At 45.2% G+C, this 72089-nt stretch overlaps 1 protein-coding gene across 1 annotated transcript; it reads right to left on the reverse strand.

Annotated features, from left to right (window-relative positions):
- Nucleotides 1–15578: 15578 nt before the first annotated feature.
- On the reverse strand, nt 15579–43152 carry LOC147958626 (uncharacterized). The gene is made up of 4 exons (XM_087537186.1): nt 42874–43152; nt 42653–42796; nt 17762–17768; nt 15579–15862 (listed from the first exon to the last, which is right to left on the reverse strand). The coding sequence occupies exon 4, from the start codon at nt 15807–15809 to the stop codon at nt 15579–15581; it is 231 nt and encodes a 76-aa protein (XP_087393312.1). The 5' UTR covers nt 15810–15862; nt 17762–17768; nt 42653–42796; nt 42874–43152.
- Nucleotides 43153–72089: the final 28937 nt, after the last annotated feature.

Genomic DNA, 72089 nt, shown 5'->3' on the forward strand with positions numbered 1-72089 from the left:
CCACATCGCCCCATTCTCAAGTAGCTATCAAGCACTGCTGGGGCGCAAAGCTTTCGCCTGCTTTAACGCAATACCGCATTATGCATCTCTTACGCTTAAGATGCCCGGTCCACGAGGCATCATCTCATTAAAGGGAAAACATTGAGTGTTCCTCCCGCGCGGAAGACAGTGCGGCTGCCTTGACAGCCCCACAATAAAGCGGCTTCACCAGCCAAAGCACCTAAACAGGTCGTCAAGACCACGGACACGGCTAGACGAGTCCGGCATAAACATACAATTGATAAAGGCTTAATAGCCGTATACCCCTATACTAGGGGCTCTGCGCATATAAAACAAGAGACAATAAAGCTCAGTTTTACCCATTTCGATTTATACTTTGTTTATTTAGTATAACTCATGTTCGACACGATCCTTCTTTAACTAAGTTCCTCTCTTTTACAGATGAACACCGTGCTACGCCCGTCCAGGATACGGCACAACGGAGACACAGGCGCAGACGTACAGCAGGGACCCGTTCCAAGGATTCTTTTCAGATTAAGACCCTGCGTAAACCTTTTTTACTGTCTCTTGTTGATACACATCCCCTGGTTTCTTGGTATAACCAAGGAGGAGGCTGGCGTTTTGGCATGTGGCCACGTTAGAGTTTTGCGCGAACCTGGACACTAGGGGCTTATTACTAAGGGCGTTATCTCGCCCGCCCTCATAAAGACCGAATACCTTAGGGAGTGTTCGGCGTCGCGATTTTGGCCTTATATGCATCAGCTCCGAATCATGTCTTTCGTCAAATGTTGGGTTTGCCCGGCTCCTATGTTTTGCTACCTTATGTTCCGCTCTATCGGCTAAGGCGGCACCAGGAGAACTACTGCGATTGTGCCCCGGTTCGGCCAGGCGAGCACCTCAGTAGAGAAAGCCGAAAACTGACTGTCATGATATAGCATGAGACTGGTCAACCACTCGATGACTTACCGGAATCTTTAGGATTCCTCCGCATTAACGAAGGGCCGCTTCCCGGCTAGGCACATACGCGCCCCAAGTTCGGGCGAGCGCAGGCGCCACCAGGGGCTATATAAGTAGCCTCACTGTCAAACTCCTATGGCTAAGTGAAAGTGATAAAGCATCATAGTCCGATTGCCTAGTTCGCTGCGCTATCACCTCCTTTGTAGGACCAAGATGTTGGATCAAGTGTGAAAATGCGCCTTCTGCGAACACCCCCGCATTATGCGCGTGGGGGCTGAAGCCGACAACTGCCATCTTTCAGATTATATATACATATATGTTAAACGGCCGCACAGGAGGTATTATAATACTTGCAGGCACAAGTATAAAAAGATTCTACAATTTATCAAAATATTGTTTTACAATAATATATGCTATTCGAATATAGTATCCTTCGAGCACTGCGTCTCTATTAAACAAGCGCCTTGCAGAACTTCCTGAAAATAGTGCTCGGCAGGTACTCGGCTTCCATCCGAGTCTGGGGATGCAACAGCGGTGGCCTCCATTTCCTCCCAGTATGTCTTGACACGGGCAAGAGCCATCCGGGAACCCTCTATGCACGCTGACCTCTTCATCGCATTGATATGCGGCGCCGCACCAAGGAACTGCTGCACCAAGTTGAAATAACTTTTCGGCTCTGGCCTCTCTGGCCACAGATGACTCATGACATACTTCATGGCAAGTCCGGACAACCTATTTAGCTCGGCCCATTCGGCCAAACGATCAGCTAATGATAGCGGACGCTCCGGATTGTGGAACTGCGACCAAAAGAGCTTTTCCACTTCGCGATCTTCTTGATCTCGGAAGTGTTCGGCCGCATCTGCGGCACTCGCTGCCAAATCCAGATAGGTCTCCGCCGTACTCCACATCCGGTCTAACGGAGCATGTTTAGGATCACAGAACTTCCTCCGCAGCATAAAGGGCTTTCCAGCCACGATCTCTCCGGCCTGACGCAGCTCCTCCTTCATAGCTCTCATCGCAGAGCGAGCATCCTTGGCATCGGCAACGGCCTTCTCCAGGTCCGTCTGTTCCGCCCGATCTCCTTTTTCAAGAAGCTTGCAACGGTCAGCAGCGTTCTTCAGATTCATGGCCATCTCGGCCATTTCCTTCTTGCTTCGGCAGTGAGCAGCCTGTTCGGCTTTCAGCTCTTCAATTGCCTTTAAGGCAGCCGCATCACTTTTCCTGGCTTGCTCCTTGGCTCGGGCAAGTTCCGCCCGAAGATTCTCCATGGCAGCAGCACCATATGCATCAAGCGCATACATTGTAAGATACTGGCATAAAGCTCCTCTTACCAGGTGCCGCCGGAGGAATTACATACCTTGTGCCTCGTGAAGCAGCTTGTTGACAAGCGCGATGTTGGCATCTGCCACGTCAAGTTGCCGCTTTACCTCGGCAAATTCATCAGTCTGGCCTGCCACCGGACACTTCGCCACCTACGTATGAAGGCGGCATATTAGACCTGGGATTATGATCCTCTGCGCGCCGTCACTTTTGACAACGCACAGAGTCTCAGGGGCTACTATCTACACAGGGCGCATCTTATTTATGCGCAACTGTCCAAAAAGGGTACATTATTTCGCGTACCTCAAAACCTGTCAGTAAACTCCTGACGGCCTCATGCAATCCGCTCTCCGCAGATGAAATCCTCTCAATCACCATACCCATTAATGCACGGTGCTCCTCTGAGATAGATGCTCGCCCTAGCAGATCCTTCAGCTCCTCCGACCGTGCACCGGACAGTGCCGGACTCGTCCGATGGCCCTTTTTGAAGGCCGAACGCGGAGGGCTTTGGGGGGCCATATGACTACTGTAACACCCTCGATGCGAGTATATCTCCCACGTGTCGAGGCACGACTTAGAGGCATAATCGCATTGAAGGCATATGTCACAAGTGAGGTAATCTTCACACAACCCATGTAATAAATAAGGGAAAGAGATACATAGTTGGCTTACAATCGCCACTTCACACAATTACAGGAATAAACATTACATCAATCAAATACACTCATGGTCCGACTACGGAACCAAAATAAAAGAAGAACCCCAAATGCGACAAAGGTCCCCGATCGACCCCAACTGGGCTCCACTACTGATCAACTAGAACGAAACAACACAAAGGACAAGATCTTCATCGAGCTCCTCCTGAGCTTGGTTGCGTCATCTGCACGGTCTCATCGGCACCTGCAAGCTGGTTTTGGAAGTATCTGTGAGCCACAGGGACTCAGCAATCTCGCACCCTCGCGATCAAGACTATTTAAGCTTATGGGAAAGGTCAAGGTGTGAGGTGGAGCTGCAGCAAGCGACTAGCATATATGGTGGCTAACATGCGCAAATGAGAGCGAGAAGAGAAGGCAAAGCACGGTCGATAAAAGTATGATCAAGAAGTGATCCTAGACTACCTACGTCAAGCATAACTCCAACAACCGTGTTCACTTCCCGGACTCCGCCGGAAAGAGACCGTCATGGTTACACACGCTGTTGATTCATTTTTAATTAAGGTCGACTTCAGGTTTTCTACAACCGGACGTTAACAAATTCCCATCTGCCCATAACCGCGGGCATGGCTTTCGAAAGTTCAAATCCCTGCAGGGGTGTCCCAACTTAGCCCATAACAAGCTCTCACGGTCAACGAAGGAATAGACCTCCACCCGAGACGTTCCGATCAGACTCGGTATCCCGGTACAACAAGACATTTCGACAGGGTAAAACTAAACCAGCAACACCGCCTGAATGTGCCGACAAATCCCGATAGGAGCTGCACATATCTCTTTCTCAGGGCACACTCAGATGAGCCAGACGTCGGGTAAGCCAGCCCAGAGTTGCCCCTGGTAGCCTCGGACATCGCTCAGTTGGACCAACACTCAGAGGAGCACTGGCCCGGGGGGGTAAAATAATGATGACCCTCAGGAGCGCGACTCCCAAGGGAAAAGAAAAGGGCTAGGTGGCAAATGGTAAAACCAATGTTGGGCATTGCTGGAGGAGCTTTACTTAAGGCGAACTGTCAAGGGGTTCCCATAATAGCCCAACCGCGTAAGGGACGCAAAATCCGGGAACATAACACCGATATGACGGAAACTAGGGCGGCAAGAGTGGAACAAAACACCAGGCATAAGGCCGAGCCTTCCACCCTTTACCAAGTATATTGATGCATTAATTAAATAAGATATATCGTGATATCCCAACAAGTAAATAAATACCCCAACAAGGAACGGCCTCCAATCTTCACCTGCAACTAGCAACGCTATAAGAGGGGCTGAGCAAAGCGGTAACATAGCCAATCAACGGTTTGCTAGGACATGGCAGGTTAGAAGTTTGACATGGCAATTTGGGAGGCTGACAAGCAAATGGTAGGCATCGTAGCATTGGCATAGCAAAGAGCGAGCAAACTAGCATAGCAAAGATAGTAGTGATTTCGAGGGTATGATCATCTTGCCTGAAATCCCTCAAGGAAGAAGAACGAGTCCATGAAGAAGATAAAAGGACGTAGACGAACGGATCCTCACAACACGACGTTACCGGAACCAACCCGAAGAAGCAACACCGGAAAGAAGCAAACAATCATGGTAAACAACCACCACATAGACATGGCATGATGCACAAACAGGTATGATGCATGTCCGGATTAATGATGCATGGCATGGCAAAGAGCACAAGCAGTCCTACAAATTAAGTGGAGCTCAATATGCATCGGGATGCATATTGACAAAACACCACGATAAGTTATTTAGTTTGATCCCGTTTATGTACCCAACAATATTAAATGTTGTTAAGCATGGCAAGAGGGTGAAGCAAATGAAAACTACCTATCTAGTCAAGGTTAAATGAGGCCGGAAGCAACGAACAACAAATCCGGAAACTCCTCATGTGCATATTTTAGGTTTGGTACTGTTCTGCCTAAAACCATATTTTATTGTTGTTAAACAGGAAGATAAAGTGCAACATGGTAATCTATGCATTTTTCTACCCCATTTACATATAAAGTTTATTAAATTCGGAGCTACGGTTAATTAGTTATGAATTAAATCATATTAGCATGGCATAGGAGCAAATTAATGCAAACAACATTTTAATCATTTTAAACATAGATGAAAGTTGGATATTATTAATCTACACAAAATTCTGAGCAAGTTTCATATATAATTCATTTTAATCCGATGCACGGTTAGTGAGTTATTAAATGCATGAACTAGGGGGGCTATACTGCAAAACTGCTGTCTCAGGATAAATAGGAAAAACTCAGGCGCTGAAAAAAAACACATGACGGGCTGAATCTGGGGCAAGCCCAACAGAGAAAAAAATAGAGGAGGGGGCGCTGGGGGTCGGCTCACCCTGGGCCTTGGCCCATCTGCAGAGAGAGGCCGGCGGATCTGGCGAAGGAAGCTGGGGAGGAGGCCGAGCGAGGCTGGACCGCAGGGAGGACGATTGGGCCGGCCCACGCGGGCGCGATCAACGGAGGGAGCTGGGCTGGAAGCGGGGGCGCGGGCGAGCTGGGCCTTCGGGAGGGCGCGGCCCACGGGGAAGGTCGACGGCGACGAGAGGAACCAGCTGGATCGGTTCCTCCCGATCCATGGCGATGGCGGCGATGGAGGATTCCGGCAGGGTGCGGCGAGGTAGGGAGGCCAAGGAGCACCGGATCCGGCGGGGCTCGGCTCCCCGGGGCCGGATCGAGGCAGAGGCGAGCTGGACGGCGGCTGGGAAACGAAGGGGCGACGGGGCGGACTCCAGCGAGGGTCGGTGATGACCGGAGCCAAGTCCGGCGCTGCACTGCGGCGGCGTTCCGGCGAGGGTCGGTGGCGGCGCGAAGCGCCCGAGGTGGCGGGGACGAAGGAGAGGCGCGGCGGGGAGCCTCGGGCCCGGGAGGGCCTGCGGCGGGTCTCGCGGGCTCTGCGGCGTGGTGCGGCGAAGTGGGCACCGAGCGGACAGATGGCGTGCGCTGGTTGGCTAGCGGCGGCGGCGAGGTGACGTGGCAGCCTCTGGTTGGCTGGAGCGGCGTGGAGGGGCGCGGACATGTCCGGTGAAGGTGGGGATTTCGTCCGGCGGCGCGGATCTGAGAATTTTTAGGGTTAGGGGAAGAATGAACCGTGAATTTCGGAGGGGGGTTGTATAAATAGGCATAGAGGGAGCTTGGAGAGTCCAAATGAGGTGCGGTTTTCGGCCACGCGATCGTGATCGAACGACCGAGATGATGGAGCAGAGTTAGGTGGGTTTTGGGCCAAATTGAAAGGGTGTTGGGCTGCAACAAACACGAGGCCTTTTCGGTCCCTCGGTCAACCGTTGGAGTATCAAACGAAGTCCAAATGGTACGAAACTTGACAGGCGGTCTACCGGTAGTAAACCAAGGCCGCTTGGCAAGACTCGGTCCAATCCGGAAATGTTTAATCCCCACACATGAAAGAAAGGTAGAAATGACCACCGGAGAAGAACGGAACGCCGGATTGCAAAACAGACAACGGGGAAAATGCTCGGATGCATGAGACGAACACGTATGCAAATGAAATGCGCATGATGACATGATATGCAATGCATGACACGCAAGGAATGAAAAGGCAACACCAACGAATAACTGAACGACACCTGGCACATCGGTCTCGGGGCGTTACAACTACCTTCCGGCCTTGCCGGATTTGGAGAAACCCTCCGCGACGATACCTCAGGATCGCCCACCTCGCAAGGCAGTACGGCAGGGGGAGGCGTTCCGCTCTCCATCATCTCCGGAAGAAGATCCCCCGAAGACGAGCTCTGCTGAGAAGGGCTAAGGTCCGAGCTACAAGGTAAATTTTCGATTACTCTTCTCAGATATAACGCAAGGATTTCTCTCATTTCTTAAAAAGAAAAGCTCCTCTCTACTTACGGCTCGGTGGAGGGCTGATCCCCTTGAGGGCATAATTCGGCCGAAGTATCCCCCGGCGCAGGACCCTCTAACGAAGATCTCTTCCCCCGCTTTGAGGCCATAGTCTCCGGGTCGTCAGAGGCGGTCCTCTTCTTCCCCTGAGGAGAGGAATTTTCGATTCCTCCCTTCCGGACAACCTTCTTCGAGGAGGCTGTAGCTTCCTTGTCCCCTCCCTCGCTTTCCTCCGAAGGCACAACCTCCAACATCCTGACTAGCATGGGATCCGGTGTGGTCTCGGGGAGGGGGCCCGGACAGCTGATTAGCTTTGCTTTCGCTATCCACTCTTGTTTAAAGGACAGCTCTTTTAGGGGCAATTTTATGATAAATATACGGATAGAGAGTCCGGGCACAAGGCTACTTACTTGAGTATCCGGACGATTGCAGCTCAGACCTGCGTCCTCCGTAGAATCCGAACACACTACTTGTGGCCCGAAGAACAATTTGTACATCTCCACGGGCGTCATGCCAAGAAAATGTTGGAGAACTCGTGGTCCCTCCGGGTTGAACTCCCACAGGCGGAGGGGGCGACGTTTGCAGGGCAGAACTCGGCGAATTAACATAACATGCGTCACCACGACCAGACTGATGTCTCTTTCTAGGAGATCTCGGATGCGGCCCTGCAACAGGGGCACGTCCTTTGCCGATCCCCAGTCCAACCCCTTATTGACCCATGACGCCAGTCGTGGCGGGGGACCCGAGCGGAAAGCAGGCAGCGCCACCCACTTGGTGCTCCTGGGAGCTGTGATATAAAACCACTCTCGTTGCCATAAGCTGGACTCCCCTTGAAAAGAGCCCTCGGGCCATGGAGCACCAACATTCTTGCTTATAAAAGCACCTCTGCACTCTGCGTGTCGTCCCTCGATCATCTTCGGCTCTACTTTGAAGGTCTTGAGCCATAGTCCGAAGTGAGGAGTAATACAGAGGAAGGCTTCACACACGACGATGAATGAGGAAATATGGAGGATGGACTCCGGAGCTAAGTCGTGAAATTCCATCCCATAATAAAACATGAGCCCCCTCACGAAGGGATCCGTCGGGAAGCCTAGCCCCCGAAGGAAGTGAGACATGAACACCACACTCTCACCAGGCTTGGGAGTGGGAATGACCTGCCCTTGAGCAGGCAGCCTATGCGAGATTTCGCCGGTCAAGAACCTGGCCTCCCTGACCTTCAGCACGTCCTCCTCCGTGACGGAGGAGGGCATCCATCGGCCTCGAAGGTCGGAACCGGACATTGTCGAAGGTCCGACGCGCCTGAAATCTGGAGCCTTGGGTGTTGGAACTCGAGGCGAAGGGCGAACTCGTTTGAGATTGAAATAAAGGAGTAAGGCCTTGGTCTCTGACGGTGTCCTGGACTAGGGGGTACTCACCACGTCGTCTCCCGATCTATTAGATTGGGCCGAGGACCCCCGTGGCCGTATACTCATGGGCCAGTTCGGACGGCTACCGCATACAAGGAAGATTCCACAAGACTTGGCGATCAAGAGAAGGACTTCTCCCCACCGGCGTATTCGGCTAGGACTCTTGTTATCCTAGGCCTCCGATGCATTATATAAACCGAGGACAGGCTAGTCGATAGATACACACAACAATCATACCGTAGGCTAGCTTCTAGGGTTTAGCCTCCTTGATCTCGTGGTAGATCTACTCTTGTACTACCCATATCATCAATATTAATCAAGCAGGAGTAGGGTATTACCTCCATCGAGAGGGCCCGAACCTGGGTAAAAAACATCGTGTCCCTTGTCTCCTGTTACCATCCGGCCTTGACGCACAGTTCGGGACCCCCTACCCGAGGTCCGCCGGTTTTGACACCGACATTGGTGCTTTCATTGAGAGTTCCGCTGTGTGATCGACAAAAGGATCGATGGCTCGCCTGCGGATCAACTGCGACTTCGGCATCTTCGTCACCAGCTCGACTGGTCACCTTGGTTCGACCAAGAATTGCGCCCCGTGTTCGGATCACCATGTCCGGACGAGGGCCTTCATCAAACATCAACTCCGATCTCTATCAAGATCACGGAGGAATCATCTATGGAGTTCGGGGGCTCAACGTCAACATTGCCCTCAAGCGACCGTGCTGTTTTTCTGGACAGCGAACTCGTATCTGCCACCACCACCTCCTCGAGTATCGCTTTGACGATCGCTTTGGTGTAATTGTGCGTAATTGAGTCTACAACAACCCTTTAAAATTTCGTCGAGTTCCGATGGAGGAATCTCTGGCAATCCACGATATACTGGAGCCGTGTCAAATCTGGACGGGAATTTGGATGAGTTTAGGGCGTGGTGTCCAGCTTCCATCTCGGACGTCTTTTGGAAGATCCAACAATTGATCGGCTGCGGAATTCCTATATCTACCAACTCTCAAAATTTTGGCTCGATCCGACCGTCCAAACTCCGGGAATCTTCCGATTGGTGCATCACTTTTCGGATCTGTTTTCTGCGCGAAAACGAATCCGACCCGAGTTCATCTTTTTTATGAACAGGATTTCGGACATCCCTTTTGAAGGAAGTTTTGTATGGGGTATTGTGTTTTGTTTCCGAACACATCCCACTAACTGTAAGATCTTTTGAACATGATCTTCAACATCATGCTGGTGTCAAACCAGTCTGGCAATATTACTGCACGGCTGCCGACCTGCGCTAGACACGGCGTCACTTTGTTGAGCCGAGCTCAACTTCTTCGGATCATCATCTCGGCAAGCCGAACAAGAGCCCGGCATCGCGAAGGATAAATCATCACCAACATCGCCGCCCCGCGGATTACACGGAGCGGGCATACCGGCAACGCCGCACGGTCGCTTCATCAAGCCGGCATCGACCACGTCACGACCTGCATTGACAGGGCCGCACTATTACTTCTTCAAGCTAGTGTCCATCACGCCGACCTACTTCGACTCATCGGCTGACATCGAGGCTTCGACATCTCGGCTGGACCGGGGGCTTCGCCATCTCTTCATCAACCTACTCTGGACACTTCGGCGTCACTAGCCGACCAGCTCCGTCACGTTAGCTGGGCCGAGGGCTTTGCCTCAGCGAGTCAACCTTTACCCGCATTGCCATGCCATCGTTTTATCGCCCATCAGGCAATGGGTGTGCGGAGCGAGTCCCAATTTTGGGAATCACCTTCCTTCGGATGGCTACAACAAATAAACCAGGTGCTATTAACCTCAATATTTTTTGCTTGTTTGGGTTCATTTTTTCCAAGGAATTATTACTCTGGTTTGTCCATGATATGTACACAGGTCTATCAAATGGTGACCTCATTAACGACGGTCGCATGGTGGTTCGGTCAGTTTCCGTACATAGTCCGGAGAACGCCGCACTCGGAGCTCGGACCGACCTGCGAATTCAGGCTTTGCCACGCCTTTACCGCATCACGCCGATGCCCTGCATCGACTTGACTTCGGAGCCAGGCCATATTTCTTTTATTACTCACTTTGCATAAATTATTTATTATGCAACGATTTTTTTAATTATCATTATTACTATTATCTCCGGTTTGCACTATTTTTTATGCACAGGAAAATGATCCGGGGACTTCGGCGTCACTCTGCCGGTCTGCATTGATCGTGCTATGTCACCACTTCGGCGTGTCAAGCTCTCCGCTCCGCCACCTCGGGACCGGCTTGAGGGATGGAACCTTGCCCCACATCAAGCTCGGACCGCGTCATCAATACCGAACACATTAACCAGCTAAGTCGCTTTCATGCTCAAAGCTTTAATTTCTAACTTGCGTTCGGTTCGACCAAGCATTATACTTTTTTGGAAAAAGTTGCTTCTAAAAAATTTCCTTGTCCAAACTTTGTTTGTGACGTATAAATTCAAATACCCTGTTTACTTGGGGGCTTCCTTTATGAAGCTTTTCTAGATTGCATATGATTATACTTGTACGACTTTGTTCCTTGTTCGTGTATTACGCCACAATATGCACCATATTGACTTAAGCGATTTGCAAGCTGGGTTGCCTCGCTCCTGTGTTTACCCCTACGTTCCCGATTGTTCGGCTAGGGAGTAAAGGGAGCACCTCTGCGATTGTCACGATCGGGTCACCCGAACCGGACCTCAGACTGGGTGAAGCCGAAAGCTAGCGCTCTTATAGTTATTCAATGATGGTCGGCACACAACGGAACTCATGAATACAAAAAATCTATTGCACAAGTCTCATATTAACAATGAGCACCGAAGAAAGGTATCGGTGGGGGTACTATTTTCTTCGAAGATGCTTCTTACTCTTCACAGTAATATAGCATAAGTTCCCTGAGCGCGCTTTGTCTGTTACAGCCTTATGGCCTGATTGCCTGGTTATTGGAAACACCGTCGATATTCTCGACCGATGGAGTACATAACACTTTTCGGTCCTTAACCGAAGAGGGAGAAGCCGACGGTCGGTTAAGACGCGTTTAAAGTTCGGTTGAACATAGATATGATATAAGTACTTCGGTACATGCAATCATTCTTCTACCCAAGTCACTTGGGGGCTCTTAAGTTTATTTGAGCCGTTTTATAATAAGTGTTCTTCTTCTCAGTCGTTGCAAAGTTCTATTATTATTATTTATCACTCCTTTTTTCGACGCGAGTGTGCGGTCACTAGCCGGGGAGCCTAATTTCTCTCTCAAAGCCGCTAGAGTTTAGTTTGCTAAACTGGCCTAATGAGAAGTACTCCGCCCTCGGGATAGGAGGTTGAAGCCGTAGGCTGACCCGCTCGAAGTCTTGAGATAGGATGTGTCATGTTAAAGGACGACAGAAGCACTTCCTTTTTCTAAGACCAATTTTCGGATTGGCACCGAACACTTGATCTTGTTCGGACGTCATGTTTTTACTGACGTTTCTTGGTTTTCCAAGCTTTTTGGCACTTTTAAACTATTTGTGCTTTTCCAGCATTAGTCTCGCAGTGCAACGCCGGACACCTTTAGGGATTCGGCAAAAACATTCTCAGATATTGCTATATATGCATCGGTTTAGAATTGTGTCTTCGGTCAATAGTTGGGTTGCCCGGCTCCTGCACTTGCTTCCTACGTTCCGTTTTGTTCGGCTAGGCGTGCAAAGGGAGAACCCGAGTATTCCGAAGTATTCCTGAGCACGCCGCTTTTGTGTCCCGAAGTATTCCGCCGAGCTAGGACTTGATCCTCAGGCCGATTTTGCAAATCAACCCGAGTCTCAGCGGCTACTGGGATCGGCGGTCGTATGTCATCCTTCATGTGCATCTCGGGTTTTAGACCGATACACACCTTGAGGGCTACTGGCTATATATCTCGGCAGAGAATAAATTGCACCAATAAAAAATATTGACAAAAAATCGGCCCATAGTCGGGGTGGTGCACCACCTCGGAAGCAGTCCGGCATAAAGCTCGGGCGCTAGTGGCTGGCTCCATAGAGGGCATTTCCGGCATTAAGCTCGGCTAAACTCCTTCAACTTTTTTGAACCAAGGTGATATGACACCTCGGATATAGTCCGGCATTGGAGCCTGGACACAGTCTGGCGTTGGAGCTTGGATATATTTCGGCGTTGGAGCTCGGATATACAGTCCGGCGTTGGAGCTCGGATACATAGTCCGGCGTTGGAGCTCGGATACATTCCGGTGCTAGAGCTGGGAAGCGGTCCGGCGTTGGTGCTCGGCTGCAAAAGATACCTCGAATGCAGTCCGGCATTGGAGCTCGGACGCAAGAGGACCCTACCTCCTGGGAACAACTTCAAACCCGAGGTGTGGCATAAAAATAAACAAGGCATTGATAAAGGCCGGAAACTTAAAGGGGCTCCTCGGATACCCGACGTGTAAACTCGTCGAATGCATTTCAGCGATCCTCAAGATCGAAGATAAAGAAGATTTGTTGAACCAGTTTTCAAGACCGGCAACCGAAGATGAAGAACAGTTCGGAAGAATCGAGGAGCGTCCCTAACTTGAAGACCGGTTCAGGGGGCTACTGACGGTGTCTTGGACTAGGGGGTACTCACCACGTCGTCTCCCGATCTATTAGATTGGGCCGAGGACCCCCGTGGCCGTATACTCATGGGCCAGTTCGGACGGCTACCGCATACAAGGAAGATTCCACAAGACTTGGCGATCAAGACAAGGACTTCTCCCCACCGGCGTATTCGGCTAGGACTCTTGTTATCCTAGGCCTCCGGTGCATTATATAAACCGAGGCCAGGCTAGTCGATAGATACACACAACAATCATACCGTAGGCTAGCTTCTAGGGTTTAGCCTCCTTGATCTCGTGGTAGATCTACTCTTGTACTACCCATATCATCAATATTAATCAAGCAGGAGTAGGGTATTACCTCCATCGAGAGGGCCCGAACCTGGGTAAAAAACATCGTGTCCCTTGTCTCCTGTTACCATCCGGCCTTGACGCACAGTTCAGGACCCCCTACCCGAGATCCGCCGGTTTTGACACCGACAGTCTCTTTATAAGAGGTTGAATACCAAGGGCCCTCCCCGTGACCGTTTGGGACTCGCCTTTGATCGAGAAAACATACCGACGGGTACGGTTGGGTTACCCATGCCCGTATTGATGAGAATCCCGGAATAAGGGGACATGATCTCTGCTTTGACAAGACGTGCCAAGGAAACCGCCTCGCTAAACGCGCTGAGGCGGGACAGTAAAATGATTCGAATAAAGACTTGGCCATGGTGTGATGTCATGCTATGGAATACGTCAGCAGATTAGATTTGTGTAAATATTATTCTCTCTATGGCAATATGTGGAAACTTATTTTGCAGAGCCGGACACTACCTTTGTGTTCAAAATCTTCTATGAAGTACTTGGAGGAGGAACCCGCCTTGCAATGCCGAAGACAATCTGCGCGCCGGAATCATCGTCATTGAAGCCTGGTTCAGGGGCTACTGAGGGAGTCGTCGCTTAGGGGGTGTCCGGATAGCCGGACTATACCTTCGGCCGGACTCCTAGACTATGAAGATACGAGATTGAAGACTTCGTCCCGTTTCCGGAAGGGACTTTCCTTGGCGTGGAAGGCAAGCTTGGTGATATGGATATGTAGATCTCCTACCATTGTAACCGACTCTGTGTAACCCTAGCCCTCTCCGGTGTCTATATAAACCGGAGGGTTTTAGTCCATAGGACGAACAACAATCATACCATAGGCTAGCTTCTAGGGTTTAGCCTCCTTGATCTCGTGGTAGATCTACTCTTGTACTACCCATATCATCAATATTAATCAAGCAGCACATAGGGTTTTACCTCCATGAAGAGGGCCCGAACCTGGGTAAAACATCGTGTCCCCTGCCTCCTGTTACCATCCGCCTTAGACGCACAGTTCGGGACCCCCTACCCGAGATCCGCTGGTTTTGACACCGACAACCCCCCTCCCTCCACCTATATATACTCAAGGAGGCACCCCTAGAGACACAACTTCTCCCACGATCTCGGGAGCCGCCTCTCTCTCTAGTTCTCCAGAAAAATTCTGAGACGCCATGAGGTGGATCCTCCCTCCTCCAGTTCTCCGATGACACCTAGCTCTGGAAGCGAAACACTGATGTATCGTCGATCTTGTACATATGAAATCCATAGAAAGTTCGTGCATGGGACGGTTTGAGGGACATCAAGAACAATCTGCACCAACTCTTATTTTCCTACAACTCAAAGTTGGCAACGATGAGATCTAGCCTTCTATGCGTCTTCATAGTGATCATGGTTCTTGACCCATTGGGAGGGAAAAATTTCTACTACATTTTGCAACATAGATGCATGGAGAACTTAGTTGGGACGGACATTTAAGGTCTATTATTTTTTGGTACAAATGCAAGTTGTTACTTGTGATAGTGTTGGGATTTCCCTAAAGAGGAAGGGTGATGTAGTATAGTAGCAGATAGTATTTCCTTAAGTTAAGAACCAAGGTCTATCGAACCAGTAGGAGACACCACACAAACAAGGTAAACGGTAGTTGCACACACACACACACACAACAAATGCTTGCACCAAACGAAGGCAAGAGGGTTGTCAATCCCCTTGTTCTCGCCAATTGCAAGGATTAAATCTAATAGTGGTAGATAGATAAAATAAAGTAAAAATAAAATAAATTGCAGCAAGTAGTTTTAGGGTCTTAGTAAATATGGAGATAGCCAGGAGCCATAGGTTCACTAGAGACATCTCTCTCATGATTATAACAATGATGGGTACATAAATTATTGTTACGCTGTGTTTGGATGTAGGAAAAACTGATTGGAATTGAACTGGACTGGAAATTACAAATCCAAGATGGAAAGGAAATGGGCGCCAATTCGAATTCAATTGTTTGGTTGTGCATGGAATTTACTGTTGGAATCACGGGATAGCACCCAATTCCAAATGATGTTTGGATGTACAAACCATGGAATTGGATGTTTTTTGAGTTTGGACAATATAAACTTCTATACGTGTATGAAAAATAGTATTGTGTGTATATTTTAATATATATATATTATTTTACACACATAATAACATTAATGTATCAAATACGGTCAAAACAATAACACAAGTGGAAATAAATATGGAAAATGGAAGCATGACACAAAATAGTTTTTAAGTACCAAGAACACAACATGGATAATAATTTTGGTAGTTTATGTCTCTTACACATAGCACAAGTGGGTAGTTTATGTCTCTTACACATAGCACAAGTGGGTAGTTCACAAACAACAAAGTTGATAGTAGTCCATACATCAACCAAACATGAAAGTAAAAAATCAATCCTAGGTCAAGAGCCATGGCTTCCTTAACTCCTCTGGTAGCGCCGTGAGTGCTTCAAACAAACGCTCATCAACGACCAATTTTCCATAAGCTCTCAGCATATCACTATCCTCCAAATTTGGCATCTTCTTTAGTGCATCAAGGATTTCATTTGGAGGAGTCACCTTTGGCATAGGAAGTGGCTCGGTTGTCTTCAAAGCATCATCAAAAGACATGTTCATCTTTCCCATCATGCACAAGATAGCATCCCCAGTGGTTTTCCTCTTCTAAGGCACCTCAGGAGCTTCTTCAACAACGTGATGTGGAGCATCCTAAGGTCATCCCCATGGACCTACCATCGTCTCACGAAGTGCCAAGAGGACCTATGACACGAGCTAGAGCTAGAGCTCTCGAGACCGAGGTGACTTCTCTCCTTAGTGATATTACATATGATCCACTCGAGACATGGCTACTACCTAAGTCCCGCCGGCGTTCTGGGAACGGGGCTCCCCAGACTTGCCTGCCTGGAGCCCACGGCGTGGCTATGCTAGCAAGCATGTATGGCCCATCTTCATCAACAAGGCATTCAAGACCTTCGTGAGGGGCCAAGCCTCGCGAGGCGGACAACGCAAGACCTCCTCAGGAGCGGCCTCGCTAGGCGGTCTCTTGAGGGGTGGAGAGATCAAGGCACGGCAAACCTCGCGAGGTTCTCATGACATGAGCCGTGACGATCAAGACCAGGCGCGCGCCAGCGAGTGCAACGTCCTTGTTTCCTCTTTGGTGCTAAGGGGGCAAGCGCAGGCGCAGGGTACCGAGGCATCAAGAAAAGGTTTCCATATCGGTGCAACGAGACCAAGACCAGCAGGACGGCAAGACGGAGGTCACCATGGAGCCCAAGGCAGCGTCACCACCAGAGCCTTTTGCGGGCGAAGACCACTTTTGTCAGGATAAGTTGTACTAGCTGTCCCCTTTCACATTGGCCGTTGTTGGCTCCCTTCCCGCTCAATATTTGGGAAGAGGACCAAGGCCACTATTAATAGAACTAGCCACCACCGTAGCTAGGGCGACCTCCACCGAGACTAGGGGCGACCTCATCTAAGACTAGGAGCAACCTCATCTTAGACTAGAACTAGTTCATCCCCACAACCACATCCACCAAGCACAAGAACACCTCTCGTCAAGAGGCTGTTCTTCCCCTTGTACTGTTCATCCTCAGCCCAAGAGTCAATCCACCACACCACACTAGAGAAGGGTATTACACCACAACGGTGGCCCGAACTAGTATAAATCTTGTGTCCTTGTGTTGCAAGTTCGTCGAGTTAGTCCGTAAGATCTTAGCTGAGTTAGGACATGGATCGGTAGGGGGAGATCTTCACGCGCAACCCCGTGTTCGAACCTTAAGGGTTTTGCTGGAACCCGTGATCTGACATTTGGCGCGCCAGGTAGGGGTGCGCCAAAGCTTCCCTTCTGTCGCTCCGCGTCACATCGCTTTAATGTCTCCATGGCGGACGCACGCCATGCCCGCGCCGAGTGCCAGGCTGCCCTCGCCACCCGCGTTGCTCCGACGGCCCCTGTCGGCGGGCCACCCCGCCGCTCTCCGTCGCCTACCGCCAAAGCCGCCACCAGCCCGGCTGGGAACGAGCAGCATGCATCCTTGCTGCACCCCTCGGTGTGTCAGGACGGCCGCACCGCCACTCCATCGCTGACCCCCGCTGGTTCGTCGTCTCACGCTCATCGTGTTCCCACGGACGCACGGGCCGCACTCCTCATGGCGCACGAGCTCCTGCACTACCGCCCAGTCGACGACCTCTATGAGAACTGGCTTGACCGCATTGCCGAGCTTGTCCGCGCCGCAGGAGGCTCCCCTGTGCCGTCCCTCTCTCTGCCTCGCCCTCCGCCAGCCACGGGCGACGTAGCTCACGAAGTACCTCCACCATCTCTGCACCAAGACGGTGCCCTAGCGCCAAGGCGCGCGCGCGGCTCCACGACGCGACCCACCATGTCCGGCGCCCGCGCGTGAAGAAAGAAGCTGTCAAGAAGTCCCTCGACCGCAAGAGAACGCTCTGCCACTCCTTGCACTGCCGCGCTAGGATCGTTTGCTGCGGCAAGGCCCCGCGCCGCTAGCTGTAGCGGCGCGTGGGCGCCAAGACCAAGTTCCACCTCCAAGGCGGGCCCCGGTGACCACGGTCGGCTGCCGCGCCTTCACCCTCGAGCTGCGTAGCGTCGCTTGGCCGGGCAAGTTCAAGCCAGATCTGCCTCCTCGCTACAACGGCACCCCTGACCCCGCGGAGTTCTTGCAGCTCTATGAGCTGAGCATCCAGGCGGCCAACGGCGACGAGAAAGTCATGGCGAACTAGTTTCCCATGGCCCTCAAGAATGGCGCCCGCTCCTGGCTCCTGAACTTGCCTCAAGGCTCGATCTCCTCCTGGGATGAGATGCGCGACCGCTTCGTCGCCAACTTCCAGGGCACTCGCGACCGCCCCCGGTCACGGGTGACCTGCGTCGCGTCAAGCAACAACCAGGAGAGACCCTCTAGAAGTACATCTAGCGCTTCAACAACGTTCGTCTCAAGATCCCCAAGGTGACGGACGAAGCCATCATCTCCGCGTTCTCTGATGGTGTCCGTGACGTCAAGATGAAGGAGGACCTCGCCATCCACGAGGAGCTGTGCACGTCTCTGGAGTTGTTCAACCTGGCGACCAAGTGCGCCAGAGCTGAGGAGGGGCGCCTCTCCCTCCTCGAGCTCCCGGCTGCGGACCCGGAGGAAAAGAAAGCCAAGGCCAAGGACGTGAAGCGCAAGGGAGCAGCCGTGCTCGCGGCGGAACCGGACACCAAGCGCGACAGAGACCAGCCCGAGTCATCCAAGAGGAACCGACCGTTATGCGTCTTCCATAACCTGCACACCCACAACACCAGCGACCGTCAAGAGCTCAGAGCCATTCGAGAAGGACACTTCGGTCGATGCCCCGAGCGTAGCGACCGGGGCTACGGCCGAGGAGGAGGACAAGGTGGCGGACGCTGGGATGACTGGGGCCCGCACCAGGAGTGGCGCGACCGACCTCGTGAGGACCGCTGGAAGGATCAGCCTCATGAGGGCGCTTGGAGGGACCAACCTCGTGAGGATCGTCCTTAAGGCAACGCTGGCCTTCCTCCACTACCTCCACCACCCATAAGGAATGACGACCACCATCAAGACGAGGGGGCTGGGGGCTTCCAGGAGCCGCGCGCTATCGTCTGCATCTTGGGCGGAGCTCAAGCCCCAGCCTCACAGCGTATCTTCAAACAGTTTGATCGCAAAGTGAATGCAGTCCTCCACAAGCTCGAGGCCACATGCCCGCTCAGATGGTCCAAGTGCCCAATCATGTTTAGTTCGGCAGATCAGCTCAAGTGCGCAGCTACCACAGGCGTCCTCCCAATGCTTTGTTCACCAGTCATCAGCAATGTGGAAGTTACCAAGACCCTCATCGACGGCGGCGCAGGGCTCAATGTCCTGTCCGTCGACACGTTCGACAACCTCCAAGTGCCATATGACCAGCTTCAGCCTACCAAGCCTTTCTCAGGAGTGACCAACGGCTCTACTACCCCGATCGGTCAGGTCCGCCTCCCCGTTACCTTCGGAGAACGCAACAACTACCGCACCGAACTCATTGACTTTGACGTCGCCTACATCCGCCTACCATACAATGCCATCCTCGGGTATCCAGCGCTGGCCAAGTTCATGGCGATGACTCATCACAGCTACAATGTCCTCAAGATGCCGGGAAGCGGCGGAATCATCACAGTCCCGTGCGAGGAAAGAGATGCGGTGTGCTCCCTCAAGCGTGCCTTCCAAGTTGCAGCAATCTACGACCCCAATAGCCAGGGCGAGCGCCCTCCTGGGGCCACCCCCAAGAAGAAGAAGAAGAAGTTGCGCCATGCAGGGCCTCAGGCAAGCGGTGCCTCGTCAGGATCGGCGCCCACGCCTGGGGCGCCTCCCTCCATCACATAGGAAAGCGCGCCCAGCGCCCCTCTCGGGCAGGGCTCGGGGGCTCTCTTCTGGAGGGCCTCGGACTTTGCCAACATCACGAGGGAGGCGCTTGGGCACCACTTGGAGGCATGCTTTGCGGCACATTTCCCTCAGGAGAACACTGGGCAAGGAGTGCCCACCGTTCAGGAGTTCATCGCCAAGACCACTCAGGAACTGCAAGATGCAAGGGCCATGCGCGGTGGCCGCCGCTCACCAGGCGTAGCTCCCCATCTAGGCGAGGATGCCGGGCTGCGCATCTGCATCGACGTCCCAGATCTCAACCGGGCTGCCTCTCAGGAGCTTTTCTGGCCTTCGCGCGTGGGACATTGCGAGGGCCCACCTCACAGCTACATTCGCATGCCTTTTGGCCTGCCGAGCGTGGCGAACGCCTATCAGCGCAACCTACGGAGCATCCTGGTGGCTCAGGAGGCCAGGCACCACGCTGTGCTGACGAAGATGAAGACGGTCTTCAAGGAACCCCCTGGACCCCCAGAGCCTCCCGAGGCTCAGGGCCTCGGTGGCTCATGAGGAGTAGCCCCTTCGCCGCATACCTTCAGCTGCCCCAACTCTCCTTCATCAACAGAACCAGGTAACATTTTCCAAGTTCATTCAGCTGGGAGCGCCCCTAGGGCTGCATCATTCCCAGGCCGCATGGGTCCGTCCTTGTGGCATGTATCCATTTTTATGTCTTTAGCTTACCTTGTTGGGGGCGCCCCTCGGGCTGCATCATCCCCAAGCTGCTCGGGCCTGACCCAGTGGCATGTATCTCCCTTGCATTTACTTAAGCCTGCTGCTTCCATGCTTAATCTACCTGTGATTATTACCTGCTCGATCGCCACCCACCATGGGAGCCACGCGCCGGCCGTCTTTCTTTAGGACCCTTCGCGTGAGTAAGTTAAGCACAACGTCTGTGCTCAGGCCCATCCCTGCAGCGTCGATAAATCCAGCGGCTGAGCTCTGTTTGGCGGGCCGGCCCCATTCACGTCACCTCTTGGGGCCGTTGGTGCTTATCTTTCTCACGCGATAACCTCAGGAGATTCGTTCAGCGCAGGTTGCTTGACCACCTCGCAGGACCAACACAACGAACAAGAACCAAGACCAGGCACAACCCGCCTTGAGGTAGGGCCTCATGAGTCCCGCGCTGGCTCACGAGTGCCCAGATACACCTCGTCTAGCCCAGCCGTGCAAGCCACGTGTCAGGGCGGGGCTGTACACGCCCCGGGGGCTCTCCGCAGTAGGGAGTCCCCCACCCACGCACCAGTGGAAGCACCATGCTCCATGCTGGCCGTCGACACTATCGAGGAGCGGCTATGCCCGTGCACAAGCGGAAGCACTACGCTCTGTGCTGGTGATAAACAACTAAGGGCGGCCTCACGACCGTACCAACCTCGAGGAGCCCCAGAGCTCAGTGTCCGGCCTCACCGCAACGCCTCCCCTCAGGAGAGCCGCGCAAGGGGGCTGGGCATGGGGGCTGCACTCGGGTCACGCCCAAGCGTACGCCACCCAACCAGGTCCCTCGGACCTGGTCTTCCCACGCCCCTGCTGAGCCGAGCCTCGGCGAGGGCAAAGGTATGGAGAATGTTTGCATGTCAAGGGGGACTCCTGAGCACCGCGACTCAGGAGCCTAACTGGTCACGTAGCCCCTCACTCCTTGGTCCGTCCTGGTCTCCTATCGGCCCAACGACGGTTGAGGTATGCGCGGGGCCGGGCTCTACCGACGTAGAACATTAACCTATCCTCGCGTATCCTTCCTATAAGCTGTTTGTGCGTCAAGGAGGACTCCTGAGCATCGCGACTCAGGAGCCTAACTGGTCATGTAGCCCCTCACTCCTTGGTCCGTCCTGGTTTCCGGTCGGCCCAACGGTGGTTGAGGTATGTGCGGGGCCGAGCTCTGCCGACGTAGAACACAAAGCAAATAGGAAGAAAATCGCAAAATCTCAAAGCAAATATTACAAGACATATTGTTCTCACAATATCAAATGCGAGTTTAACGCCTCCACGAGGCATGGTGCATGTTGCAGGAATAAAATAGAAAAGCAGCCGCAGGTCACCACTGGACACCGCCGACGCCCACAAGAGGTGCTCCTTCCTTGGTGGCATCACCTTCGCCTACACCACCAACTGGAGCCATGGGATCGGTGGCACTACCGGTCGAAGGCGCTGGGGTGAAGCCACGAAACTTCTTCAGCAGGGCCTCCACTTGACCCTTCATGGCTGTGGCGGCAGCCGCGCAGTGTTCATCAGCTACAGGCTCCAGCAGCTCGTCAAGACGAGCGCTGGGGTCATGAAGGTGCAGGTGGCTCAAGACCCGCGTCAGCGCGGCTGACGAAAGGACGCGAGCCTTTGCCTATGCCATGGGACCGATGCCCTCCACGACTTCCTCGAGCGCCTTCACCAAGAAGGGAAGCAGCTGAGCAGGGCAATCCTCGTCGGTGGTCAGCGGCCTCTCCAAGCCCTTCTCATGCAGTGACTTCAGCGCCACGTGGGACCTCTCCTCGAGGAGCAAGATGGCCACGCGGTCTTCAGCCAGGATCTTTGCCTTGGCATCAAGATCGGCCTCCTTCGCCCTTGCCTTCCGCTCCAACTCCTTCAGCCGGCTGCGCTCCGCGGCCTACGCCTTCGCCAGCTCTCCCAGCTCGGCGTCGTGGCCCTTGATGGCGTCCTCCCGAGCCCTCATCTCCTCCTCCTTCACTTGGCGGCCACGTGCTTCTTTTGCGTGCTAGTCGCGCAGGCCCTTCAGCTCGTCCTCCAGCTCTCGGCAACGGCCGCGGGCGGCCTCGGCGTCCTTCAGTGCCGCCTCGCGATCGACCGCAGCTTTGGCGGCCGCCTGCTTCTCCTTCTCTGAGGCCGCCGCGGCCTGGCTCAGCGATGCTCGAACCACCGAGTCGGAGAGAAGCCAGCCAGAGGCCAGCTCCAGGCACCCGGCCACCAGGCGCGGGTCCACGCCTTGGAGATCTTCCCGCAGCTGGGCCATCTCCGAAAGGGCGCGCTCTAAGATGGTAGAGGAAGCAGAAGAACCTGGGGCCAGGGGCGCAGCAGGAGAAGGGGGCGACGTTGTCACCAGAGCCTGGGAGATCAAGGGCTCCTGAGCCTTCAGGACCTCATCAGCCGAGCCAGGCACCGGCACTTCCGGAGCGAGCGGGGCCACGGGGGCTGACTTCTCCCGACGATGCTCCTCTTGGCCTCGCGAGGGCGACCGGGCTAGGGAGGTACGAGTGTTGTCGCCTCCTTTCTCCATAGAGGGGGGCGCGGCCGCTGTACCCTCCTTCCTTTTCTTCGCCGAAGGAACCGGCCTGATCAACCAAGGGTGAACGTCATAAAATAGCAAGTACAAGCAGGAACAAGACGAAGCTCGAAGCACTTACTAATCCACCATGGCGTAGTCCACCCTCCGCTTGGGGAGCCTGAAACCCGAACGCTTCAGAGCCTGAGGAGTGGGCACACGGGCTCCGGGAGCAGAGGATAGCGCAGCAGAAGGGCCGGAGGCAGCCCCAGGCGGCGTCAAGGCGGCGGCAACACCTCGAGAAATCAGCGACAACCTATCCCTCTTCGGGATAACGGGCGGCTCTCCCTCCCCCTGGCGGGCGTTGACCTCGGCGTCGTCAGGAAGGGTGCGGAGGATGTCAACTTTTCTCAAGGGGAGGTTTCTCCCATCCCCTCAGGGGTCTCCTTCGAGTCCTCCTCCTCTTCTTCCTTCCCACGGAACTTGTCAGAAGACAGCTCCACCGGCTTTGGCGCTGCAGGGGCCCTGGTAGACGCCGGCGGCACCAGCCCACGCGCGTCAAAAGGCGGCCGGGTGGCCACGATCTGCTCCCAGTCCGTGCGGTGGAACAAAGGAATGAAGGCACTCGATGGGTACTCTTGGTTGTCCCCAACTAAGAGGCGCAAAACTGCGGACAGCTCATCGTCGGGCAAGGCCTCCGAGCTCAGGCGAATCTTGTCTTCTTCATATCCAAGCCTCCACAAGGGGCGCGCACCCGCCTGAAGAGGAGCAACACGCAGCGTCAAGAATTCCCTTAGGAGCATGGCCCCCGTCACCTTGGCCGCCCTCGCATTTCCCGGCTTTAGGTCAGCCTTCATATGCTCCAGCACCAACGACGGCTGCTCATCAGTAAGCTCTGCACAAGACCACCCCTTGTCGGACTGGGGCATCTCCGTCGGCAGCGCCAAGTGCGGATGGACGCACTTAGCACCCATCATGACCCATTTGGCCCTGAGGTTGTCGGCCTTCTTCCCGGTGTTTGAGATCGAGTTGGCCTTGTGGGCCGTGATGAAATTGGCGCACCTGAAGATATGGCCCTCGCTGGCACGGAGGAAGAAGAAGTGGCGCAGCAGAGCCACGGATGGCATCACGCCTAGATACGCGTCACAATAGTAGGTGAAGATGGACAAGAGAAGGATGGAGTTGGGATGGAGATGCAGCGCCTGCAGCCCGTAGTGGCCGAGGACCTCATAAAAGAAATCGGAGAAGGGAGGAACCAACCTGGCGGTGATACAGCTCGTGAAGAAGGGGAAGAATGTGCTCCCCTCGGGCTCCGGCACGTCGGAGGCAACCCGGAGCCCCGTCTTCCCCCTTTCATTGCTCTCCCCCGCCGTCAGCAAGCGCGTGGCGGCGAGGTTCTTCTCCAAGACGTTGGGCGAGTCGAGAGCAGGTTCGTACCAAGACGGCGATGCAGAGGGCTTGACCTTGCGCGGCGCCATTAGTCGCTGATGCGGGAGAAGATGGAAGCAGATCAGAGAATTTCGGAGGCAGGGCGCAAGAAAGGGGATCTGAGCAAAAGCGAAGGAAAGTAGTGATGGAAAGCGCTGCCCACGCCGGCCTACTTGTCAAGTCGGGCAGTTGTCCAGGCAGCGTGGGGAAGCGGAGACGCCCACGTCCAATCAACCACCACACGTCGACCAAGGCCGCAGGCTATTGGGGCCCGTGGCGCTCCACACTTGACCTTTGGCTTCACCTCGAAGCCTAGCCCGAGCGTGCCTTGGGCCCGGGAGCTACTGTTGGCGTTCTAGGAACAGGGGTCCCCAGACATGCCTGCCTGCGGCCCAAGGCGTGGCTTTGCTAGCAGGCCTGTACGGCCCATCTTCATCAACAAGGCATTCAATACCTTCACGAGGGGCCAAGCCTCGCGAGGCGGACGATGCAAGACCTCCTCAGGAGCGGCCACGCTAGGCGGGCTCTTGAGGGGCGAAGATATCAAGGCACGACAAACCTCGCGAGGTTCTCGTGACGTGAGCCGTGACGATCAAGACCAGGTGGCCGCCAGGCGGGCGCCAGCGCGCGCAGCGTCCTTGTTTCCTCTTTGGTGCTAAGGGGGAAAGCGCAGGCACGGAGTACTGAGGCATCAAGCAAAGGTTTCCATATCGGTGCAATGAGACCAAGACCAGCAGGATGGCAAGATGGAGGTCACCATGGAGCCCAAGGCGGCGTCACCACCAGAGCCTTTTGCAGGTGAAGACCACTTTTGTCAGGATAAGCTGTACTAGCTGTCCCCTTTCAAATTGGCCGTTGTTGGCTCCCTTCCCGCTCAATATTTGGCAGGAGGACCAAGGCCACTATAAATAGAACTAGCCACCACCGTAGCTAGGGCGACCTCCACAGAGTGGGTGACCTCATCTTAGACTAGAACTAGTTCATCCCCACAACCACATCCACCAAGCACAAGAACACCTCTCCTCGGGAGGCTGTTCTTCCCCTTGTACTGTTCATCCTCTGCCCAAGAGGCAATCCACCACACCACACTGGAGTAGGGTATTACACCACAATGGTGGTCCGAACCAGTATAAATCTTGTGTCCTTGTGTTGCGAGTTCATCGAGTTAGTCCGTAAGATCTTAGCTGATTTAGGACGTGGATCGGTAGGGGGGGATATTCGCATGCACCCCAGTGTTCGAACCTTAAGGGTTTTGCCGGAACCCGTGATCCTACAAGTCCGAGATGTTGTGCATGATTAGGTACCAAGAGGACCCTCCCGAAGATGCACGTGAATATGGACAAGCCGCCAAGTCCATGGATGAAGAGGAACACCGAAAGGAGAAGAAGGCAGCTCTAGGTCCGGGACATCTGGCCCCAGGCCCGGACATCCGGCCACTGGAGAAAACCACTACAGCAGCAGCTGCCAAGTGCTAAAGGCCCCGGACATCCGGCGTCAACCCCGGACATCCGGCGCCTCGCCAACACCCAGACATCCGGCCATCCAGTCCGGAAATCCGGCACCCCCCATCCAAAGAGCGTCAAGGCCAGTCCCGACAACCCGAACATCTGGCCACGCTCGCACGGACATCTGGCCCCTCGCGAAAGCCTGGACATCCCGCCCGACGCCCGGACATCCGGTCTCCCCTGTCTGCGTACAGTGTAAGGGCCGAAGCCCATGTACCCCTTCGACCCCCTAGACTATATATACTCATCTTCCTCCATCTTTCTAGGGTTAGCATTGGTTTAGATCATATGTGAGATAGAGCTTTGCTCATCCATTACGGATCTACTCCATGAGAGAGACCGCGACCCCTCTACGGAGATGATCCCCTTGGATTCAAGACCCCTCTTGGGTGGCCCCATCAAGACCTCCTTTGGAGAAGACCGGTTACCCTTTGTATCGTCCCTTGTTGACTTTGGATCATGTGATCTCTTTTGTGTTCGAGGATCTATCATATGTGTGACTATATCTTGTTGGTTTTAGTGTTTCCCTTGTATTTTCCCTCGTGTTCTTCATGTTCTTAGTTGGGATCCGCTCCTTTTGTGAAAGATCGGCCGTATAGGGTTCCACCCTACATCATCTTGGTATCTAGAGCCACGTTGATCATGATTTCAAAGCCTCCCCGTTGTGTTTTCTAGCCTTGTTTTGTTGATTTTGTCCCTAATTCAAAAATTCCCCACAAAAATAGCCCCAATTTTTTTTGTGATTTGTTGGTGTGATGAAGTTTTGTTGGATTTGATCCGCCGATTTCATGTGTTGCAAGTAGATCTAGCTTTCCCCCATCTTTTCCCCAATTTCCATCCACAAAATCCCCCGAATTTTGCCACGATTTGCCACTTCCACGCGGAGTTCGTCCACGGATCCAGAGCCCGGACAGCCGGTCCGAACCCCCGAACATCCGGCCCCTGACAGCATCGCTTCCACCCAATGCCCCGTTTTCCGTCGAAATTTCAACAAATTTTGTTCCGGTGCCCACTTCCATTTCTGCATACCACCACCACTTCCGCATAGCACAACCATTTCCCGCCTAGCACTACCATCGCTTACCACTACCAACTCCGACAATTTTGGTCACGTTTGCCTTGAGAATTTGAGTTGCGGTTCCGTGTCCTATGGTGTTTCGGCTATTTAGGTAACATCACCGCCGCTCATCTTCGCCACGGATTCGTCATCGACAACAACCACTCCACCATTTTGACACCATACCGTAAGCAAGCATCGGTAACCTCATCTTGGTATCGTCATACATCATTCTTGCCATTACATTGATAGCCACCATAACCCAATTTTGCGTATCTTACCCATCAAGACTAGCCTTTGAGTATTGCCAGCAATGCGACTTGTGCACATTAGTGATCATCCTTCCCATAGCATACATACCATATCATCATGTTGCATATATTGGTATTATCTTTTGTGTCACAAAGTTGTCATCGCATACACAATTGCTACCTTGGTTTGTGAAGCATTGCATGGAGATCAAACAACAAAGAGGCAAACAAGCTTTTAAGCAAAAGGGAAAGATAAGCAAAGAGCTTTTTAGCAAGAACCATAGCATCATACAACATTAAGATTGTCATACTAGATCATCTTGGATCATATCATCGGAATACCGTACATAGAGCATACTTGGGATAGAAGCCGTTGCATTTTTGCTTAGTAGGTTGTGCACAAGTCTTCGTATCCGCCTATTGTGCAATCATTCTAGCGTCTCTCTAGTGTTGTGCAACAAGAGAATTTTCATGGAATCCACATATTGGCTCATCCTTGGTTGCACGACCCCACTTATCTATTTGTGTGTGTGTTTCCATGTACCATATCTTGCTATTGGTCTACTTGTCGCATTTAAAATTTGCGAGTATTTTCCAACATTATTGAGTCTCACTTACAATTGCATCAAATTTTGTTCCACCATCCTAACCAAGCTCCACCATAAGCTTTTACTTGTGTAGGTGTGAGAAACCGACAAGAATTGGTACCAATTGTGCTATTTCCTTGTTCCACATTGGAGTGATCATTGATCCATCTTCAACGTCGGTCAAGGTACATTTGGTATACGTTCTTCTCTTTCTCCCACTCACATATTTCCCTCGGAATGATGGATAGGCCAAGTACTTCTACCAACCCACTCTACATCGAGCAAGACGACGACATGAACTCCTACGTCACAAAGAGCCACCTCTTTGGTGCACAACATGCTTTACATCAAGAGCAACAAGCAATGAGCAAACACAACGACAACCTCGCCACCGACTTGCAACTCTCCGAGCAACGTACAAGAGACTACTTCGACCACAAGCAAGAGAATGACGCAAGAATGGACGAGATTCGTGCTTTGTTGCTCAACCACTCTTCTTCCACTTCATCTTCTTCAAGACGAAGCCGCTCAAGTCGACACTCCGACTACACCATTTCCGGCTCAAGTACACCGGCATCAAATACTCTTCAACGTGCCGCACGTCAAGATAGTCAAGCAAACCGCAATCCTCTACACGACAATGACTCTCAAGAGCAACGACACTGTCAAAACCAAGCTACTTTCGCCCAAGCACGAGAACGGCAATGCCAATGCCATCAAGAAGAGGAAGAACGAGCGAGGCAACATCAAGATGAACAAGATGCCAAAGCACAACGTCAAGAGCAACAATTGCGAGAAGCTCAAGCACTTGAGGCGCAACGTGCCCTTCATGATTCAAGTCGAGCCGTAGCCAACTGAGCCCGACAAGCTCGTGAGCATCAGGAAGCGCTTCACGAAGAAGTTCAAGAGAAGAACTATCAAGCTCGATTGCGTCATCAAGCTTCACAAGCTCACCAAGAACATCAAGTTCAGAAAGAGCAAGATAACAATGGAAATCCTCCAAGACAAGAGCAAGTTGAGGAAGACAATCCTCCTTGTTAAGGACGTCATCATCCCCGAAACGAACACAATGAAGAGCAACGATACGACAAGCTAAAGTTCACCATGCCCAAGTTCAATGGAAGCAATGATCCCGAAGAGTACCTATCATGGGCATTGAAGATTGGCAAAATCTTCCGCTTGCACAACTATGAAGAAGAGAAGAAGATCGCAATGGCATCCCTTGAGTTCCATTACTACATCCTCATTTGGTGGGAACAAGTCATTGAGCGTCGAGAGGCAAGAGGTGAACCACCCATCACTACATGGGCGCAAATGAAGGATGTCATGAGAGCAAGCTTCGTGCCTAACTACTACAACCGCGACCTCTTCAAGAAACTCCAACTACTCAAGCAAGGAACCAAGAGCGTTGAAGAATACTACAAAGAAATGGAGATTGCCGTGATACGAGCCAATTTCACAGAAGATGATGAGAAAACTATGGCACGTTTCTTGAATGGACTCAATCATCCTATCAAGAACATCGCCGAATTCCAACCATACTCGGACCTCATCGAGCTAGTGCATCAAGCTACCAAAGCGGAACGTCAAGTACAAGATGACTTCAAGTATGCCAAGTTCTCATCCAAGTCCTATGGCTTCTCCAACAATCAAGCTTCAACGACTCCAACACCTTCTACCTCAACCAAGCCATCTACAAGAAACGTCGACAAGTCGAGCTACAAGAAAACTTCGACTACTTCAAGTCATCCTCCTACTACAAGAAACTTCAAGACGAGAGCTTCATCATCATCTACACCAACCGATGAGACCGTCAAGACAAGTTCCTTCAAATGCTTCACATGCGGAGGCGGTGGCCACAAGTCCTTTGAGTGTACCAACAAGCGCACCATGATCCTCAACAACGATGGTGCATACGACTCCATGAGTGAAGGAGAAATGGAAGCACTTGAGCAAGTGGCAATGCACCGTCAAGTGAACGAAGATGAAGAAGAACAAGTCTTTTGTGATGAAGATTCAAGCCCCGCTCTCGTTGTCTTCAAGGTCTTGACTCTTCAACATCAACAAAAAGAAGACCAACGATGACATATCTTCCACACAAAGGCTGGCATCAATGGAAGGTCTGTCAAGGTCATCATCGATGGAGGGAGTTGCCATAACTTAGCAATTGAAGAACTTTGCTCCAGGCTCCAATTAACCAAGACGAAGCATCCACATCCCTACAAAGTTCAGCGGCTAAGCGACTCCGGCACTATCCAAGTCGAGCATAGAGTGCGAGTCTCCTTCAAAATTGGAGCTTATGAAGACACTTTGGAGTGTGATGTCGTTCCAATGACCATTTGCGACCTTCTTCTAGGGCGACCGTGGCAATTTGACTGAGGTGTCATCCACAACGGCCGTACGAATCACTATATCTTCAAGATGAAAGGAAAGGAGTACGTCCTTCGCCCTATGTCTCCAAGCCAAGTGATCGCTGACAAGCAAGCCACCCATCGTGGAGAAAATAGTGAGAGAGCGAACTACCAAAAAGAGAGTGAGCGCCACAAGCCCAAAATGAGTGCCTCCATGATGAGCGACAAGAAGAACTTAGTTCTGTTTGCAACCAAACGTGAGATGAGAGAAGTGTGTGCGAACCCATCTAGGGTCATGCACTACGTTCTATTGTGCAAAGACGAGACACAAAAAACTAACACCTCTCACAATCTACCTTTGGTGTTATCTTCTCTATTGCAGGAATTCCAAGATGTTTTCCCTGACGAACTACCTCCGGGTCTACCTCCACTACGAGGCATCGAGCACCATATCGACCTCATCCCCGGAGCACCTCTTTGATACGTCCATTTTGCATCATGCTTTTATATCGATATTTATTGCATTATGGACTGTTATTTCACTTTATGTCACAATACTTATGGCTATTCTCTCTTATTTCATAAGGTTTACATAAGGAGGGAGAATGCCGGCAGCTGGAATTTTGGGCTGGAAAAGGAGCAAATATTAGAGATCTATTATGCGCAACTCCAAAAGTCCTGAAACTCCACGGAACATCTTAAAATAAATAAAGAAAAATCCTCGCCAAAGATGAAGGCCAGGGGGCCCACACCCTTCTCACGAGGGTGGGGGGCGCCCCCCCTACCTCGTGGGCCCCCTGGTGGCTCTCCGACATCCATCTTCTCCTATATGAAGTCTTTCGATGAGAAAAAAACAAGAAGGAACTTTTCGGGACGAGACTCCGCCGCCACGAGGCGGAACCTTGGCGGAACCAATCTAGAGCTCCGGCAGAGCTGTTCTGCCGGGGATACTTCCCTCCGGGAGGGGGAAATCATCACCATCGTCATCACCAACGCTCCTCTCATCGGGAGAGGGAAATCTCCATCAACATCTTCACCAGCACCATCTCATCTCCAAACCCTAGTTCATCTCTTGTATCCAATTCTTGTCTCAAAGTCCGGGATTGGTGCTAGTAGTTTTCTAGTAGTGTTGATTACTCCTTGTAGTTGATGCCAGTTGGTTTATTTGGTGAAAGATCATATGTTCAGATCATATATGCATATTATTACCCCTCTGATTATGAACATGAATATGCTTTGTGAGTAATTACGTTTGTTGCTGAGGACAAGGGAGAAGTCTTGCTATTAGTAGTCATGTGAATTTGGTATTCGTTTGATATTTTGATAAGATGTATGTTGTCTAGCCTCTAGTGGTGTTATGTGAATGTCGACTGCATAACACTTCACCATTATTTGGGCCTAGAGGAAGGCATTGGGAAATAATAAGTAGATGATGGGTTGTTAGAGTGATAGAAGCTTAAACCCTAGTTTATGCGTTGCTTCGTAAGGGGCTGATTTGGATCCATATGTTTCATGCTATGGTTAGGTTTACCTTAATACTTTTGTTGTAGTTGCAGATGCTTGCAATAGAGGTTAATCATAAGTGGGATGCTTGTTCAAGTAAGAACAGCACCCAAGCACCGGTCCACCCATGTATCAAATTATCAAAGTATCGAACGTGAATCATATGAACGTGATGAAGACTAGCTTGACGATATTCCCATGTGTCCTCGGGAGCGCTTTTCCTATTATAAGAGTTTGTTCCGGCTTGTCCTTTGCTATAAAAGGATTGGGCCACCTTGCTGCACTTTATTTAATTTTGTTACTTGTTGCTCGTTACAATTTATCCTATCACAAAACTATCTGTTACCACTTATTTCAGTATTTGCAGAGAATACCTTGCTGAAAACCGCTTATCATTTCCTTCTGCTCCTCGTTGGGTTCGACACTCTTACTTATCGAAAGGACTATGATAGACCCCCTATACTTGTGGGTCATCACTCTTCCAAACAAAGCCCCATACTGCATCAATCCCGAAGAAACCAAATAAATACAAAGGCAAGTAAAACATCTTATAGACCATGGACATGTGCGCGAAAGTTTGAGTCCTTATGCCGTACCGGTCATTCTTGTGCCAAAAAGAGACGGTAGCTTTCGCATGTGTTCCGATTGTATACCTATCAATGCTATCACCATTCTCTATAGCTACCCCATTCCACGCCTTGATGATATGCTAGATGAACTTAGCAGTGCCACTATTTTCTCAAAAAATGATCTTAAAAGTGGTTACTATCAAATCTGCATACAACAGGGTGATGAATGGAAAACCACTTTCAAAACAATGTTTGTTTTGTATGAGTGGTTAGTTATGCCTATGAGTTTATCGGAAGCACCCGGTACTTTCATGTGTCTTAATGCATTATGTGTTTCACCCTTACATTGGTGAGTTTGTTGTGGTCTACTTCGACGATATCCTTGTTTTTAGCAAATCACTCAAAGATCATGTCACCCACCTTCACACCGTGTTACAAACTCTTCGAAAAGAGCGTCTCTATGCTAACATGGACAAATGCCTTTTTGGCATTGATAAGCTTGTTTTCTTGGGTTTTGTTGTATCATCTAAGGGTGTTCATGTTGATGAATCTAAGATTAATGCTATTAAAACTTGGCCCCAACCAACCAGCTTGCAACAAGTGCGTAGTTTCCTTGGTTTAGCCGGTTACTACCATAGATTTGTGAAGGACTTTAGCACCATTGCTTCACCTTTACATGCTTTGAGCAAGAAGAATGCACCCTTTGTTTGGGGACCATCACAAGATACCACATTCAATGAGCTTAAGAATTTGCTCACTCATGCTCCTGTGCTTGCATTACCCAACTTTGACAAACCCTTTGAGATTCATTGCAATGCTAGTGGTAATGGCATAGGAGGTGTGTTAACACAAGAGAAGCGCCCCAGAGCATACTTTAGTGAGAAACTTTCTGGAGCGCAACTCAACTACCCCATCTATGACAAAGAGCTTTATGCTTTAGTGCGAGTTTTGCGTGAATGGGAACATTACCTTCGCCCTCATGAATTTATCATCCATACCGATCATGAAACGCTGAAGTATCTCAAGGGTCAAACTAAGTTGAACAAGCGTCATGCTAAATGGAGTGAATTTATTGAGTCATTTCCTTATGTCATCAAGTATATTAAAGCTAAGGAAAATGTTGTGGCGGATGCACTTTCCCGTATATGCATGCTTGTTACTCAACTTGAATTGAATGTCATTGGCTTTGAGCACATAAAATAATTTTATGCGCATGATCCTACTTTTGCTATTCCTTATACCAAGTGTTTGGAGCATACATCTTGGGAACGTTATTACATCAAAGATGGATATCCTATGAGAGCTAACAAACTTTGCATCCCTGAGTCTTCTCTTTGTTTGTTGATTTTGCAGGAATCTCATGGAGGAGGACTAGTGGGACACTTTGGACGCGACAAGACACTCGCTACACTCTCCAAGAACTATTTTTGGCCCAAGATGTTTCGCAACGTCAACCGCTTCACCAACCGATGCTCTACATGTCGCAAAGCTAAGTCTAAAGCTCAATATCATGGCCTTTACATGCCTCTCCCAATTCCATATCAACCATGGGAAGATATTAGCATGGATTTTGTACTTGGTTTACCTAGAACTAGAAATGGAAAGGATTCGGTATTTGTTGTTGTGGACCAATTCTCTAAGATGGCTCATTTCATTCCTTGCAACAAGATAGACGATGCTTCACATGTTGCTAATCTCTTTTGTAGGGAAATATTGCGCCTCCATGGAGTACCAAAGACGATAGTCTCAGACCGCGACGTCAAGTTCCTAAGCTACTTTTGGAAAACCTTATGCGCCAAGCTCGGAATCAAGCTATGCTCTTCTCCACAGCTTACCATCCACAAACCAACGGCCAAAGGGAGGTGACCAACCGCACACTCTCCGCTCTACTTCGCATGCTAATCAAGAAGAACATCAAGGAGTGGAAGTAGTGTCTACCTATCGCTGAGTACGCCTACAACCGAGCAACACACTCGACTACCGGCAAGTCCCCCTTAGAGGTCGTCTACGGTTTCAACTCGTTGTCCCCATTGGACATTCTCCCGCTACCACTAAAAGAGCGCACAAATATGGACGCGAGTGCCCGAGTCAACTACATAAAGAAGATGCATGAAGATTCAAGGCACACCATTGAACGCCAAGTACAAGGACTGGCGACCAAGCTCAACCTCAACAAGCACCCCATGGTGTTCAACATTGGAGATCTTGTGTGGCTACACCTTCACAAGGACCGCTTCCCCCACGAACGCAAGTCCAAACTTCGACCACGAGAAGATGGACCCTTCAAGGTGCTTGAACACTACAACAACAACGCCTACAAGATCGACATTCCACGCGACAAGTATGATACGTCTCCAACGTATCTATAATTTTTGATTGTTCCATGCTATTATATTATTTGTTTTGGATGTTTATGGGCTTTATTATGCACTTTTATATTATTTTTGGGACTAACCTATTAACACAGAGCCCAGTGCCAGTGCCAGTTTCTGTTTTTCCTTGTTTTAGAGTATTGCAGAAAAGGAAAATCAAACAGAGTCCAATTGACCTGAAACTTCACGGAACTTATTTTTGGACCAGAAGAAGCCCACGGAGTATCAGAGTTGGACCAGGAGAGTCCCGGGCTGCCCACGAGGGTGGGGGGGGGGGAGCGCCCACCCCCCTGGGCGTGCCCCTTGCCTCGTGGACAGCCCGGAGGTCCACCGACGTACTTCTTCCTCCCATATATACCCATATACCCTAAAAACTTCGGGGAGCATAATAGATCGGGAGTTCCACCGCCAGAAGCCTCCGTAGCCACCGAAAACCAATCTAGACCCGTTCCGGCACCCTGCCGGAGTGGGAATCCCTCTCCGGTGGCCATCTTCATCATCCCGATGCTCTCCATGACGAGGAGGGAGTAGTTCTACCTCGGGGCTGAGGGTATGTACCAGTAGCTATGTGTTGGATCTCTCTCTCTCTCTCTCTCGTGTTCTTGAGGTGATATGATCTTGATGTATCGCGAGCTTTGCTATTATAGTTGGATCTTATGATGTTTCTCCCCCTCTACTCTCTTGTAACGGATTGAGTTTTCCCTTTGAAGTTATCTTATCGGATTGAGTCTTTAAGTATTTGAGAACACTTGATGTATGTCTTGCGTGGGATACTCGTGGTGACAATGGGGTATTCTATTGATCCACTTGATGTATGTTTTGGTGATCAACTTGCGGGTTCCACCCATGAACCTATGCATAGGGGTTGGCACACATTTCCGTCTTGACTCTCCGGTAGAAACTTTGGGGCACTGTTTGAAGTACTTTTGTGTTGGTTGAATAGACGAATATGAGATTGTGTGATGCATATCGTATAATCATACCCACGGATACTTGAGGTGACATTGGAGTATCTAGGTGACATTAGGGTTTTGGTTGATTTGTGTCTTAAGGTGTTATTCTAGTACGAACTCTAGGGCTGTTTGTGACACTTATAGGAATATCCCAACGGATTGATTGGAAAGAATAACTTTGAGGTGGTTTCGTACCCTACCATGATCTCTTCATTTGTTCTCCGCTATTAGTGACTTTGGAGTGACTCTTTGTTGCATGTTGAGGGATAGTTATATGATCCAATTATGTTATTATTGTTGAGAGGACTTGCACTAGCGAAAGTATGAACCCTAGGCCTTGTTTCAATGCATTGCAATACCGTTTGTGCTCACTTTTATCATTAGTTACCTTGCTGTTTTTATATTTTCAGATTACAAATACCTTTATCTACCATCCATATTGCACTTGTATCACCATCTCTTCGCCGAACTAGTGCACCTATACAATTTACCATTGTATTGGGTGTGTTGGGGACACAAGAGACTCTTTGTTATTTGGTTGCAGGGTTGCTTGAGAGAGACCATCTTCATCCTACGCCTCCTACGGATTGATAAATCTTAGGTCATCCACTTGAGGGAAATTTGCTACTATCCTACAAACCTCTGCACTTGGAGGCCCAACAACGTCTACAAGAAGAAGGTTGTGTAGTAGACATCAAGCTCTTTTCTGGCGCCGTTGTCGGGGAGGTGAGTGCTTGAAGGTATATCTTTAGATCTTGCAATCGAGTCTTTTAGTTTCTTGTTTTATCACTAGTTTAGTTTATAAAAGAAAATTACAAAAAAAATGGAATTAAGGTACCTCATATGCTTCATCTTTTTAATATCTATCATGAAAATAAGGATTCCGGTAATTGTGCTCAAGTGCTAGAAGAAGAATGCATTAGAATTTTTGGCACTAAATATTTGAATGATGAGCATGATTGCTATGTTGTTAGTATGAATTCCTTGAATATCCATGATGCTAATGATATGCAAAGCCACAAGCTTGGGGAAGCTATGTTCGATGAAGATGATATTTTTTGTCCCCCAAGTTTTGATGAGCAAATTTATTATGATGAAAGCATGCCTCCTATTTATGATGATTATATTGATGAAAGTGGATTTGGAGAGGTCATGACTTTATTTTGTGATGAATCCACTATTCCGGAAGAGGTTCCAATTGATTATGAGAACAAAGTTTCTATCTATGATGATTATTGTGATGACTTGTATGCTATAAAGAATAATGATAACCATGAAACTTGTCATCATGATTTTAGTTTTCAATTGGATTATGCCTCACATGATAGTTATTTTGTTGAGTTTGCTCCCACTAGTATTCATGAGAAGAAATTTGCTTATGTGGAGAGTAATAAAAATTCTATGCTTGTAGATCATGAAAAGAATGCTTTATGTGATAGTTATATTGTTGAATTCATTCATGATGCTACTTAAAATTATTATGAGGAAGGAAATTATGCTTGTAGGAATTGCAATAATATCAAGTTTCCTCTCTATGTGCTTAAAGTTTTGAAGTTATGCTTGTTTTACCTTCCTATGCTAGTTGATTATTGTTCCCACAAGTTGTTTTCTCACAAAATCCCTATGCATAGGAAGTGGGTTAGACTTAAATGTGCTAGTCATATTCTTCATGATGCTCTTTTTATGTTACAATTCTTATCTTTTATGTGAGCATCATTGAAATCATCATGCCTAGCTAGGGGCGTTAAACGATAGCGCTTGTTGGGAGGCAACCCAACTTTATTTTTGTTCCTTGCTTTTTGTTCCTGTTTAGTAATAAATAATTTATATAGCCTATGTTATTATTGAGTTTTTATGTTTTAATTAGTGTTTGTGCCAAGTAGAACCATTGGGAAGACTTGGGGATAGTCTTGTTGATCATGCTGTAAAAAACAGAAACTTTAGCGCTCACGAGATTTTCTGCCATTTTTATTGGAGAGTGCTATTTAGTTAATTATTTTTGAAGATGATTAATAGATAAATTCCTTACGTCCATCGATTTATTTTAGAATTTTTGGGGTTCCAGAAGTTTGCGTTAGTTACAGATTACTACAGAGTGTTCTGTTTTTGACAGATTCTGTTTTTCGTGTGTTGTTTGCTTATTTTAATGAATCTATGGCTAGTAAAAGAGTTTATAAACCATAGAGAAGTTGGAATACAGTAGGTTTAACACCAATATAAATAAGAACGAGTTCATTACAGTACCTTGAAGTGGTGATTTATTTTCATATACTAACGAAGCTTATGAGTTTTCTGTTAAGTTTTGTGTTGTGAAGTTTTCAAGTTTTGGGTAAAGATTCGATGGACTATGGAATAAGGAGTGGCAAGAGCCTAAGCTTGGTGATGCCCAAGGTAATATTCAAGTACAACCAAGATCCTAAGCTTGGGGATGCCCCGGAAGGCATCCCCTCTTTCGTCTTCGTTCGTCGGTAACTTTACTTGGAGCTATATTTTTATTTACCACATGATATGTGTTTTGCTTGGAGCGTCAATTTATTTTGTTAGTATTTTATTGATTTTTGAATAAAATACCAATATATGAAATTCTTTAATGTTAGAGAGTCTTCATATAGTTGCATAATCATTCGACTACTCATTGATCTTCACTTATATCTTTCGGAGTAGTTTGTCATTTGCTCTAGTGCTTCACTTATATGCCTTTAGAGCACGGCGGTGGTTTTATTTTATAGAAATAGATGAACTCTCATGCTTCATTTATATTATTTTGAGAGTCCTAAACAGCATGGTAATTTGCTTTGGTTATGAATTTAGTCCTAATATGATGGGCATCCAAGAGGGATATAATAAAAACTTTCATATAGAGTGCATTGAATACTAAGAGAAGTTTGATACTTGATGATTGTTTTGAGATATGGAGATAGTGATATCAAAGTTGTGCTAGTTGGGTAGTTGTGAATTTAAGGAATACTTGTGTTGAATTTTGCAAGTCCTGTAGCATGCACGTATGGTAAACGTTGTGTAACAAATTTGAAACATGAGGTGTTATTTGATTGTCTTCCTTATGAGTGGTGGTCGGGAACGAGCGATGGTCTTTTCCTACCAATCTACCCCCCTAGGAGCATGCGCATAATGCTTGGTTTTTGATGACTTTTAGATTTTTGCAATAAGTATGTGAGTTCTTTATGACTAATGTTGAGTCCATGGATTATACGCACTCTTATCCTTCCATCATTGCTAGCCTCTTCGGTACCGTGCATTGCCCTTTCTCACATTGAGAGTTGGTGCAAACTTCGCCGGTGCATCCAAACCCCGTGATATGATATGCTCTTTCACACATAAACCTCCTTATATATTCCTCAAAACAACCACCATACCTACCTATTATGGCATTTCCATAGCCATTCCGAGATATATTGCCATGCAACTTTCCACCGTTCCGTTTATTATGACACACATCATCATTGTCATATTGCTTTGCATGATCATGTAGTTGACATCGTATTTGTGGCAAAACCACCATGCATAATTTATCATACATGTCACTCTTGATTCATTGCCCATCCCAGTACACCGCCGGAGGCATTCATATAGAGTCATACTTTGTTCTAGTATTGAGTTGTAATCTTTGAGTTGTAAATAAATAGAAGTGTGATGATCATCATTAATAGAGCACTGTCCCAAAAAAGAAAAAAAATAAAGGCCAAAAAAAAGAAAGGCCAAATAAAACAATAAAAAAATAAAAGGGATAATGCTACTATCCTTTTTTCCACACTTGTGCTTCAAAGTAGCACCATGATCTTCATGATAGAGAGTCTATTGTTTTGTCACTTTCATATACTATTGGGAAATTTTCATTATAGAACTTGGCTTGTATATTCCAACAATGGGCCTTCTCAAGTGCCCTAGGTCTTCGTGAGCAAGCAAGTTGGATGCACACCCACTTAGTTTCTTTTGTTGAGCTTTCATGCATTTATAACTCTAGTGCATCCGTTGCATGGCAATCCCTACTCCTTGCATTGACATCAATTGATGGGCATCTCCCTAGCCCATTGATTAGCCGCGTCGATGTGAGACTTTCTCCTTTTTGTCTTCTACACATAACCCCTCATTATATTCTATTCCACCCATAGTGATATATCCATGGCTCACACTAATGTATTGCGTGAAAGTTGAAAAAGGTTTGAGATTACTAAAATATGAAACAATTGCTTGGCTTGTCATCAGGTTTGAGATTACTAAAGTATGAAACGATTGCTTGGCTTGCCAAACTATATGATTTTGTAGGGATGAACTTTCTTTGGCCATGTTATTTTGAGAAGACATGATTGCTTAGTTAGTATGCTTGAAGTATTATTATTTTTATGTCAATATTAAACTTTTTTCTTGAATCTTATGGATCTGAACATTCATGCCAAGATGAAGAGAATTACTTAGAGAAATATGTTAGGTAGCATTCCACATCAAAAATTCTGTTTTTATCATTTACCTACTCGAGGACGAGCAGGAATTAAGCTTGGGGATGCTGATACGTCTCCAACGTATCTATAATTTTTGATTGTTCCATGCTATTATATTATCTGTTTTGGATGTCTATGGCCTTTATTATGCACTTTTATATTATTTTTGGGACTAACCTATTAACCCAGAGCCCAGTGCCAGTTTCTGTTTTTTCCTCGTTTTAGAGTATTGCAGAAAAGGAAAATCAAACAGAGTCCAATTGACCCGTAACTTCACGGAACTTATTTTTGGACCAGAAGAAGCCCACGGAGTATCGGAGTTGGACCAGGAGAGTCCCGGGCTGCCCACGAAGGTGGGGGGCACACCCACCCCCCTGGGCGCGCGCCCCTGCCTCATGGACAGCCCAGAGGTCCACCGACATACTTCTTCCTCCCATATATACCCATATACCCTAAAAACTTTGGGGAGCACAATAGATCGGGAGTTCCGCCGCCAGAAGCCTCCGTAGCCACCAAAAACCAATCTAGACCCGTTCCAGCACCCTGCCGGAGGGGGAATCCCTCTACGGTGGCCATCTTCATCATCCCGATGCTCTCCATGACGAGGAGGGAGTAGTTCTCCCTCGGGGCTGAGGGTATGTACCAGTAGCTATGTGTTTGATCTCTCTCTCTCTCGTGTTCTTGAGGTGATATGATCTTGATGTATCGCGAGCTTTGCTATTATAGTTGGATCTTATGATGTTTCTCCCCCTCCACTCTCTTGTAATGGATTGAGTTTTCCCTTTGAAGTTATCTTATAGGATTGAGTCTTTAAGGATTTGAGAACACTTGATGTATGTCTTGCGTGGGATACCCGTGGTGACAATGGGGTATTCTATTGATCCACTTGATGTATGTTTTGGTGATCAACTTGCGGGTTCCGCCCATGAACCTATGCATAGGGGTTGGCACACGTTTTCGTCTTGACTCTCCGGTAGAAACTTTGGGGCACTCTTTGAAGTACTTTTGTGTTGGTTGAATAGATGAATCTGAGATTGTGTGATGCATATCGTATAATCATACCCACGGATACTTGAGGTGAATTGGAGTATCTAGGTGACATTAGGGTTTTGGTTGATTTGTGTCTTCAGGTGTTATTCTAGTATGAACTCTAGGGCTGTTTGTGACACTTATAGGAATAGCCCAACGGATTAATTGGAAAGAAGAACTTTGAGGTGGTTTCATACCCTACCATAATCTCTTCGTTTGTTCTCCGCTATTAGTGACTTTGGAGCGACTCTTTGTTGCATGTTGAGGGATATTTATATGATCCAATTATGTTATTATTGTTGAGAGGACTTGCACTAGTGAAAGTATGAACCCTAGGCCTTGTTTCAACGCATTGCAAAACCGTTTGTGCTCACTTTTATCATTAGTTACCTTGCTGTTTTTATATTTTCAGATTACAAAAACCATTATCTACTATCCATATACCACTTGTATCACCATCTCTTCACCGAACTAGTGCACCTATACAATTTACCATTGTATTGGGTGTGTTGGGGACACAAGAGACTCTTTGTTATTTGGTTGTAGGGTTTCTTGAGGAGACCATCTTCATCCTACGCCTCCTACGGATTGATAAACCTTAGGTCATCCACTTGAGGGAAATTTGCTATTGTCCTACAAACCTCTGCACTTGGAGGCCCAACAGCGTCTACAAGAAGAAGGTTGTGTAGTAGACATCAAAGTACTCTATGAGCGACATCTTCAACGTCAAATATCTCTCTCCCTACCATGGTGATGAGGATTTCGATTCGAGGTCGGATCTTTCCCAAGGGAGGGGAGATGATGCGGAGCATCCTACGGTCATCCCCATGGACCTACCATCACCTCACGAAGTGCCAAGAGGACCTATGACACGAGCTAGAGCTAGAGCTCTCGAGACCGAGGTGACTTCTCTCCTTAGTGATATTACATATGATCCACTCGAGACATGGCTACGACCTAAGTCCGACATGTTGTGCATGATTAGGTACTAAGAGGACCCTCCCGAAGATGCAAGTGAAGACGGACAAGCCGCCAAGTCCACGGATGAAGAGGAACGCCGAAAGGAGAAGAAGGCAGCTCCAGGTCCCGGACATCCGGCCCCAGGCCCGGACATCCGGGCGCTGGAGACAACCACTACAGCAGCAGCCGCCAAGTGCTACAGGCCCCGGACATCCGGCGTCAACCCCGGACATCCGGTGCCTCGCTAACACCCGGACATCCGGCCATCTAGCCCGGAGATCTGGCACCCCCATCCAAAGAGCATCAAGGCCAGCCCCGATAGCCCGGACATCCGGCCACCCCAGCCTAGACATCCGGCCCCTCGTGAAAGCCCAGACATCCGGCCCGACGCCCGGACATCCGGCCTCCCCTGTCTGCATACAGTGTATGGGTCGAGGCCCATGTACCCCTTCGACCCCCTAGACTATATATACTCATCCTCCTCCATCTTTCTAGGGTTAGCATTGGTTTAGTTCATATGTGAGATAGAGCTTTGCTCATCCATTACGGATCTACTCCACGAGAGAGACTGCGGCCCCTCTACGGAGAAGATCCCCTTGGATTCAAGACCCCCTCTTGGGTGGCCCCATCAAGACCTCCTTTGGAGAGGACCGGTTACCCTTTGTATCGTCCCTTGTTGACTTTGGATCATGTGATCTCTTTTGTGTTCGAGGATCTAGCATATCTGTGACTATATCTTGTTGGTTTTAGTGTTTCCCTTGTGTTTCCCGTCGTGTTCTTCGTGTTCTTAGTTGGGATCGCTCATTTCGTGAAAGATTGGCCGTATAGGGTTCCACCCTACATCACAACGGGTGTGTCTTGTGGTTCTTGAACACATTTAGCTCATGTCCTAGCACTTGCACCGGTCGCATGATCTTTTGAATATATGGTGTTGATAGACTCCCAATTGTGCACTACCTTGTTCCTATAGGCACGTGCATCCTTGTTAGCCTACACAAAGCACAAAAATGTTAGAGATGATATTGAAGTTGCAAAAATAACCACAAAATAAATTTGTTGTTAGGTACCTCCACATATCGAGACCACACCTTGTCACTATCAACCGACACCATGTTCTTTACCCAGTCCCATCCAAAGCCACTCTAAGCAAGCATCTTGGTAATGATCTCATAACGCTTGTCAAATGTTTCAATTCTTCCTATTATGTTTTCCTTCGTAATGTCAACATCACATGTATCCTTGCCATGCTTAATGCAAGCATTATACACATGTGGTTTCCAACCATTTTGAGCATGGTCACCATTGTTGTGATGCTCAACAAGGACAGCCAACAATGTTGTGTCCATCTCAGGAGTCCATGTAAGGTAAACTCTATTTTTATCTTTTTTGTCCATGCTTCAGCAAGTAAAATAAATGTGTGTGCCTAAAAGTAAGATTAAAAGAGCAAGTACGAGTAAGGTAAAACATATATATTAGAACGAAAAAAAGATGAAGCATGTACAAAATATCACACACAAGGCACCATCACGGCCAACATTCTACCACACAAAAAGGGCACCATCACCAAGCTAGCACAAAAAAGGCACCATGAGCTAACTCTGTACTCCATCACAACTTATCTAATCGATCTCTAGTTCTCCATACGCTAAAAGATACTCAGCATACATATCGTCCGCAAATTGCTGCCTAAAATTGGACCATGCATTTATTTGTTGGACACTTCTAATTAAAGTAGCATCATCTACAGGTTCTAGAGTCATAGCCGCTAGCTCAGCGTCGACTTCCCGAAGCAACAAATTATATATCATATGTTGCCTATCCCTTTGATAACCCACAAGTATAGGGGATCGCAATAGTTTTCAAGGGTAGAGTATTCAACCCAAATTTATAGATTCGACACAAGGGGAGCCAAAGAATATTTGCAAGTATTAGTAGCTGAGTTTTCAATTCAACCACACCTGGATATTAATTATCTGCAGCAATATGATCAGTAACATAGTAGTATGATAGTTTTGATAGCAGCAGTAACAGTGGCAATGGTTTTATACCGGTTGTGACAGTGGCAGTAGCAATAGTAACCTAGCAAGAACAATATATGGAAAATTCGTAGGCATTGGATCGATGAATTCATTGGATGATATTCATCATATAACAGTCATAACCTAGGGTGATACGGCACTAGCTCCAGTTCATAAATATAATGTAGGCATGTATTCCGTAAATAGTCATACGTGCTTATGGAAAGAGCTTGCATGACATCTTTTATCCTACCCTCCCGTGGCAACGAGGTCCAAATGGAAACTAAGGGATATTAAGGCCTCCTTTTAATAGAGAACCAGAAGAAAGCATTAACACATAGTGAATACATGAACTCCTCAAACTATGGTCATCACCGGAAAGTATCCCGACTTCTGTCACTCCGGGGTTTGCGGATCATAACACGTAGTAGGTGACTATAACTTGCAAGATCGGATCTAGAACGTAGATATAATGGGGATAACATAAATGGTTCAGATCTGAAATCATGGCACCCGGTCCCAAAGTGACAAGCATTAAGCATGGCAAAGTCATAGCAACATCAATCTCAGAACATAATGGACACTAGGGATTAACAAAACTAACTCGATTACATGATGAATCTCATCCAACTCCCTTGCCGACCGATGAGCCTACGAAGGAATTACTCATTCCCGGTGGAGAGCATCATTGAATTGACAATGGAGAATGGTTGGTGATGACGAAGATCGAAGATCCCCCTCTCCGGAGCCCCAAATGGGCTCCAGATCTGGCCTCCCAATGAAGAACAGGAGGCGGTGACGGCTCCATCTCGTGAAATGCGATAATGCTTTCTCCTTGATTTTTTTCTCCAAAAATTAAATTTATAGCGTCGGAGATAGGGTTAGCAGGGCCACTAGGTGGGGACAACCCACCTGGGCGTGCCAGGAGGGGGGCACGCCCTGGTGGGTTGTGCCCTCCCAGGGACCCCCCCCCTCCGGTGGTTCTTGGCTCCAGTAATTCTCTTTTATTATATAAAAAATCCTCGTAAAGTTTCATTCCAATCCGAGAACTTTTATTTCTGCACAATGGTAGTTCTGGTGAAAACAGCGTTAGTCCGGGTTAGTTTCATTCAAATCATGCAAATTAGAGTCAAACCAAGATGAAAAGCGTTAGGAAAAATAGATACGACGGAGACGTATCACCCTTGCATGGTTGTGTAACACACAACACGCATTAATAAGTCGAATCTAAAATATTTAGTTTATCATCAAAGAAGGAACAGGGGATGGCCCATATGAACAATCAAATGGACATGTGTTACCTGGTCCTCTGTGTCCAAGAAAGAACAAGAACACAAGACATCTCATTTTTTCTTAAATACTCTAAAGGTACTCTCCACAACATTTATAGCACGAGCATGGCACAAGTTATACAACTCCTTTTCATTTGGGGGTTATTGTTAACTTGCAACTAAAAGTGCAACTAATCCCCGAGTGGTTTTGGTAATTCATAACAACATATAGCTCATTGAACTAATATCCATTCAAGTTAAATATTTCAAAAAGTTCAATGATTGGCATGACATGGACTAGAGATGTGGACCCCTCAAAATGCTAAGCACAAAGATTGGCAAAAGCTCAAGACTCTTCATTTATATTTTAGTGATCCAAGATAACATTGAGTCCATAGGAAAGCCAATACTATTAAAAGGGTATGAGGTGTTGCTTAATGGTCTACTTGCTCAAAGTGTTTAGTGATATTGCTCCAAAACCCTCAACCACTTTCTCTTCCAAATATTTCCAAAACTCAAAGTCAAACTCGGCCCCATCGAAATGATCCATCTGGCGCCACCGAGTTCAGTTGACATAGTCACTGCCAGAAACCCTAGCAATTCTCTTACACCGATACATATCTCGGTCTCACCGAGATGGCCCTGCAAACTCTCTGTTTCCCTTTGTAACATTTCGGTCTCACCGAAATGAGCAATCGGTCCCACCGAGTTTGCTTGACCAGCTCTTTGTTTGCTCTTTGCTGAAATCGGTCTCACCGAGTTCACGCAATCGGCTACACCGAGTTGATGTTTGCCATAAGCCCTAGCACTTCGGTCACACCGAGTTATTCCAGTCGGTCCCACCGAGATTCCTAACGTTCACATTTTGAACTAAATCGGTCTCACCGAGTTCTTCTATTCATTTTGACTGAGTTGGATCAAATGTGTGTAACGGTTTTATTTTGTGTGGAGGCTATATATACCCCTCCACCCCATCTCCATTTGTGAGAGAGCCATCAAAACGTGCCTACACTGCCACTACTCATGTGTTGAGACCAATATATACCAATCCTACCACAAGAATCTTGATCTCTAGCCTTACCCAAGTTGCTTTCCAGTCAAATCATCTTTCCACCATGTAAAAATCTGTGAGAGAGAGTTGAGTGTTGGGGAGACTATCATTTGAAGCACAATAGCAAGGAGTTCATCATCAACACACCATCTATCAACTTTTGGAGAGTGGTGTCTCCTAGATTGGTTAGGTGTCGCTTGGGAGCCTCCGACAAGATGTGGAGTTGAACCAAGAAGTTTGTAAGGGCAAGGAGATCACCTACTTCATGAAGATCTACCCGAGTGAGGCAATTCCTTCATGGGAGGTAGCCATGGTGGGATAGACAAGGTCGCTTCTTCATGGGTGGAGCCCTCCATGGACTCACGCAACCGTTACCCTTCGTGGGTTGAAGTCTCCATCAACGTGGATGTGCGAAGCACCACCTATCGGAACCACGCCAAAAATCTCTGTGTCTGCATTGTGTTTGCCTTCTCCAAACCCTTCCCTTTACCTTTATATGAAATGTTTTACTTTCTGCTACTACACTCTTAGAATTGCATGTGTAGTTTGATTGCTTGACTTGTACTAGTTACTAAAATCTGCCGACAACTAAAACTGGGAAAATGCTAGATTTTTATTTGGTCAAGTAGTCTAATCACCCCTCTCTAAACCTAATTTCAATCCTACAAGTGGTATCAGAGCTTTGGTCTCCATTTGCCTTGATTTCCATAGCTTTGGTGATCATAGCCTTGGTTTCATAACCTAGGAGAGTATGGCGTCTAGCGAGGGAAATAATCACTGTAGAGGTCCTTACTTTGATGGCACTAATTTTGCTAGTTGGAAGCATAAGATGAAAATGCATATTCTTGGTCATGACCCCACCATTTGGGCTATTGTGTGTATTGGCTTGCAAGGTGATTTATTCGAGGATGGAAAAGAGCCAGATCATGAAGCGTCCGCGGAAGAAATGAAGATGTTGCTATATAATGCTCAAGCTTGCAATATTCTCTTCAATGGATTGTGCCCCGAAGAATTCAACAAAATCAGCCACCTTGAGAATGCAAAGGAGATTTGGGATACTTTGGTTGATATGAACGAAGGTACCGGGTCCGTCAAGGAATCCAAATTGGATGTTCTTCAAAGTCAACTTGACAACTTCAAAATGAAGGATGGTGAAGGAGTCGCCAAAATGTACTCTAGGCTTGCTCTCATCACAAATGAGATTGCCAGCTTAGGAAGCAAAGAGATGACCGATAAATTCATCATCAAGAAGATTCTAAGAGACTTGGATGGAAAATATGATACAGTGTGCACATTGATCCAGATGATGCCCAATTACAAAGATCTCAAGCCAACGGAAGTCATTGGTAGAATTGTTGCTCATGAGATGTCATTCAAGGATAAGGAATAGCTCCACAACAAGTCAAGTGGTGCTTACAAAGCTTCATGTGATGCTCCTACAACATCAAGTGATAAACAAGTCTTCAATGAAGAAAATTCTACAAGAATAGAAGCAAAGAGAGAAGTTCCAAGTCAAGGTCCTACAATGACAAAAGATCTTCTAGTCGTGATCGTAATTGCTACAATTGTGGAAGACCCGGACACTAATCCAATGAGTGTACGGATCCCTACAAGAAAAGAGAAGATTCACCTAAGAGGAGAAGTAAAAGAGATGAATCACCACCAAGAGAGAGAACAAGTAGAGATGATCGTTATGAACGAAGACCCTCTCATAGAAGTAATGATTCGGAAAGGAAGGACAATTCATCAAAGAGCTACACAAGACAAAGACATCAAGCTCATGTTGGTGAATGGGTATCCGGTTCCGACTCCGACAACTACTCCGAGAGAAGCTATCACTCCGACTTCGACTATACTCAAGATGAAGGTGTTGCCGGTCTTGCACTTGTGTCATACAACTTCTATGAAATATTTGACTCACCAAATGAAGGAATTGGAAGATGCTTCATGGCTAAAGGTCCTAAGGTATGACACACCGAGTACTTTGATTTCAATAATGATGAAGATGATTTGCTAGGTGATGATGATTTACTTGTTGACAACACCAGTGATGAAAACTATGATGAAATTGCTATTAATCATGCTAATCAAGATGAAACAAATGACAATGATAAGAAGGAGATTGAGTGTCTAACTAAAGAACTAAACACTTTTAATTTAGCTCATGAAACAACTCTAGAGGATCATAGAGAGCTCATAAACACTCATGAGAAGCTACGCTTTGAGAAGCTAAATTTAGAGCAAGAGCCTGGGTTCCTAAAGGCTATCAATGATGATCTTCGAACGAAGAGTTCTTATTACATTGAGAGGCATTTACTTTTGTCTACCTATATGCCACAGGTAAAATCTAGCAATAAGAGCAAGAAAGATTATTCTTCTAGTAGTAACAATAACAATGTTAAATCCAATATTGTTGCTTCTAGTAGCTCTCTTGATTCCACTAATGATTCTCTTAGCCAAGTTACACTTGAGCAAGAAAATAGCTTATTGAAGGGAATTATAGGGAAAAGTGTTTACAAGAGCCTTGTCGGAAGTAAGCTATTTGAGGAAATTGTACGCAAGCAAGGAAGGCACCGAAAGAATCAAGGTATTGGTTTTGAACGAAAGTTCAATGCCAATGGAGTTGAGTCGGAAGAAGATCAATATCCCAAGATGAAGTTTGTTCCTCAACAAGAGAAGTATGACCCCACTCTTTCAAGGGAAAACAAGCTCAAGATGATCTTCCACCACAAGACCACAAGCTAAAAGGCAAGGACAAGCTTCAATAAGAGATTGATTCACTTGAAGAAGCTCCTAAGGCCATGGTCAAGTGGGTTCCCAATACTACATCAAGTTCTAGTTCATCAAGTACGACTACAACTCCAAGGATTCCAATCAAGTTTATGTGGATGCCAAAGAAGAAGAACTAGAGAGTTCTTGAGGGTGACTGCACCAACATACTTCACTCATATTCATTTTGGCAAGGGCAAGGGCAATCAATTTCCATATCTTGCACTAGTTCAAAGAGTCACGAACCCTCTTGTTGGTAAGACAAGGGACAAGGTAACCTAATGCTTTCATGGAAATCATCATATGTGTGTTTCACTCTATGTCTATGCATATTCTTGTACCTTATGGGACTAACCCATGTAGGTATTGAAAGTGCAACTCACTCCAATGGATTGCTCCAAATGATCTACATCAACATTGAGCATCCACATCTTCAACACCTAGATGAAGTCATCATCGACAAAACCCAAGGTTAGTTCATCCCTCTAAGGGGGGATATCACATCTAGGGGGAGCTTTGCTCTAAGAAAATTGAGCTAAAGCAACTCTAATGATGTGGACACAACAATGCTTTATGAAAAAGTGGTAACCCCAATTATGCTTAAACGATGAGTATGACCTATAATCAAATGTTCTCATTTGACTCCTAAGTCAATGTACTCATATATAGATGACCTAGTCATTGCCAATTGCTTGATAGATGCTAGAGTGTATGTGCATGCTTTGCCACATGTTTTATTTGCTATCTTATTATGTGAGCATGTTGATTGTATAATTTTCTCCATTCGAGAACATCCATTTGTTGCTTTGACTGTTTGGTTTTTCTTTTTTTGCCAAATGGATGGACAAGAATGCCTAAGTACTCCCTCTAGCTATATATGCTTTTTCTCGTCTCAGACTCTATTCATGCTACATCACAAAGTTTGAACAAGTCGAATTCGGACCCTGCGGGTGAGGAGCACTCGGAGCCACCGATCTGCCAAGGGATTAACTTCTAACACCTCTTAATGCCTTTCGGTCGGACCAACTCACTCCTACTCGGTCTCACCAAAATCATTAAGTTGATCTAGGTTTTTTTATCTCGGTGCAACCGATTAGAACAATTCGCTCACACCAAGTTGCAGCAACTGCTAGTAGTTTTGCAGCTCGGTGCCACCAAGTCGTTCCACTCGGTCACACCGATAGCGTCTGGGTATATATACCGCGGGTTGTAATTTTGGAAACTCCTTCAAACCACTCGACCGCGCCTCCCAACACTGCCACCCCTTTGGTCTCCGGATCCTAGCAAAGATCATGGAAGTTTCTTTTAGTTAAGTGTAGCTTGTCATAGCAAGTTGTCTCGGATCACTCATAAGTTTGTTTCAATATATACTTTCGATATGCAACCTTTTCCTAATCATCATCGAAGCATCCGAGATTCCTCGATGCCCTCTGGGAACTGAGATAAGGAAATGCTAGACATGACATTTTGAAATACTGCTTTGTCAAGAATATCCTCTTTCTTTTTCTTCTTTTGTTCTCTTCGGTAATGTAGGCAACCAACTCTTGTTGAGACATGATGAAAAAAGCTACAATGCACACACCATTTGTCCACGAGTTATTCAGAGCATTGATACATAATAAACCATCGCAACAACATGTGTATAAATGACAAAACAAAATCACTGTACAAACATGAAGTAGGAGTAGATAATATACCTTGGCACCACGGAAATTTGAGCTCTAAATCCCATAGGAACCTGCATAGTTCAAACAAATCATACTTTAGCAACACACAAATTTGAGATCTTAAATTCGAGGCATTGAACCGCATCTGAGGAGGTACAGTGAACACCATAGAAATTCGAGTTCCCCTATGGACACCACAAAAATTCGAGCTCCACATGGGAGGGGATGGCACCACTCCCGCCATTGTTCCACTACCATTGTCGTTCCCCTGCGAACGACCTATTCCCGTCGTAAATCCCCTTCTATAGTATCTAGGGTTTGAGGGCCGAGCCAGAGGAGGTCGTGCCATGGCCGGAGAACCGTGGAAGAGGATGAGGGGACGGATTGGAGGGAGAGGAGGGAGGGGACGGATGGGAGAGGGAGAGGGAGAGGGAGAGGAGGGTCGGAGAACTAAATGCCGCCGCCGGCGCTGGTTTCTTCAGGGGAGTTGGGAGCGAGAGCAGCTCATCCAAGGAATGAGCGAATAGGTACGTGGGGTGGGGGTTGCGGGGCTTTTCCGAGCCTTTCCGAGCTCGTCCGTTCGGAAACCTTGCGCGAGAGGCGGACACGCGTGGGTGGATCACTTGGAATTCGACTAACTTTTCCAAGACCAAATCCTATACCAGCCCAAACAATAGAATTTGGTCTGGCAATTCCAGGTTGCCAATTCCAAGCAGTTTTTCCTACATCCAAACAGGGTGTTAGTCAATTGATAGAAAAGCGCATAGTTATGATGATTCTTCATGGCATGATCGATATATAGACTTTACTTACGTGACAAGTAGACCATTAATCTTACTGACGCCTACTACTATTACTCCACCCCTTGTGTAACATCCCAAAATTCTAAATTTTGGAATGTTATAATAAATAGATAGATTTGATTGATTGTTTGATTGATTGTGTGAAATTGAGTGAAATTCGAAACCTTTTTGAAAGTTAAATGAGAGGGAATAAAAGGACTTTCCCAAACTTTCATTTTTCATCCGTGATCTCCGTGAATTCAAATTATTTTCACCACGAAACCCTGGAGAGAAGATGACATGACTTCTTCCATTTATTTAAATGACAAGGGGTGTTGAAATATTTGAATTCTATTTGGAAATATATCCAATTCTGAAACTTTATGCAACTCAAAGATTTTCACGAGAGGAGATAAAATGACTTCTTCAAATTATATGAAATATGAGTTGGGAGTTTCAAAGGATCAAATTCAAAGTCTTTTGGAATTATTTTTTTAATTTGGAGTTGTTTGGATTTTATTCAAATTATTTTTCTCCAAAAATAAAATATATGGAAATTAGGGTAACATGATTCCCTACAACAGAAAATTGGAGAGAAATAAATTTTAAATCATTTTGATATTTTTAAAATGATTTTTATTGGATTTTATTAGACCAGTAGCACTCTTTGAATTATCCGAATTTGTGTGAATTTTATTTAATGCTAGGAAAATGTTCATGTGGTAGAAAATCTTTTTCTGAAATTTTCATATATGATATGCCTATATAAAATTTTTATTTTATTTTGTTATTCGATTTTCCTTCTGTTTCTATTTAAAAAAACTGTACGTGCGGCCCATATTTATTTATCGCCTACATGCGCAGTATAATAGCTTCTGGCGCCCCATTGTTTTTTTCTCTCTTAATTAGGCCAGGCCTAGCCAGCCTTTTATTTCTCTTAGGCCGAATTTTGTAAAAAAAAACTGCACCGCAGCGTGCGCGCAGCCGGCCGAAGGCCTTTAGGCCCATCCGCCTCTTTTCTTCTCTGTTTCGTATATTTTCGTCTACGTTTAGTCCCACATTGCCTAGCCTTTGACCCCTAGCCCTCTTTTCCATCAATAAATATAGACCCATAGAGCCTTCAAAAATCATACGATTCGGATTAAATCAATATTTTGGTTTGACTAGATTCATTTAAGAAAAAATATATTTCTTCTCTCCGGCGCGACTTCTAGAAATTTTCTCTTCTCTCCAAAGTCATCTTTTCTCTGCCTTATAAAGGTATCTTTCTTTGTTTTTTTTCTTCTTCTTATTCCTCCGTAGTTTATTATTTTTAGACTAATATGATAAAATAATTAGATTATCAATTAGTCTACGTATTTATACATTAGACCCTAGCCCGTAGCTATTTTTTCTTTCGTAAAACAGCTTGGCACTGATTTTTCAAATAGCCATAACTTTTTACTCGTTTGTCCAAATCCAACGAAACCAACGCCCACTTCTTCGTTATGATCTAATCTATCCAGTAATCCAACTCAAACATGTTTTTGAAAAGTTTAAAATTTAAATTAGATCAGATTTGAATTCAAACTTCGTTTGGTCATAACTTGAGTTTCATTGCTCCGCTTGAGTTGATTCTTTTTGCAAATGGAAGCTCTTGACCTAAACTTTCTGATAAGGCCAAATTCACTTAATTTTGGTACTGTTAGAAATTGTTTTATGTTGCAAAAGTTATTTGCTTGGTTTTGATGTTTTCCGAATCGTCTTCTTCGTTCTTTCTGATCTTTTGAGTGATTGTTTATGTGTGGTTACTATTGCTTGCTTATGATAGATTGACCGGAGTGTGACGAGTAGATCTATCAAGAGTTATGAGTGCGAATCATCTTCATCAACATTGCAGGAAAGTTCACACTTTGATCATATCCCCTTTCATACCCAGTTTTTATGCATTAGTTTCACCCTCAAACATTGCGTGAGTAGGATTGATAAATTGTGGGTATTGGGAAGTAGTTGATGAGGTAGGAACCTATTGCCCTGCATTCAAACCTTGGGAGTTACTATTACATTATGCTTATAGTGCCATGCTATGCTCGTAGACGTGGATTGGGTTTTGAGAGTATTCATGACAGATGTGAGATTGTTAATTAATGGTTTACTTAAGGTGGCAACTTAAACACACATCTGGGTGGATTGAGGCACCTGGTTATTCCAGGATTGCCTGTCTTGGCACCTGGGTAGACCAGGATTGCCTGTTTTTTATGGACCGCCACCCAGGCTCAAAGGGATCATAAGATTATTCATACTAGAAACTTCCGTGTGCAGCCACAAGCTATTATGGGCTCTAGCATAGTTGATCAAGTCATGCGAACTCTTACAGGGTAGACTAGCAGATGTAGGGGAAAGTAGGTGTAACGGTCTATCCATCGTAAGGTGCTAGCGCTTCTGAAAGACTATGTCTCGGTCATCCGTCTTCTCAAACACCATGTAGTGCGAGAAACCAAACGGAGGCGATCGAGTCTTGTGGGGGAAAGTGCGCAAACCTCTGCAGAGTGTATAAACTAATCATGATTAGCCGTGTCGCCGGTTATGGACATCTTGAGTATCTAGTACCTGAATTATCATGTGAATCTCATCACGTTACTTTAAATGAATATTGTTGGGTTTTAATGATTATATTTAATTGGGATTGAGAATGTTGTCAACCATTCTCAATGTTTAACAACCACCATGATAGTTAAATAAAATTTATTCCTTTGTAGTAGGGAAAAATTGGCTTTTCGCAAAAACATTATAACCCTAGAGCCTTTCCACCAGCCAAATATGCATGTAGTGATAGCCTTTTTTCATCATTATTCTCTAGTGTGAATTTGCCAGTACATTCAATGTACTGACCCTTTGTGGCTGCAACGTCTCATGTTGCAGGATTTCTTACGACGAGTAAGTAATACGTTAGGGTTACGATTTCTACACTCAACTTTGCCGTTGGTGTTGATGGGAATCCACAACCTTGTCACTTCCGCTATTTGGATTGAGGTAATAGTATTTACGTTACTTATACATGTGATTTACCTCTGTTATAAATCCTCGAGTACTGTGTGTGTCAGCATACCGATCCAGGGATGACACTTAAGCACAGAGACTTGCTCCATTCGGGTCGGGTCGCTACAAGATGGTATCAGAGCACATGTTGACTATAGGACGTGACCCTAGAAACTGGCAAGCCCATAGAAAGGATTTTCTCTAAAACTTTCCCTTTTAAAAAGATCTTTTACCTCTCTTCTCTTCTGAGCTTATTCAAAAATTCCCTTTAGTGAGACCATACCCCTTTCCCCTTTTGACCACACGAAGATTCGACTGATGAGACCACTCCAAGAAGTACAAGATATCGGACAACTAAGACCACTTCAGAATGAAGAGTATTTTCTGTGCATCTGAATAATGGAAACTACAACGGTTGAAGACCGAAGACAAGTAGAATTTGAAGACTCTGAAGAATTCCCAGATTTGTATGACCTAGGAAGGCTACCCTTATGGAACTTGGCAGACTATGGAAGTTGTCAATACCCGAGATCAAGGTGTATCGGAGAAAGACCGGAGCATGTAGAGTTAAAAACTCAAGGATTTGTCAACAAAACCCTAAGGCAGGAGATATCAACTATGGAATGATAGCTCATGGAAATGACAAGAGCAGAAACACAGCTATCCATGAAGTTATCTCCCGCTTATGCTATTGTCACCGTGCTAAGTTAAGCATGTATATGCATGGAAGGATTGGATGGTAGAAGGCTGATGGAGCACCCATCGGCAATACAAAGTTTTAACTTTAGCTGGTGTATCACCAGGATTTGGAGAATTACATCAAGAAGTTTAAGATGGACTGCAGGAAGCTATATTTTGACAAGGAAGCGTTTCATGAAGAACTCAGGACCCAAAAGTTGAAAATAGCCAAGCTAGAGGAGCAAAACCTCGAGATACCGAAGATTCGTCAGGAACTGAAGGACAGTAGGACCATGGTTCACGCCAAGGATGTTGAAACCCAGAAGTTTGGAATGCAACTCCAGAATATTGAAGGACGTCACAAGAGACTTTGCGTCAACAGAGTTGATCTGGTAAAAGAACTTGAGAAAGACAAGCATGATCTGAAGAAGCCATTGGAGGCATGAACAAGGCTTGAAGAGTTTGGAGACGTTGAAGATTTATTGACCTTTAGAAGACCAAACCCCTGTTATATACCTACGCTAGATGCGACTTTTGTGAGCTGTCATTTGTTTGATGTTTCTCCCGACGGCCACAAATAAAATCTGTCTTTTCAAAACTTTTGTTTGTATTGTGTGTATCCCTCTCCCTCTCTCTTATCTTACCCCAAACCCACATGGACCCAATAGAGGATGAATGAAGATGAGCTTATATTTTCTGGACTGATAAGTCAATTGGAGACGGACCGATGGATTTAGAACATGGAGGATCACATGAAGAATAACTCTGTAGTCGGAAAGGATATGACCCAACATGCTCTTTAGTGCTTTGAAAGAGGTGTTGCTACTTGGTGGAGGATGTACCAAACCATCAATGGATGGCAAGGAGTAACCACTTGGAAAGAATTTAAGTTGACTTTGCCAAAGTCTTGGCTTGTGTCCCAGAAGTTGAAGCCTTATGGAAAGGATATGAAGAAACCTTGTGCATACAAGATTTGTGGAGAAATAGGACACACCCATAAAGAACACAAGGATGAATGCCCTAATTGTGAATGAAGTCACCCAGTTGAAGAATGCCCAACTAGGCAGATTACTTGTTTCTTGTGTGAAGGGACTACCCACTATCCTACTCAGTGTCACATTTATCCCATGATACAACGAACCATCCAGCAGAAGAAAGAAGTAATGAAAGGAGCCCTCATGGAAATTTTAGAATAAGTTGTGATGAAGGAAGAGATGGAGGACACACCTAAAGAAGACCCGAGTAAACCCTGCACTAAGTCTTGCTATTCATGTAGAGAAGAAGGACACATCTCCCAAAATTGTTTGAATGGGGATCTAGTAGAATTCCCGACAGAGGAAGTAGAATATGACCCGCAGGAAATAGAAGCCCTAATTGGAATGGAAAAGTCCAGAAAGAGAAGCAGAGTGGATTCCAGGAAGGATCTGAGTCATATCACCTATTACAGGTGCAAGGAGTCAAGGCACTACCTCAACAGTTGCCCAAAAAGGAAACCTCGAGACTTGTCAGAAGTAATATGTTTTCGTTGTAATGAAGCAGGGCACTTTGCCAGAGATTATCCCAAAGAGAAGGAGACTTGTGATAAATAATTGAGTCTGTGAGAAGTATAGTAGTAGAAGTGAGAACATTTTCTTTTACATTGAGGTGTTGAGTTGAGACATGTAATGGAAAAGCGAGAGATTGTAATCACTTGAGAATGAATAAAGTTAGCATCGTTGGTACTGATATGGATTTTATGAGTTGTTACTCTATGAAGAAGAATTTTGGCCATTCTGAGGATATGAGAAATATGGTCTATGGAAGATTTGTGCATTTTAAGAGTGTAGTACCCTGTAAGAACCATTGACCCCTGGAAAAGATAAGGATACTCCACTGAGTGGATTTCAGACAAAATGAATACGAGTTTTGTCTCGATATGTGTGATGCCCCAAGAGTGTGTGGGATGAAGTTGGAGACCGTCAGTTGTTTGGACCAAATGTGATCAAGGAGTCAGAAGAGAATGTTAAGTTGATTCGAGATAGACTGAAGGTAGCTCAGTCCAGGAAGAAGAGTTATGTAGAGTCAAAAACTCAAGGAGGTAGTCTATGAAATTGGAGACAGAGCATGTCTTCGTGTGTCCCCTCTGCGAGGAGTTAAACGATTTGGAGTTAAGGGACAGTTAGCCCCAAGATTTGTAGGACCATACCGAGTTTTGGAGCGTATGGGAGAAGTGGCCAACAAGTTGGAGTCATCCGAAGGACTGTCGGGAGTTCATGATGTGTTTCACGTTTCCCAGTTGAAGAAGTGCCATGCAGAGATGGCCAATATTCCCGTGTAAGGACGCTTGACCCTGGAAAGGATAATGATGTTCCACGAAGTGGAATATGGACTTCATAAGTATAAGTTTTTATCTCGGAATGAGGGATATCACACGAGTATGAAGAGATAAATTACTATTGGACATAAAGGAGGTATGATGCCAGAAATATGGATCAATGGAAACTCCATGATGAATCTGAGTAATCATGTCTTAGTTTGGTGCCAATAGAAGGAAGGAAGACAGTACAATTGGATGGATTTAAGAATACTAGGAAGTTGGAAGTTGGAACAATGATCAGTTGCCCGATGATAAGTTCAAGGACTACAAGTGATGAGATGGGCCATAACCCACAGGCCCCAGAACCTGCCAAGAAGCAAGCACACTATTGCTGAAGGAAAAACCCTGGAAGAAGTTACGTTTGTCGGCAGACGATTTTATAGGAGTAACGCAAAACCTGAGAGTTGTGAAGAAACGTTAGATGTTTGTCTGGCTTGCAGAATCTATGGATATATCCGAACTTGGTTCGTCGACAAGAGAAATTCTGCCATGCTTGTGAGGATGACCGAGTGTTAGAATGCGAGATTCGCTAAACCGTATACAAGATAATGATTTGGGTGCGGGATGGATTGATCACCATACCGACTTACTCTTATTATTCGCCTTGCTATGTGGGATGGTAAATCTGAGAGACTTACCTATAGTAGAGTGACGACGATCAAAACCTTGTTTAAGCCTTAGAATGGTATAGGTATTTTTCTCCTTGTACAAGGCAGTTGTTGCCAACCGTAGGTTATACGGTGAGGCTCAACCCAGACCCATTTCCTGCAGGAGAAACCATAAATTGTTGACCACCATGAGATATCGATTAGTTGATTAGTATTGGCGCCAGACCCGTCAGCTAAGAAGACCCAGTCTCGGAAGAACCTTACCTAGATGAAAGACAGAAGAATTGAGGAAAAGGTTATGCCACTACCGGAAGAGCTCAGAGAAGGAATTTTCTCGAGGATCTGAGAAGACCGACACTGTCAAGAATAAGGATGGAGTATATGAGTTTTGATGGAACAGTAACCATGCTTCTAAGGGTGGTAGCACCCCAGACCCCGGAGACGATTGATGAAATTTTGAAGAGACCCCGAACCTAACCTATTTCTTTCTAGCCTCTCCGAATCTCGAGGATGAGATTCCTTTTAAGGGTGGTAGGTTTGTAACATCCCAAAATTCTAAATTTTGGAATGTTATAATAAATAGATAGATTTGATTGATTGTTTGATTGATTGTGTGAAATTGAGTGAAATTCGAAACATTTTTGAAAGTTAAATGAGAGGGAATAAAAGGACTTTCCCAAACTTTCATTTTTCATTCGTGATCTCCGTGAATTCAAATTCTTTTCACCACGAAACCCTCGAGAGAAGATGACATGACTTCTTCCATTTATTTAAATGACAAGGGGTGTTGAAAATATTTGAATTTCATTTGGAAAATATTTCCAATTTTGAAACTTTATGCAACTCAATGATTTTCATGAGAGGAGATAAAATGACTTCTTCAAATTATATGAAATATGAGTTGGGAGTTTCAAAGGATCAAATTCAAAGTCTTTTGGAATTATTTTTTTAATTTGGAGTTATTTGGATTTTATTCAAATTATTTTTCTCCAAAAATAAAATATATGGAAATTAGGGTAACATGATTCCCTACAACAAAAAATTGGAGAGAAATAAATTTGAAATCATTTTGATATTTTTAAAATGATTTTATTGGATTTTATTAGACCAGTAGCACTCTTTGAATTATCTGAATTTGTGTGAATTTTATTTAATGCTAGGAAAATGTTCATGTGGTAGAAAATCTTTTTCTGAAATTTTCATATATGATATGCCTATATAAAATTTTTATTTTATTTTGTTATTCGATTTTCCTTCTGTTTCTATTTAAAAAAACTGTACGTGCGGCCCATATTTATTTATCGCCTACATGCGCAGTATAATAGCTTCTGGCGCCCCATTGTTTTTTTCTCTCTTAATTAGGCCAGGCCTAGCCAGCCTTTTATTTCTCTTAGGCCGAATTTTGTAAAAAAAAACTGCACCGCAGCGTGCGCGCAGCCGGCCGAAGGCCTTTAGGCCCATCCGCCTCTTTTCTTCTCTGTTTCGTATATTTTCGTCTACGTTTAGTCCCACATTGCCTAGCCTTTGACCCCTAGCCCTCTTTTCCATCAATAAATATAGACCCATAGAGCCTTCAAAAATCATACGATTCGGATTAAATCAATATTTTGGTTTGACTAGATTCATTTAAGAAAAAATATATTTCTTCTCTCCGGCGCGACTTCTAGAAATTTTCTCTTCTCTCCAAAGTCATCTTTTCTCTGCCTTATAAAGGTATCTTTCTTTGTTTTTTTTCTTCTTCTTATTCCTCCGTAGTTTATTATTTTTAGACTAATATGATAAAATAATTAGATTATCAATTAGTCTACGTATTTATACATTAGACCCTAGCCCGTAGCTATTTTTTCTTTCGTAAAACAGCTTGGCACTGATTTTTCAAATAGCCATAACTTTTTACTCGTTTGTCCAAATCCAACGAAACCAACGCCCACTTCTTCGTTATGATCTCCTCTATCCAGTAATCCAACTCAAACATGTTTTTGAAAAGTTTAAAATTTAAATTAGATCAGATTTGAATTCAAACTTCGTTTGGTCATAACTTGAGTTTCATAGCTCCGTTTGAGTTGATTCTTTTTGTAAATGGAAGCTCTTGACCTAAACTTTCTGATAAGGCCAAATTCACTTAATTTTGGTACTATTAGAAATTGTTTTATGCTGCAAAAGTTATTTGCTTGGTTTTGATGTTTTCCGAATCGTCTTCTTCGTTCTTTCTGATCTTTTGAGTGATTGTTTATGTGTGGTTACTATTGCTTGCTTATGATAGATTGACCGGAGTGTGACGAGTAGATCTATCAAGAGTTATGAGTGCGAATCATCTTCATCAACATTGCAGGAAAGTTCACACTTTGATCATATCCCCTTTCATACCCAGTTTTTATGCATTAGTTTCACCCTCAAACATTGCGTGAGTAGGATTGATAAATTGTGGGTATTGGGAAGTAGTTGATGAGGTAGGAACCTATTGCCCTGCATTCAAACCTTGGGAGTTACTATTACATTATGCTTATAGTGCCATGCTATGCTCGTAGACGTGGATTGGGTTTTGAGAGTATTCATGACAGATGTGAGATTGTTAATTAATGGTTTACTTAAGGTGGCAACTTAAACACACATCTGGGTGGATTGAGGCACCTGGTTATTCCAGGATTGCCTGTCTAGGCACCTGGGTAGACCAGGATTGCCTGTTTTTTTATGGACCGCCACCCAGGCTCAAAGGGATCATAAGATTATTCATACTAGAAACTTCCGTGTGCAGCCACAAGCTATTATGGGCTCTAGCATAGTTGATCAAGTCGTGCGAACTCTTACATGGTAGACTAGCAGATGTAGGGGAAAGTAGGTGTAACGGTCTATCCATCGTAAGGTGCTAGCGCTTCTGAAAGACTATGTCTTGGTCATCCGTCTTCTCAAACACCATGTAGTGCGAGAAACCAAACGGAGGCGATCGAGTCTTGTGGGGAAAAGTGCGCAAACCTCTGCAGAGTGTATAAACTAATCATGATTAGCCGTGTCGCCGGTTATGGACATCTTGAGTATCTAGTACCTGAATTATCATGTGAATCTCATCACGTTACTTTAAATGAATATTGTTGGGTTTTAATGATGATATTTAATTGGGATTGAGAATGCTGTCAACCATTCTCAATGTTTAACAACCACCATGATAGTTAAATAAAATTTATTCCTTTGTAGTAGGGAAAAATTGGCTTTTCGCAAAAACATTATAACCCTAGAGCCTTTCCACCAGCCAAATATGCATGTAGTGGTAGCCTTTTTTTTCATCATTATCCTCTGGTGTGAATTTGGCAGTACATTCAATGTACTGACCCTTTGTGGCTGCAACGTCTCATGTTGCAGGATTTCTTACGATGAGTAAGTGATACGTTAGGGTTACGATTTCTACACTCAACTTTGCCGTTGGTGTTGATGGGAATCTACAACCTTGTCACTTCCGCTTTTTGGATTGAGGTAATAGTATTTACGTTACTTATACATGTGATTTACCTCTGTTATAAATCCTCGAGTACTATGTGTGTCAGCATACCGATCCAGGGATGACACTTAAGCACAGAGACTTGATCCATTCGGGTCGGGTCGCTACACCTTGACCGCTATCCATCGTGCATCACAAGGTATTAAGTTCATAACATACAGAGTAATGCTTGAAGCACGATGACATAATGTAGACAAAGCAAGATCAATTAATATGTTCTAGCCCCATCACTTTACCCTTAGTAGCAACAATACAAATACATGTCTTGCAACTCCTCCCGTCATAGAGTAAGGACACCGCAAGATTGAACCTACTACCAAGCACCTCTCCCAGTGAAGATAAATCGATCTAATTGGTCAAAAGAGATAGATAGATCAGAGAGAAATACAAGGCTATAAAATCACACATATATAAATCTCAGAAAATACTCAAATACTTTCAATGAATAATCTGATCATAAACACACGATTCATTGGATCTCAACAAACACACCTCAAAAATTACATCGAATAGATCTCCAAAGGGACCATTATATTGAAGATCAAAAAGAGAGAGAAAATCCATCTAGCTACTACTATGGACCCGTAGGTCCTGTGGGAACTACTCACATATCATCATCGAGGTAGCAAGGTTGATGAAGATTGCCTCCCCAATGGTTTCCCCCTCCGGCAGAGTAGCAGAGAAGGCCTCCAGATGGGATCGCGGAAGAACAGAAGCTTGTGGTGGCGATAAAATTGTGTTATTTCTCTCTCTGGGGCTTTCTGGATTTTAGGGAATTTATAGGACAGGAATTAGGTCAAACAAAGCCATGAGGGCCCCACAAGTCCTGATGGTGCCCCTAGGGGCATGCCCCTTGAGCTTGTAACTCCCTCAGGAGTCCTCTAGTCTCTCATCGAAGCTTCTAGGGTCTCTTATGGTCCCAAAAAATCACTGTAAAGTTTCATCGTGTTTGGACTTTGTTTGGTATGATTTTTCTGTGAAACAAAGAAATAGGTAAAAAACAGGAACTGGTACCAGGCACTAAGTTAATAGGTTAGTCCAAAAAAATAATATAAAATGTCATACAAAGCATACAATATTGATAATATAATAGTATGAAACAATCAAAAATTATAGATACGTTGGAGACACATCAGCATCACCAAGCTTAATTCCTACTCGTCCTCGAGCAGGTAAATGATAAAAACAGAATTTTGATGTGAAATGCTACCTAACATGTCTTAATAGTGTAATTCATTTCGGTATGAATGTCGTGAAGCGATGACTTAATAGATATAAAAAGATAATATGCAAGAATGCTAGAAAATAATCATCACCCTTCAAAATAAAGAGTGCTAAAGAATGTTATTCCTACTCATTTAATCATGTATGCATGGCATAGCTTGGTCTTCCTAACATAAAGTATAAATCATGAATACCCCAATGCCAAACCAAGCAATTGTATCATACTTTTTATCGCTTTAGCTTTTTCAACTCCACCCAATACATGAGCGTGAACCATGGACTTAGCACTTTGGATGGCAAAGAGAATGATGGTAGGTGTTTAAAAGGGAAGACAAGAGATGAGGAAGTCTCGCATCAACTTAGCGTATCCTTACGCAATGAAGATGCCTTACAATTGATATCAATGCAAGGAGTAGGGATTGCCATGCAACAGATGCAGTAGATCTAAAGTGTATGAAAGCTCTCTATATGAAACTAAGTGGGTGTGCGTCCAACTTGCTTACTCATGAAGACCTCGAGCATTTGAGGAAGCTCATCATCAGAATATGTAAGCCAAGTTCTATAATGTAATTCCACTAGTATATGAAAGTGAAAAATCATGGAGACTCTCTATATGAAGAAGATGGTGCTAACCTAAAGCATAAGTATGGTAAAAGGATAGTAACATTGCCCTTTCTCTTTTTTTATTTTTTTGTTTTGTTCTCTCATTTTTTAGAACAATATCATGAACCTCATCCCCACTTTTTCAAGGACTCATATGTCTCCATCATTCTTTACCTTACTGGGATTATGCTCTAATAATGATGATCATCACACTTCTACTTACTTACAAGTAGATAAACTGAACGATGTGACTACATTTGAATGCCTATGGCAGTGTACCAAGATGTGCAATGATCTAACATAACATGTATAACAATTATGAACGGTGGCTTTGCCACAAAATATCATGTCAGCTCTATATGCTCATGCAAAGCAAAATGACAATGAATGCTCAAGTCATGTGAATGGTAACGGTGGAAGTTGCATGGCAAAATATCTTGGAATGGCTATGGAAATTCCATGATAGGTAGGTATGGTGGATGTTTTGAGGAAGGATATATAATCTTACGTGTGAAAGAGCAAGTCATTTCATGGGATTTGGATGCACCGGCAAAGTTTGCACCAAGTTTCGAGGTGAGAACAAGCAATGCACGGTACTAAAGAGGCTAGCAAATTATGGAATGGTGGAAGTGCTTATAGTCCAAAAACGCACATCAGTCATAAAAGAACTCATATACTTATTGTGAAAATCTATAAGCCCTCGAAGCAAAGTACTACATGCATTCCCTAGGGAGGAGATTGGTAGGATTTAACAATCACGCGCCCTTGATCCAACAACATAATGGATATCAATCAAGGATAAATTATGCTCCAACTTCCACGACATGCCATAACCGACACTTTAATGAGGTAGAAATCACAAACCTTAAGACCGATATGTTTTACTAAACAATGTTTATCAACTAGTAAACCTTCATATTATAACCTCAATATCATTAATCAAACACATCATATTAAGTTATCTACATGAAAGTTTTTATTATACCACTCTTGTATACCTATCATTTTTTGACCAACCATATAACTCATGCAAATTACCACTACCTATTCAACTCTAAAACAGATATAAGTGAAGAATGAGAGTGCAATTGATTTCTATAAAATATAAGTATCGTCGTGCTCTAAAGATATAAGTGAAGAACATTAGCAATTGCCTCAACTCAAAAGATATAAGTGAAGTTCAATGAGCATTATATAAATTATGATGAACGTGCGTCTCTCATAATTGGTGTGATCGGAAACAATGATTGTGGAAAGAAGCAAAAAAATAAAATAAAAATGCACGACGCTCCAATAAAAACACACATCATGTGGTGAAAAATCCGAGTGATATTACCATAGATTGGAGATGAAAGAGGGGATGCCTTCTGGGGCATCCCCAAGCTTAGATGCTTGAATATTCCTTGAATATTACCTTGGGGTGCCTTGGGCATCCGCAAGCTTAGGTTCTTGCCACAAAACTCAACAAAAGAGGGGATGCCTTCTTTCATCCATCGTCATCTCACCCAAAACTTGAAAACTTCAATCACACAAACTCAACAAAACCTAGTGAGATTCATTAGTATAATAAAATAAATCATTAACATAGGTACTGTCATAAATATATTCATAATTGTTTGTGCATAATAACTATTGTATTCTATCATCTCCATGACTTATACCCCCAATACAATCAATAGAAATATCAAAACAAGCACACTATGCAATAAAAACAGAATATGTCTAAAACAAAACAATACGTAATATGATGGAAATTTTAGTCGTACTTCCAAGACTCCAAAAATTCTGAAAAATTAGGACAATGTAAAAAAATTGAAGTTAAATAATGTTTAATTTTTTAGGATTTTATCATGTTTGAGTATAGAATGATAATTCCAATACTGGATGTGGAAGTTTCTGTACACAGGATCAAATCAGCAATCATCCAAATAATCCTAAAGGCTTTACTTGGTACAAAATTCATAAGAAAAGATACAAACATAATAATTACAGTAGCAATAATCTTGTTGACACACAAAAAATAAAATAAAAGTAAAGATTACTATTGGGCTGCCTCCCAACAAGCGCTATTGTTAATGCCCCTAGCTAGGCATAATGCATAGTATCATGTATTGTCATCCTTCAAAGCAATACCATGGGTGGTACTCATTGTAGATTCATAAGGAGGTTTATTTTCTTTCTTGGGAAATGTTCTATTCCTTTTTAATGGAAATTGAACCATATATTACCTTCTTTCATACCAATTATTGCACATATGGTTCTCAGAAATGGTCTACCAAGTATAATGGGACAAGAAAGATTACATCCAATATCAAGCACAATAAACTCCATGGGTACATAATTCCTATTAGCAATTATGAGCACATCATTAATTCTATCCCAAGGGATTTTTAATTGTAGAATTCGCTAAGTGCAAATTTAAAGACCATTCATCCATATTAGTGAAACCTAGGACATCGTATAAAGCTTTTGGCATAGTAGAAACACTAGATCCTAGATCACACAAAGCATTGCACTCATAATATTTAATTTTAGTTTTAATTGTTGGTTCCCATTCATCATGCAACTTTCTTCGTATATAGCTAATTCTATTCCAAGTTTCTCTTCATGAGATTTAATAAGAGCTTCTACGATATGTTCAGTAAAAACTTTGCTTTGTTCATAGGCATTAGGTGAATTGATCATGGATTGCAAGAAGGAAATATATTCAATTAAAGATCAGCTATCAAAATGGAAGTCCTTGTAATACAAAGTAGTGGGCACATCACTATCTAAAGTTTTAACCTCTTCAAACCCACTTTTATTATTTTTAGCATTATGATCATCACCCTCCGAATTATCGGGACACCTCTTAATTAAAGTTGACTCATCTCCAATCCCTTCATCAAGTTTGATATTAGTAAATAGAGACTCAATAGATGACACACCAATCATTTTAACTTCTTCATTATTGTTATCATGGAAAACATATGCAAACTTCTTTCTAGAAATTCACGTCTAGCTCTTAGCCTTTCAGTTCTTTTTCTACTTTCATCAATGGAGACTCGGATAGCTTTTAAAGATTCAGATATTTTATCCTTATTAGGTGGAATTTTTTTATTATAAGAATATCCACATCATGCACAAGTCTATCCGTGTTTCTAGACATATCGTCAACTTTAGTCAATTGTTCTTCAATCATAGTATTGAAAGTCTTTTGAGAACCAATAAATTCTTTAGTATTGTTCTCTAGTTCAGAAGGTATCCTATAATTATTATATGAATAACCATATGAATTACCATAATTATTAGAGGTATTACCGGGGTGCGATCTAGGATTATTGAAGTTCTCTCTATAAGCTTTATTATTGAAAATATTCATTGGGCTAAAATTCACATCAATAGCATTATTATTTTTCTCAATCAAAGTACACAATGGAGCATCATTGGGATCAATTAGAGCATTTTTTTAGTAGCAAGCATAGTCATGATAGCATCAATTTTCTCACTCAAAGAGGATACTTCCTCAACAAAATTTACCTTCTTACTAGTTGGAGCGCATTCAGTGTGCCATTGGGAGTAATTTTCCATCATGTTGTCAAGAAGCTGGCCTCTCCAAGTGTTATTCTCATAAATGTTCCACCTGCAATTGAGTCTAGAAGGTTTCTTGAAACAAAGTTGAGTCCCACATAAAAACTTTGTACTATCATCCATAAACATAATCCATGCGTGGGACAATCTTTAATCATTAATTTCATTCTTTCCCATGATTATGCAACATGTTCTTGCTCATGTTGCTGAAAAAATTCATAATTTGATTTCTAAGAGATATTATCTAAGAGAGAGGAAAATATTTAGCAATAAAGGCATCTTTACACTTGTTCCATGAATGAATACTATTTTTATGTAAAGATGAAAACCACGCTTTAGCTCGACCTCTAAGTGAGAAAGGAAATAATTTAAATTTCATAATATCATTATCCAAATATTTCATTTTTTCCATATCATATAATACAACAAAAGTATTAAGATGGGATGCAGCAACTTCAATAGGATTTCCAGCAATTGTTCTTTCATAACAAGATTTAACAGAGGAGCTTTTATATCATATGACTCTGCACTAGTGGCGGGAGGAGCAATTGGTTTACTAATAAAATCATTATTATTAGTATTTGAGAAATTTCACAACTTAGTATTTTTTTAGTAGACATGGTGGTGACTCAAGCAACGATAGCAGCCTAAATATTTTTGTTATTTTAGTTCTTTTAGATATGTTCGGAGAGATGCAAAAGAGAAGGCAAATAAAAAGGCAAGTGGCAAAGAAAGGAAAAAAAGCAAATGATAAATGTGAGCGAAGGAACCTGTATTTGTTTGGTGAAGTATTGGCGGCAATGGTGCCAGAAATTCTTCTGCTACTTGTGATAGTGTTGGGATTTCCCCGAAGAGGAAGGGTGGTGTAGTATAGTAGTAGATAGTATTTCCCTTGGCCAAGAACCAAGGTTTATCGAACCAGTAGGAGACACCACACAAACATGGTAAACAGTACCTACACACATAAAGGAAATGCTTGCACCCAACAAATGTAAGAGGGTTGTCATTCCCCTTGTTCTCGCCAATTGTAAGGATTAAATCTGATAGTGGTAGATAGATAAAATAAAACAAAAGAAAAATAAGAAGGAAATAAATTGCAGCATGTACTTTTAGGGTTTTAGTAAATATGGAATATGGACCCACGGGCCATAGATTCACTAGAGGCATCTCTCTCATGAGCATATCACTGGTACAGAGACATGCTATACAAACGGGTTTTACCCCTTTCCATGATGGAGTTTTAAACCGTCGCCTAGTGAGTGTGTGCGATAGGGGGGTCCTTCCCACATGACCCAAAAACCGTCGAGGGCAAAATGAGGTCGTGTGGGGTCGGGCAAGGCATTGAAGCCCAATCGTTTCCGTTCCTATATACATCCCACACAGTGAATACCAGAAAAATATTTTCGTTCATATGTATATCACACACAGTTTTTTGTGTGGAAATGTTTGTGCAAGGTGGCCTAACGCAAACAGTTCTCTGCCGGAAGTCATGTGTGATTGTTAGTTTATCCAACACGCCTACTTTCTAGAAACCTTGTGCATTGTTTGAGTCCATCACCCATGGTGTTGTCTAGGTAACCGTCTGCAATAGAAAACCCCAATAAGCAGGGTAGTTAGCCTATTATTGATAATCCATGTAGTAATCATATTGACATTTCTTATAAAACACACCATATATTTTATATTCGTATAATGGCAACCAGGATTTCATAGTCGAATTACATTAGATAGCTTCAGCACTCAATTACACCAAGGAGGGATATAGCTAGCTATGCCATTACACAACAGCACCAAGTTTCACATGCAACATCGAAAACCTTTAGAAAATTAGCATCATACACGGTAAATAGATAGATGAATCTCATCTGGGAAACTACAGAAGAGGGAGGCGGATATTGAGCCTTCAGTGGTGTTGAATGTCCTTGGAACTTTAGGCCAGTGGCTATGGATAATTGCCTGCCCAACCTTCGTCCTCTTCAGAAAGACTTCAATATTGTACCATGGGTGTTGAATGAATACCTTCCTCACCTCTTGACCATCAAGGTGGTTTGAGAGGTAATAATCGGTGAAGTACTTTAAAAATTACTCAAAACAAAGATATGCATAAATTGTTGTTATAAATTTTGAAATGGCGCAAGGGGCAAAAAGAAGGTAAAAGAGTCAGTACCATCCTATAGTTAACTGATGTCTTCTTGATTGTGCAAACAAAGATCTTGCTGTTATTCGTCCCAAGTTTCTTTATCCTGACAATCTTTCTGAGTTTCTTGACTTGACTGATATCCATGGACATCTCATTTCCCCATATGCAAAATGGGTCGAATAGTGGGTCTAAGCCTCTGATAGCAGGACCTACATGTGCAAGACCAAATTGTAAGAAGCCTAAATATTAGAATGATTCTTGCAAATGCACAATAATGTGTTATTAGCGAAAGGACCATGCATGAGCAAACCTCGATGGTAAACCGCAATGTCTCCCATTGTTTCCCTGCAACAAATATAAGGAAGATCTTGATCAGGTTAACTGAGAGTTGCCATACTATCAGTAGAATATGTATTGAGTACAACCAAATTCGATTTATTTCTCACATGCATAACAATACAGAATTGCACCAACAACAAATGAAAATCAAATTGCAGAATTGAACCAAACAGCGCAATTGAACCAAACAGTTAACTAGACAGCAGGCCAAATGAACCAAAACAGTTAACTGAGCACGACATTGCACAATATAACATATACTAGAAGATAAGATACTTAACAAAACCAAGAATGCTTGAGAATAGTACTACGAAATGTAGCAATTGTTGGACCAAATTGTTAACTGAACATTACATTTCAGAATATCAGATTGCATATTAACATTACGGAGGACAAATCACTAGAAGGCACTGGTGGTGGCCTCGAGAAAACAGAACAAACATTATTTTAATGTAGACAACCGTGTGGCGGTGTCGACGGTGGTCTCGACTACGAGGTGCTCCTCCAAGATCTGGCGATTGGCACGCATGGCAGCCATAGCGACCTCGTACACGCGTTCGGCCACTATTTGCTTCTCCACTGCCAGATGCTACTGAGCTCCATGTTATACTACGTGCAAAATGGCTATGGGCGGCGCTTAATTGGAGGACGGGGCCAGTGTTTTTGGTGGAAGGTGTTGCACCGTCCGTCGGGGCATGTGGGACGGGGAAGGAGGAGGATGGTGTGGGTGGGATGTGGATTACCTGACCATATCGACGAGGCCACGCAGCAAGAAGAAGGGTCACCAGCGAGGAGGCAGTGCTGCCAGGAAGTAGCAGTGAAGGTTTGAACATGGAAAGCGAGGAGGAACAGTGGAAATGTGGCTTTTGGTGGGGGGACAGGGAGATAGATATTTCCACGGTGGCAGAAAAATTTTGCTCGGTGCCGCGAGAAACTGGCACGCAAGTGTGGTTCAAGCGCGGGCGGTGGACTGTAGACGACGAAGTTTCCTGCGTAAGCCAGACAAGACGGTGCGCCAAGATATTTTATATCGCATCCCACACGATTCTTGCTAGTAAACTGTTTGTGGTATACCTGATTTTTTCATACTATTTTGAAAGACAAAATGGTGTTACTGAGGGAAAGGATGGTGTTTGAATTGCTAGAACATTTATCTATAGTGAACATGCAACTATATGAGTGTCGTGTTAAAATTTGGAATTATTCCAGGTTCGTTTTGCATTTTTATGCATTAATTGAGATTCTAGGCATTTAATGTGCATAATTCAAATTTGAACTACAAGCACATGCTCCAGTGCACCAAAGTTTGTTGAAAAATCACATGTGTGTCTTTGGGTGAATTTGAATGAAATTCATACATTTGGGCATCGTGGCTCGGTCGGAAACATTGAGAAACTTGGTTTTCCTGTAAATCCCAAACTCGCCTGAAAGTCATGAAACTTAGCATGGTGTCATTTCATGGCACCAACATGTTGTGGTAAAAAATTGCCAAATTGGGACAAGTTTTGGTATAATCTTCTTGCAAATTGGAGCTTCTCTCAAGAAGGCATATGGTTTCGAGAGGGAACGTGTCACCTTTGTGTGCAAAATGACATACGCTGCCCAACCCCCCCTTGATTTTTTATAGAGGAAACATAGAACTATATGAGTGTCATGTTAAAATTTGGAATTATTCCGGGTTTGTTTGGCCCCTTTTATGCATTAATTGAGTTTCTGGGCATTTAGTGTGAATAATTCAAATTTGAACTACAAGCACATGCTCCAGTGGACCAAGGTTGGTTGAAAACTCACATGTGTTTCCTTGGGTGAATTTCTAGGTCCCATGCAAGAAATGAGAATGAAATTCAAACATCTGGGCATTGTGGCTCAGCCGGAAATATTGAGAAACTTGGTTTTTTAATTCCTGTAAATCCAAAACACGCATGAAAATCATGAAACTTGGCATGCTATCATGACATGGCACCAACATGTTGTGGTAAATTTTTTGGCCGAATTAGGACAAGCTTTAGTATAAGCTTCTTGCAAACCGGACCTTCTCTCAAGAAGGCTCGTGGTTCCGAGAGAGAACGTGTCACCTCCGTGTGCGAAATGACATACACTGCCTTCTCCCACCTTGTTTTTTTACACAGGCAGCTTAGACCAATAGGAGTTCTGTGCTAAATTTTGGAATTATTCCGGGTTCATTTGGCCTTTTTTATAAAATAATCGAATTTCCAGGCATTTAATGCACATAATTCAAATTTGAATTACAAGCACATGCTTCAATGCGCCAAAGTTAATTGAAAATCATTTATGTGTACTTGGGAGAATTTCTAGGTCACATGCAAGAAATGGGAATGGAATTCAAACACATGGGCGTCTTGGCTTGGCCGGAAACATTGAGAAACTTTGTATTAAAATTCCCGTAAATCCAAAACTCGCCTGAAAATCATGAAACTTAGCATGGTGTCATGACATGGCACCGACATGTTGTGGTACATTTTGTGTCCGATTTGCAAAGGCGCACACATTAACAATCAACAAAGTCATTTTGGAACAAGTGCTATCACATTACAATCGGAAGCACAAGTATTGTTGAAATTGTGGGCATTCTACTTACCATTTACGTGCCGCCACGTGTCCCCTTCTTTACTGGCTAGGAGGTTTCGTGTGAGGTAGTTATTTGAGTACGGGAGGCGTGCGATCAGACCCCTGCG

This window comes from Triticum urartu, chromosome 7A (assembly GCF_056163025.1).
Source record: "Triticum urartu cultivar PI428250 chromosome 7A, HENAU_Tu73, whole genome shotgun sequence".
In the NCBI taxonomy this organism is placed as follows: domain Eukaryota; kingdom Viridiplantae; phylum Streptophyta; class Magnoliopsida; order Poales; family Poaceae; genus Triticum; species Triticum urartu.

What these genes read in the sequence shown, in the direction of transcription:
- LOC147958626 (XM_087537186.1), bottom strand. Translation starts at nt 15,809, where the DNA reads ATGATGGGAAAGATGAACATGTCTTTTGATGATGCTTTGAAGACAACC.